Source organism: Equus quagga, chromosome 10, assembly GCF_021613505.1.
Source record: "Equus quagga isolate Etosha38 chromosome 10, UCLA_HA_Equagga_1.0, whole genome shotgun sequence".
Lineage (NCBI taxonomy): Eukaryota > Metazoa > Chordata > Mammalia > Perissodactyla > Equidae > Equus > Equus quagga.
In genome coordinates this window covers 100,978,829-101,050,917 of record NC_060276.1, presented here as the reverse complement: position 1 = coordinate 101,050,917, position 72,089 = coordinate 100,978,829, and the positions used below count along the sequence as shown (strand labels likewise).

General features: G+C 37.3%; 2 protein-coding genes across 2 annotated transcripts; both read left to right on the top strand.

Moving 5' to 3' along the window:
* Positions 1 to 43,774: 43,774 nt before the first annotated feature.
* Positions 43,775 to 44,821, top strand: LOC124245296 (melanoma-associated antigen B10-like). The gene has a single exon (XM_046672556.1). The coding sequence runs from the start codon at positions 43,775 to 43,777 to the stop codon at positions 44,819 to 44,821; it is 1,047 nt and encodes a 348-aa protein (XP_046528512.1).
* An 8,579-nt stretch (positions 44,822 to 53,400) lies between these two features.
* On the top strand, positions 53,401 to 54,462 carry LOC124245517 (melanoma-associated antigen B10-like). The gene has a single exon (XM_046672894.1). It carries the CDS (start codon positions 53,401 to 53,403, stop codon positions 54,460 to 54,462), a length of 1,062 nt encoding a protein of 353 aa, XP_046528850.1.
* The last annotated feature ends 17,627 nt before the right edge of the window (positions 54,463 to 72,089 follow it).

Sequence of the window (72,089 nt, the reverse complement as noted above, 5' to 3'; positions counted from 1 at the left end):
TTTTGAATGGCTTATTTTCTACCTCATTCATTTCTGCATTTATATTTATATTGCTTTATTTCAATTTATTCAGGTTTTATTTATTTTTCTTTTTTATTCTTAAAGAGAAAACTTTGTTCCTTATATTTAATGTTTATTTTTCAAATCAAATCCATTTAACTCTACAAAATTTCTTCTGAGTGTGATTTAGGCCACAGCCATAGGTTTGAATATATAGCCTTCTCACTCTTTTCCAAATAGTATGTAACATTAGTTACCATTTTCTCATTAAAACAAAAGTTACTTTAATTAGTTATTTTATTGTGATGATTAAAAAGCACTCCATTTTCATGGTAAAATATCCAAACAGCAGAGAACAGTATAAAGTGTAAATTAAAATTAATTCCCCACTTCTTCATACTTTGTTGTTGGAGGTGAGTAATGTTAACAACTTCTTGAACCTTTTTGAAAAACATACTTTATGCATATAAGGGCACATGGCTCTTTTTTTCTTTTTCATAAAAGGGATCTGAATTAGTTAGCCATAGCTGTGAAACACATGAGCCCAAAATTTGTCGGTTTAAAACAGCAAACTTTTTTAAAATTTTACATTTTATGTGGGTTAGGAATCTGCATGTGACTGAAGTGTGCCCTCTAACTCAGAGTCTCTCAGGAGGCTTCAATGAAGGTGTCAGCCAGGGCTGCAGTCATCTCAAGGCTCAAGTGGGGAAGAAGTTGCTTCTGAAGTCACTCACGTGGCTGTTGGCAGGCCCCCAGTCCTTGCTAGCTATTGGTCAGAGACAACAGTTCCTTGTCAAGTGGGCCTCTCCACAGGGCAGCTCACAACATGGTAGCTGACTTCCCTCAGAGCAAACAGGTGAGTGGAAGAGAGTGCAAAATAGATGCCACAGTCTTTTTTATAACCTAATCTCTGAAGCAACATCTCATCACTTCTGTCACGTTCTATTCACTAAAGTGAATCACTGAACCCAGCCCACTTTCAAAGGAGGACTACAAAGAGGAAGGGATCATTGAGGGCTGTCTTAGAGGCTGCTTACCACAGAATTATATTATGCCTTTATCCCCTCAAACATATCTTTTACATCCTTACATATTGTTCTCTATCTAATGATTTTCAATCACCTCTGGTGTGATGGTAAAAAAAAACAGTAAACAAACAAGCAGGCAAATAAATATGTAAATAAAAAATAAATAAGTGAGTGAGAACTCCGTTTAGTAAATATCTTTTGGTATGATTATTTAGCATATGTGAAAAGTATATGGTTATTGACACCTCCCTCAACGTCCCAACACTCATTTCAGATTTAGCAAGTAGTATAATGAACCAGAAAGATCTTCCTGAGGATGGGACAAAGGGTCACAGAGAAAAATAGACAAGAAGAGGGAAGAAGAGTCCAAATGGATATTTAGTGGTTAGAAGTGTAGAAGAGACTTAGAAGTAAGGTATGGTGAGAAGTACAGAATAGAATAGTATAGAGGAACTGCCAGTTTTTCACCCAAAATAAATTTCCTCTTCTGTCTGGGCACAGAGCTAAACTTTATTTGTGAGACTTCCTTTCAGGTATATGTGACCATGTGATGGCGGGGATGTAAGAGGAAGCAATGTATTCCATTTCCAGACCTGGCCCATAAGAACTACCCTGGTGTGCTTTTCCATCTTCTTTTCCAGTTCTCGTTGACTAGGATGGAGATGAACAGGGCTCATATATAGGATAGGCCCTTTCCAACTAAAGACTCATGACTTTCTTTGTTTCAGTCAGATTTTATTGTTACTGTCTTATTCCCTTTCTGATATTGGATAGATCCTTGGAGCATCTGGCTGTATCTTCCACCCTTTCTTAGTTTTCTACTATCTTTTCCAGCACTTTATTAAGATACTTGGTTATCATGGCCTGCTTCTACAACAGTGATAGGGTATGAACAGGGTGGAGTGTGAAGGTCAATAGTTTTATGGAAAAGGCATTGGTCTTTCTTTTTAAACAAAATATCTGAAATCAAAATGGAGCAAATTCTCTTGTTCCCTAATTCCCTAGCTCAAATAGGGGGATGAGGACTTAGACAAGGGGGAATATTAACTCAACAGACAGCCTCTACTGCAGTTTCTCAAATAATCACCTTACTGGTTTTTCCAGGGCTTTTTCCTGTTCCTCATGAAGCCTTTTCAGTCATGGAACACTGTTGGATTAGTTTCCATACTTTGTAGAATTCTTCCTTATACATATAATCTAGTTTACCTTCTGTCTTTCAGTATTCTTTTACTGACTCTGTCCCACCATGGGCACTTCATATATTTTCCAGTGGAATTTTTTTTTGGTAATTTTTGTACATTGTTTTCATATACATAGCATTTTATTAGTAACCTCTAGACCCATATTATAACAGCTCTCTAGTTGGCTATACCATCATTACAAATCCTTTCCTCTATTAAATAGAATAATCAGCATGAGAGCCTGAAGACTTCTTATCTTTCATGGAATAACCATTCACATTTTTATCTCCTTTTGAGATTTTTAGACATTTCATGATTAGCAATACTATCACTTTAAATAGTGAAATTCTACATACTTCTTGCCACTGCTGTTGTCCAAGTGTTCATTAAGATACTTTGAAATCCCCACATCCTTTCATCAAAATAGCCTGAGATATACAAATGATTCACTTGATTTATATATATTTTTTATTTTATGAAAAACATATTCATAACTTTTTCCTGTCATGATATTTTTAATGAAGAAAATATTTACAAACCTAAAGTATGTGGTGGTCATGACCCCAAGAAGATAGACATAACCCTTGCCTACTATTGTTAAATGGGGAGCTGCAGTGGGAGCTGGGAAGAGAAAATAGGTTACCATTTGCTCTCTACAAATCATTTGGCTTGAGTGCGCCCAAGAACAAATTAGATTTAGTGCCTGTGAGACACCTAAGTGAGGACCTTCATTTGCTGGTGTTTGCTCAGTTTGGAGTCTTCTTTTACACAATTGACTACAGCATCATGGTCAAAAGATCAGGGTTAAAAATACTTTTTAAAAGATAACTATATAAAGATATGAAATCTGAAAAAGATAAAGTGTAAAATTACCTTTTAAGCATAAAATTAGAGAAGTAAAGCAAGTAGAAGCAGGACAAAAAAAATGAGCTGCATCTCTGTTTTATCAGTGCAAACAAGAAAAATGTCAGAAAGAGTGATGAATTTGTTTGGGGCTGTTATAAGCGACCTGAAGCGGCTGAGGCTGGGCATCCCATGTTTAGAAAGTTCTAGGGGATTTTCATCTGCTAGATTAGATAGCCACAGTGAAAGAGTCAGGTGCTGAGCTTGGGGCAATTCACCCTGAGGCACTGTCTTTATTAGACCTCAAGACGATGTTTGAAAAGGGAGAGGCTAAAGCAGAAGAATTGAAATTCTCAGAGTCACACTGTTCAGATGTTAGGAAAGCTGCTGAGTCTTATAGCCTTGGGCAAGGCTGCATCCTCTGTTTCTGAGGCTGATAGGACCTCCCTGAAGAACTTCAGAAGATCCTGTGGAAGAAGTTTGGTTGGTGTCAATAAAAAATGGTCTTTTGGAATAAATGTTCATGTATACTTTCATTACACAGGACAAAAAGGAAACCTCAGGTCATGCTGCAATCCAAAATTTTCTTACTTGGTTTATTGGCAAAATATTGAAGATAACAAATGTAATCACTTTCAGAGGTATCACTCACAAAACATGATTATCCAAAACATATATGCAAAAATGTTTATAAGATTTATAAAAACTTATTTAAAGGAAATTTTGCACCACTCCATATAATCACTATTTCTTTGAGTGGCTTTATGATAAATAAAAAATCAAAATTTCCATTCAAATACTTCCTCTGGCCTAATTATGGGTAGTTGCTATCCTCATATAATTAATAAGAATGAGATTTCAGATTTATTGGATTTGGGGTTTAAAAAATTTTCCTAGGAAAATTAGTATGCCAAGCCATTCTAATAATGACTGCACCGCATATAGGAAGAAATTTGCCCTGTCCTTAATTATCAAACTAGGTCATAAACAAACCAATTTGTGGTAAATACAGAGAAAAATACAGGATGCAGCTAAGGGTTTAGCCTTTATAAAAACTTTTAATTGTGGAAACAACAAGGTGTCTGTTAAGTCTTATGGAAAGGGAGTGCCATAAACATCCTCCCACCTTGATTCATTGCCTGGCTGGTGCACAAGAATGATAGCTAAGCAAGATCTTAACTTTAATACAAGGTTCCACTCCAAATAGGCTTCAGCAAAATTTTTATTCTAGGACAAATTTACAGAAATAGCAGCACTGGGCAAAATGATATGTAAAGGATAAGACTTTGTGATCCCTGCTTAGGTTGCCCTCCAGGCCTTTGTTTCAGTTTTGACTCCCATCAACAATTTTAGACAGCTCTCATTTCCTCACACTATAAACATGAAAATCAGATTCTGAAACTTTACTTACAATATTTAGTTGCTCTCTTTATTCTTTTGTTTCTGCCTGATATTTTTATAATAGCCAAAATGTATTGTTTTATCGGACTTATTATAATGAAAATAATCTATATTGTGAAGTGAGAAAAATGAAGATTGTCCCTCTCTTTCAGTCATCTCCTACATGCTCTTTTGGGATTATTAACAATTCCCAGAAAAAGAGAGAGACAGAAAGAAAAAGGGGGGAAAGGGAAGAAAAGAAGGGAGAGAGGGAGGGAGGGAGCAAGAGAGACAGAAAGGAAGTAAGGAAGAAAGAAAGGAAAGTGGGAAGGAAGGAAAGAAAGAAAGAAAAGGAGTGAGTAGGCATAGTTCTACAAAGAATTTCATCCTGGAATACTTGGATAGGCAAAGGATATATTTCCCCCAGGACCATAACCCTAATGTGCAAATGGTATCTTTGATTTTCTAAACAAATTTGCTTACAAATGTAGCACACCAGTCTGTCCTTATGTAAGGAACTGTGGTCCATAAAAATCCCTGCTCTACCATATATTTAAGTACTAGACTGAGACAACCAACCAACAAACCTGCCTTCTCTGAGACAGGAGATGTCCTATTAAAGTGTATTCTCAGAGATGAATTTATCAGATAATGAAACTGGCAAACAGCCATTGATGATTAAATATCTAGGTACTAAAGTTCTTTCCTTTTTGCAATTACTGATTACAGATAGCTTTTAGCTGTTTAACCCACCCATTAACTGTGCTGCTTAGGCAATATGCTATCTGACTCCCACTAGGCTCCTATAGATAACATCTCCCTGGAGCATGGGTCACCATGGTAAGGGGTGTGTGAGCTGTTTTTCAGGAATTAGAATTCCTTGTCCACTTCAGGTCGGTTGAGACCATCAACTCATCAACTGGGCCTGTGCAGATGTCCTATAGGCGACCTTTTGACACCAAGAGGATAAAAACTCCACCCTCAAATCATGCTAATGCCGCCATTTTGTGAAATGGGTCCTATGAAGAGGCATGAAGTCTGACTACGCTTGTTCAGATCATCAATTACCTCACCTCTCCTCACGTCCAATCACCTGTCTCCACATTTCAGACTACCTTGGCCCCTGCCCCATAAATATCCCTGAGTCCTTATTTTCAGGCAAGCGAATTTGAGGCTCATGCTCTGGCTTCCTCACGTGGCTGCCTTGTGAGTAAACTCTCTGCTGCAATCTTGTCATCTCGGTGTTTGGTTTTCTGGGCGGTGGGCAAAAACGAACCTGGTTCAGTAACAATAACATTCGTAGTCTTTCTCTACAAAGACATTTCCAGGTGGCACCAATATCCATAGCCTCAAAATAAGAAAAGTCATCTAAGCTATTTTAGTTAGTGATTGCAATCAGATGTTGGTAAGAGAAACCAAAATATCAGGGGCTTAAACATGATGCAAGTTTGTTTCCTCTCACTTAAACAAGTCCAAAGATAGGCAGTTCATTGCTGTTATAAAGGCTACATGATGCCCTCTATATCCCAAGCAACTCCTACCTTTATGCCTTGCCATTCTTATCTGATGGGGAGACGATCTATGAAACTTCAATAAGTTATTGTGGTCTAGGCAGGAAGGACAAAGTGGGGGACGCAAGAAGAGGGGACATCTATATCAGGAATCAAAATGTTTCCCCGAAGTGCCTAGCTATTTCTTAAATCCTATCACTTCCCCAAATGCAAGTGGCCTTGATAATTTGCATATTTTAGCTGATCACATGGTCACATGTAACCTATAGAGTTCCTCTTAGTGAGGAGAAAGGAAAGGGAAGAATAGATACTGGGTAGACTCACTGCCACCAAAGCCAAGAGTGTTTCATAAAGCAAGGAGTTCCCAACGGTGCCAAGGATAGCTGAAAGAGCAAGCAAAAGAAAAGTGGAGAAACATCCATTAATTGCAACAAGAAAAATGCTTTTAGTGACCATGGCAAGGAAAGGTTCAACGAGTGATACGGCAGAAGTCCAAAGGAGTGAGGTAAGGATGGTACTAAGAGGTGAACAAGTGAAGACAATGGTTCTTAAATAAAAACCTCACTTAAGAAGTAATAATTTTATAGACTGTGCACATGCTCAAAGGAATTTTGGGGGGTGATGGGAATATTTCTGGATTGCGGTGCTGATTGCCACTAAATTCACTAAAAAAAATCATTGAAGTGGCACAATGTGTGAATTATATGATATGTAAATTATGCCTCAATAAAACCTAAAAATAAAAATAATGATAATAACCTTTATAGAAATTTGGCTGTGAAGGAAACAAGAATGATATGGCAATTTTTTCTTCACTGCCAAATCCAAACACTTGGTTTCATTTTTTATTTTGTTTTATTTTGGCAGTTTTTATTGGAAGCTAAATTATTTTGAATAAATAAGAATCTCATTTCTCTTTGTCAGGGAATTAAGAAAATAAATATATTATTGTATCTATATGAGAAGGTGGATGTTAGCTGAACCTACTGTGATAATCATTTCACAATATATGTAAATCAAACCATCATGTTGTATGCCATAAACTTATACAGTGATGTATGCCAGTTATTTCTCAATAAAACTGGAAAAAAAGAAATATAAAATATGATGCAGTAAGAAATTATGAAGGTATATGAGGTAAGATTTGGAAAACTTTTCCCTACTTGGTCTGCCATAACTACTTTCCAAAGATCAATGCATGTATCAGACTGGTGTGTCATTCTAAAGTATATGGGTATACAAACATATACAAGGGTGGGCCCAGATTAGGTGGAAGCTAAAGTTTATACAATATCATGGCATTATTAAGAAAAATAATACAAAATTATGTATTTATTACTAGGTTCAAAAGTGTATATATATACATTTTTTGGTTGTTTTGTTTTGTTTTTTAGGAAGATTAGCCCTGAGCTAACATCCACGCCCATATTCCTCTACTTTATATGTGGGATGCCTGCCACAGCATGGCTTGATAAGCGGTGCACAAGTCCGCACCTGGGATCTGAACCGGTGAACCCCGGGCCCCTGAATGGAAGCATGCAAACTTAATCACTACACCACTGGGCTTGCCCCAGAAAAGTATGTATATTTTTAATGAAAAGAGAAATCACCAGGAATTGCTGGAGCCCTAACAGTTCAGGTTCATTTCTTTTGAAGCCTCTTTAGACAATTTTCTAGACTTGCCTATAGAGAAATACTTTCTGTGCAAACTGGTTCCCAGAACATACTATAACTCCAAGCATGCCTAGAAATCCAGGGACAAGAGAGAAACCCTGAAGCTTAAGCTTCATTACTCTCATAGAACTCTGCCACTGGGTATATATAGTGTGGGCAGCCAGTGTACAGAGCTTAGTTGTGCAAAAAATACAATTCTTTTAATTTTTTGCTCTTACTCAATTTTTGTTTAAGATTCCCATTCTACTGGAGTAGTAGAAACTTGTTCTCGGTCAGTTGAGTGTTCATCCATTTTCTTAGAGATTTGGTCAAGGTTCCAGGGGACTTAAAGTTGCTAAGGAATTAGAACAGGTAACTCTTGGCAAGGCTATTGAAGACTCAGGGTGTCTAGGCCCATTGTGTAGTCAGTCATTCTTCTCCTTGGTTCTTTCTTTCTCAGGGCTTGGCTCCTCTCTCTGGGACACTCCAATACTTAGATTCTTATCTAGCAGGTTGCCTCCAAAATAGCTCATACAGGTTGTTTACAACGAACATATGTGCCCAAAAGGTCGACAGCAGACCAACAGTACTGGTTAGTCTATATTTTGGATATCACTCTATTGTCTTCTCCCCACCCCCAAACTTGGAAGACATTTTGTGTAGAGAAAATCAAGAAAATGAAGAAATGTTACTCATTCTTATGATTTTTTCCCCATTTTCATGAATGCTCAACATGTTTTCTATCTAAGGACTTTAAATTTTAGGTGTCCATATCCAGAAGAAACTTGAACTTTCTTTTCTGCTTTCTCATTGCCCCCCTGAAGCAACGAACTTAGGCATTTGAATGGGGTGGGTAAGGGGAGATCATGGAATGGGAAGTAGTGGATAATGATTAGGGAAATAATTAGTTAAAATTTAATAAATAACCTAACCATATGTTTTACAAAGGATGTCATCAATTATAATAAGATGTTATTAGATTATTAGATTATGGAATACTACTCAGCCATAAAAAAGACAAAATTGTGCCATTTGCAACAACATGGATGGACCTTGAGGGTATTCTGTTAAGTGAAACAAGCCAGACAGAGAAAGACAAACACCATATGATTTCACTCATATGTGGAAGATAAACAAACACATGGATAAGGAGAACAGATCAGTGGTTACCAGAGGGGAAGGTGGGGGGGGGGGGGGGGAAAGGGGTAAAGGGGTGCATATATATGGTGATGGATAAAATCTAGACTATTGGGGGGGAGCACAATGCAGGCTATACAGAAACTGATATATAATAATGTACATCTGAAATTACACGATGTAATAAACCAATGTGATCTCAATAAACTAACTAAATTAAATAAATATATGAAATTAACTTTTGAATTTTTTATCACTTGATTACATACATTAATCTATGCAATACCTTACTGATTTTTGTTCCATATCACAATCCAAGTTTAAGTATTAGCTGACTTTACATGGGGAATAAAAAGATTCTACTGCATCACTTTTGGCCCCCAGGAGTGAACACATTGTATTACTCCTTTGATATATATTGAGAATCTATTATGTGACAGACAATAACACTTCAAGTGATGGAGTGCAGTGGTTCACACAAAAACATCTCTGTCCTAATGAAACTTAGATTTCATTGGAAAGGAGAGTAATAAAGAAGCATATACGTTTTATAATGTCAGGTACAGATAAATGCTATGGAAAAAATAACAAGGCAGGTGAAGGCTTAGAGAATAAAGGGAGTAGTCAGGGAAGGTCTTTTTCAGGAGCCCTGAAAAAATTAAGAGACTGAGCCATGTGACCATCTGGAGGAAGTTCCCTGATGGAGAGAAGAAGTGATAGAGGGACTTTGAAAAAGACAGAGTTACTGTGAAGAGGGAGCACAGACAAGAGTGAGAGGAGATGGACTTGGAGAGGGGTCCAGGAGCCAGACCATGTGGCAGGTACAGCTCTACAGTCTACAGCTTTGGATTTTATTCTTAATAAGTGTTATGAGTCTTTGAGAGCTTTTCTTTTTGTTCTTTGCTTAGCTTTGTTTCTTTTAACCAGAGTGTCATTTTTTCATAAACAGTGCCCAGTGTCACTACTTTTAGGACTGACAGCTTAATTTCAAGGCATACATACAAAAGTATAACCAGGTCTCATTTGCATTCTAAATTTAATACAAATAGGATAAAATATAAATAAAGTGTATAATCCTATTCTTAAGACTAGCAGTTTATAGCACATGAATTTGGCCACAAACATGTTTTTAGCTTAGAATATGCTGTGTTCTATATCAAGCAAGTAGGCAATTTCTCCTGCGTTTAATCACATTGCCTGACAGGTGACAGACCTGTTCTATAAAAAATGTAATAAAAACGCTTTAAAAAACATATTTTTTAAAAAAAGAACTTTTCGAGTCAGCGTAGTCAGTGCCGGTGTCATAGAAAAATGTTTGTGAAGATCTTTCAAATGGAAATTGCAAATTCAACCATGTAGGAGTTTTCAAGTTAAATGACTCAACTGAAGAGACAATCAGAACACCAGATAAAGTTTTGTCATATGATTAAGCTGTGTTGTTCAAAGAATGATAACTATGTCACAACTTAATCCTCTAACCCACCACTGGAAATTACTTTTACACCATCTATATTAAGTATCCCAGAAAATCTCTTGGACTGTATCCTAAGGAAGTAATCAGAGACACAGTGAAAGACTTAGGTTCAAAGATATTTATCCTAGTATAATAAAAGAAAATTTGACAAAATCTAAATACCCAATAATAAGTATATTGTGCTATTTTGTATCGTGAAGTAGCATCATGATAGTGACAAATAAAAATGGCAAGCAATAGCATATATTGGAGTATATGAGGAAGCCATTTGGTATAAACCTAATTCGGCCTGACCTTGTCTTTCCAAAAGGGCCTGACTGTGGCTGTTGAGCATGCATTGTGTATCTGCTTTAGATATTCCCTATGGCAAGAACAAAGGCCCTTGAGATAAAGGTGCAACTTCCCTCTTCTCCCAACGTTGGCATTCCCTTAAGGATTAAGCATCTTTCCTTAGGCTAGGAACTGATTGCTGTGCTCACCTGTGACCACCCAGCTCGAGACAATAGGCTTGCCTCCTGCTATGCCCTCTGAGATAGCAGACCCACTACCTGCTGTGTCCATCAAGCGCTGTGCCAACAGGGCAATGTTGTGACTACTGTGGGAGGGACATTTCAATCATATGTGAAACATCCTGTTTGGGGGTATATAACCACTCTGTATACCTCACTTCTTTGGTGCCCTTTCTTCCTTCGGGAAGAAAGGCCCCGGGCCATGGTCCTCAGATTTCAGCTCAGAATAAACTCACCCAAATTTTCATTTATAGATTGGTTATGGATTATTTTCGCCAACAATAGTGAATGTTTTAATAATATGCAGTACTCTAAATACATAAGGCAAGAATGAAACCTTCTCTAACCGTGGATTTGTTTTCCTATTCTGGTATACCAAACTGTCAAGTTTGACTCTTCAAGAAGTTCATCTTCTAATTTGACAAGTCCAACATTTGCCTTTTCCAATGTTATCATTATTAATCTTCATTTCAGGAATACAAACACTATTCATTGATTTACTTTACTTGGGGGCTTTTGGGATACTTCCTGGGTTATTTTTATCCACATGTATGTCATTTTACTTTAAGACTTAGAAAGCTGAGTAAGCAATCACAAGGACTTCCTGTCCCCGTTAAAGCAGAATGTACTATTAGTCCCGTCTTTCCTCTACATTTATATATGTATAGAATATACATACATATTCAAAAAGCATGTCAAGGCCACATATTTCTGAGTCTACTCCCTTCTTACTAAACAACAGAATTTTCTTTCAATAGCTCATTTTTAAAGGGAGGAGATCTCGCTTATCATCAGTTTTATTTGATCTTACCTAATTTTCCCCTTTTTGCAGTTGTCCAGCCTGATTATATTGAAGATGTGAGTGCGATTCCAGTCTCTGGAAGTATTGTTTTACTTCTATTACTTCATTTCAATCTTATTTTATCTTCGTGTCTGTATTTAAATTAAAAGAAATTAGCAAACATTAGTTTATGAAATGATCATTACACTTAACCATTGATGTTTATATTTAATGATAATTTATAATTATAAACATAATTTTATTTAGTGCATAAGAGAAAATTACATACTTTCTTAGTTTGCATGTTATTGGTAGTAAAATATACGACTTTAGGAAAAACAAATGATAAATTATGTTTTTTCTCTGAAATGAATAGTAAATTGAAAATTCAAAATCTGTGTAAAATGTAAATATGTAATTGCTAAATGTCATATGTCCTGGCATGAAATCCCAGAATGCTGAAATCAAAAGACTAAAAGGTTATAATATTTAGTAGCATTACCTATGAGAAATGTACTAAGAAATAAAACAGAGCAATGAGGCAAATCACCATAATTACTTCTTTTTCATGGTTTGGGTAGTACTTCATAGAAAGAAGGACCATAAAGCAGGTGTAAGAGCTCAGTTCCTTAGATATCTGGACCATAAATAGTCTGCTATAATTACGCATCTGCACCAGAGCGAAGTAGAAGAGATTCTTCATGACAGAATATTTTCTATGTAATGTATAATTTCTATTTTCCAGCAACTGCCTACATGACAATGAAAGTTAGTATATATTGTAATAGTTAATAAAAAAGCCTTTGGATCCAGCCTTCTTTAGTTCAAATCCTGGATCTGCCACTCCCTAGCTGTTTGTCCTTTCTGCCTCAGTTTCTCATCTTTAAAAATGGGAATTACAGTAATAATATTCACGTCATACAGTTTTCTCAGTGTTAAGTGAGTTACTAGTGGGTGTGAGGCGCTGAGAGCTATAGCTGACAATTACAGTGTTCTTTAAATATTTGCTGTTATTATTATGATCCCTCATTTTGTTATCCATTCATTTTTCTCATGCTTCAGAAGCATCACCTAGGGCTTATGGTGTGCTGGTGAAAATTTCAGAAAACAAATCAAACAAATAGAAAGGAAAACATAACAAAATAAACATCTGTACCTAGCCTTTAGATGATTTTACTGACATTTGAAAATTATACTCACCATCTAATTCCAAAAGCATCTAAGCAAAAGGCTAGCTTTTGTTTTGTTTAGTTTTAAAAGCTTATTTTTATATAAATCTGATTAGAATAAAGATGGAAGTATATAGATTTGGTTAAACTATAAAAACACTAAAATGTTTTGTCTCCTTTTCTGATCATCATTTAAAAGTAAATTATGTCACAATATTTGTTTATTCAATACCCTTGAATTTTCTACAGTCCTTTTACATAATCTAAATTCAAAGTGCCAGAGATTATTTTAATAAAGGCATAAACTGACAAATGATCTTATTTTGTATTTTTAAAGGTTCTTGGGATCATAAATGTGAAACAATTTCTTATTTTATCTATTAATATGGCAAAGTAACATGGTTGATTTGTTTAGTGAGCTTTACACAAAAAAGCACTTCCTGAAAAAGGCATAATGTTATTTTCACCTGACACAACGGCAAGGGAACATCTGTCATATCAGCTGGTTCTTTAAATTCTATATTTTATGCATCCCCATGAAGTCCTTATTCTGGTGTCTGAAGTTTCCTGAAATTTAATATGTATTTTGAAGGAAAATTTAGTAAAATCAGATCCCATTGTAACAACTTTAGTTGTATTTTATTATATATACTATTAATTCACTCTAATTATAAAACTAATACAAGTCATGGTAGAAGTTTTTAACATTGCAGGCACTATTTGGAAAAAATAACCCTAGACTAAAAATCATCTTACACAGAAAGCAATATATTAGTAGTAAATTTATTTCTAAATTATCCATCTGTCAATTAGTCTATCTCTCTCTATATTCATACATTTATCTTGTGATCTCGGATTCCTAAGATATATACAGCCATTTTTTTCTGCTTTTCTAAAATTTAACATAAATCCAAGAACATTTCTGTGCCATTCTTTATTTTTATAAAACTTGATTATAAGGGTTCCATGATAATTATTCATCTAAATTTTATTAGAACTCCAACCTTTTATGCCTTTTCATATTTTCTTGATCATCTTCTTTCAATTTCTTAGCTGGTGGCCAAGCCATTCCAGGTCATGCCTCCCCTTTTTGAACTTGGATGACACAGCACATTGTGAACAGCAGAATCCAGCTTCCAGAGTGGTCATCAAATTGGCAGGGGATTAGCTACCCTAGGTCGACTTTAGCCAATAAGAAACAGAAGAGAGCAGGGCAGATATGTATCTTTCCTTTCTTTCTTCTGTGGACTACTCTCAGGACTGGCTCCTTTTCCAGAGAGATCTCAAATGCTAAGTGAACATACTCTCAGAGTGATTTGTTCAGTCTCTTTGTGGCTTATTTGAAGCAGTAGCAAATGTAGCAATGCATTGTTTGACATTGCTTTGGATCTTAACTCATTTCCTTTTTTTCCTCACCCCCACTGCACTGGGCTGACATCTCCCGAGTGAAATTTAAACAACTTAATCCTTGCTACAGGTTCCATTTTCTTAAGAAAATAGATTTTTCTTAATTTATTTAAACATTTTCATTTCTGGAAAAAGCTATTTCCATTGTTTTGTTATTATAATAGAATAATAATATAATGGCCATTTTGTGCATGTCTTTGACTGCATTTCTTTGTATTTCACAGACCTGATGAGAAATGCCCTTGTTAAGGCTCTTAAATATTCATTGCAAATGGATTTTCAGAAAGGTTATGCTTATAAATATCCCTACAAAAAAGTGAAAAGAGTGCTTATTGCCAAAAATGTGTTTATAACTTTAAAATTTGCCAATCCGATGATCCCAAATGGCATTTAAAAAAATATGTGGGCATTACTGAGATTGAATATTTTTTCATGTGTTTACTAGTCATCCATATTCTTTTATAAATTGCCAGTTCATGTTTCAATGATTTATATGAAAGTTTCTGTTGCTTTGTAAGTATTCTTTAATAATGACAGCATCCTTTACTCATTTTGATAAAAATATGTTCTATACATTTATATTTGCTCTCTATTTTTGTTTATGGGTTTTTTAAAAAAATTACATTTGACAATATTTACCATTCTGTCACCTGCCATTGTGTTCATGCATAGAAAATCTTTCCTCGCATAAAACTATAAATATTCACATATGTTTCATGAGAAATAGGTCTATATTTATTACTTTTCTAAGAATCCTAACAATTTTTACTTAATGATACTTCCTTTCCCTACATTTCTCCTAGACTGTATGTCAGGAACTTCTCTTTTCTTCTCATAGTCTATCTGTTCACCATCGAACTGGTATCATATGCCTTTAATTAAGATAGTTTTTGATGTATTATTAATAAGTTTAAATCTTATTAAATTATGATTTATTACAAAGAAAATACATGCACATATTAAAGAAAATAAAATATTACAGAAGAGACCAAAATAAAAAATAAAAGTCTTCTTTTTACCACAACACACACACACAAATTTAGAATCATCCACAGTTAATGGTTTTTGAGTTTAGTTCATATGCTAATTACCTTTATGATTTCACACAGTTTTATTTACCAAATATAAAATGTATACAGTTTCTATTTTCTCTTCTCTAGGAAAGTAGAGGATGTGTTGCATTTACATTATCTCCCACCTGTCTTTATAGTTTTCTTTTTAGTTCTTCTGGTGTTTTTTTTTAAATTTAAACAATGTACTCGAATTTGCATTTCTTAATATCTCACCTCTAGAAAATAAATCCCTGTTGTTAAAAGAGCAAATTAGAATTAACATGTTTCCTTCTTTGCACCTCTCTTTTCTATACTTCCCAATTTTTGTTCATCATATGTTTGATGTGACATTTACAACATTTACACTCATTTCTCTCTCTATAATTCTTAAAGATTTTCTTTATGTGTTGATATTAAGCAGGAAAAGCAATGAACAGCACTTTCCATTAAACTATACAGGTATTTATCGGAGAATTAAGTAGTACACCTGACTAGTCCTTGAATCATTATTTTCCACTGAAAGGAAAACAATACCATAAACATATAATGAATTTTCTTAATTTATTTGGAATTTTCTTTAGTTTTCTAGCTGATACTCTGATGTCAGTGTTCTTATGTGTTGCCACCTTTCTTGGATACCTTTCTTGCTTTGTTGAAACATCTGCAACTTTTTCATTGGTATTAGATTTCTTTGTTCTTAAGTGTCTGACAATATATTTAATTGACATTCATGACTGATTAATGATATGACTGGGTACAGAATTCTAGTTTCAAAATATTTATTTTTCATAGAAATTTAAAGATATTGCTTCATATTTTGTGAACAGCTTACACAATTGTCCTGTCTTCGTTAGTAAAATTTCTTTTCCTGTAGGGAATCTGTACGATTTTTATTTTTAATGTTGATGATGAAATTTTCTAAGTGTAGTCTTATTTCATTCCTCCTGCTGGGCAGTGAGTGGATCCTTTAAATCTGAAAATTTATGTCTTCCATAGTTCAGGAACTTTTTTTCAGTTGCTTAGTTCCTCCTTTTTCTGGGGTTATGTGAATCTGTACACCATATCTCATACTTTTCCTTGGCTTTGTCTCAATTGTTCTGAGAGAATTTCTAGATCTGTAATTTAAACATAAGTTACGCACATTTGTAAGTCAGTCAGTCCACTGAATTCTAAATTTCCAAGAATGTAGTCTACATCTCAGATCTTTTCTGTTGGCATGGCCAATTATTCTTGTTTCATGGAAGCAAAATTCATCTCAGTTGTCTTTCAGGATAAAAATTAGGTTTAATTGATTTTCTCTTCTTAGAATTATTTTGCCTCTGAATTTTTTTGGTCTGTTAATTCTTTTATTCTGTTTGTTCTTCTTTGTCCATCTCCTTCACACTTTGTGTTTTCCTCAAATGTAATGTCATATGTTGATCTACTAATATTTATAAATAAAGTACAGCACTAATTGGCAGTGGTACATAGCATGCTGGATTCCCCAATGGTGGTGGTTGTGTTTCTCCAATAGGACTTTCCCATAATTAAGGCTGACCACTGATTTTGTGTAAGTAAACAAGTTATACTCTGTGGCAGTTATTGACCTTTGTAAGTCAAACAGGCATGCCCAAAGTCTTCATAATTGCTAAAACAAAGAGTTTTACTCTAGGAGTGAAAATCTCAAATATACTTCTCTCCTTTTCATCCAACATTTTCTTTTTCATAATCTCTTGAGGACTATCTCAACTTGAGTTTAGCTTCTTTCTCAAGCCACAATACACTTACTAGTAACCTTGCCCCAGAACAGACTACTTTATCGAGAAAACTTTCTTGGACTTCATTCTGAGGATGAAATTCACTGCAGCCAGCTGTTCTGTTTATGAGCTGTAGACAGAGGAGCACAAACATCCCCAGTGTTCTCAATAAAGTCCCTTAAAATAATTGTCTTGAAAATTAACCCAGAGCTCAGTCTGGCTTTGATATTTGTTGACTCTCAGCTGAGTCTTCCCAAGGCTTCCTTGAGAAGATCTACTACTTCTGGTTTAGCTTCACTTTTGGCACTTCTGAATTTGCTATTAATCTGACCCTATCAGCTTTCTGTCTAGCAACAGCTTTCTTATCTAAAAATAGGAAATTTTCTTAATTGACAATTTTATTACGGTTTATATATAATACATACATTTAAAATTATATACAAATTTATAAACAATATACAACATATAGATAAATAATTGTGTGTGTGTATATATATGTATAGAGAGAGAGAGACAGAGACAGAGACAGAGAGAGAATTTATTATGAGGAATTGGTTCATGTGATTATGGAGGTTGAGACTACCATGATCTGCCATCTGCAAGCTGGAGACACAGGGGAACTGGTGGTGTAATTCAGTCTGAGTCTTGAGGCCTGAGAACCAGGGAAACAGATGGTATAAATTCGAGTCCAAGAGCCAGAGAAGATGAGATGAGATGTACCAGCTCAAGCAGTGAGGCAAAGTGGGGAGTGGGGTGGGTATAAACGCCAAATCCCTCCTTCCTTTGCCTTTTGGTCTACTCAGGCCTTCAAAGGATTGGATGATGCACACCCACATTGGACAGGGCAACTACTTTACTGAGCCCACTGATTCAAATTCGAATCTCTTCTGGAAACACTCTCACAGACATACCCAGAAACTATATTTAATCTGGCCCTGTGGCAAGTCAAATTGACACTTAAAAATAACCATCACAAACCTGATACGAGTCTCTATTTATTCAAGTCTTTAGATCTCAGCATAAAATTTTATAGAATTTTTTATGAAGTTCACATTCATGTTTTACATTTATACCAAAGTATTGTCAATTTTTTTGTTATTGTTATGGATGGAGTATTTTTTCATTATATTTCTATGCTACTTTTGATAACAGAGTTTTTCATAATATTTGCTTTTTTTACTCTCAAATAATAAAATGCATTTTAAGTTGTGATGATTTTTTCAGATAATTTTCTGAGTTCTTATGTAGAAAATATTACCTTTTGCAAATAACGGTAATTTTCTTTACTACTTTCCAGTAGCTATATCTCATTTTGTTTTCCCACATCTTTCCACAGGTCAGGACAAGCAAAGCAATACCAAGAAACACGGTGGGAACATCACCTTTGTCTAATTCCAGAATTAGATGCAAATTCAGTGTTTTGTAATACAGATAATACAAAGGTAATTGTTGTTGTGTTAAGTGAGGATACTTATATTTTCAATTCATTCTTTTTTCTTTTTTTTTTTTTTTTGGTGAGGAAGATTTGCTCTGAGCTACCATCTGTGCCAATCTTCCTCTACTTTGTATGTGGGTTGCCACCACAGCAGGGCTTGATGAGTGGTGTAGGTCTACACCTGGGATCGGAACCCTGGAACCTAGGCTGCTGAAGAGGAGTGCACCAGACCCAACCTTTACACCACAGGGCCAGCCCCCATTCATTCATTTTTAAATAGAGTTAATATTTCCTTCTGTTAAATGCCTTTTTGGTACATCGTTTTTTATATTTTTAAGGCTTTCCCCACTACCTCAAATCCCTATAAGTACTGAAATTTGGCATCTGTAGTCTGATTATTTTCCAACCTTCTACAAATTTGAGAATGCGATGTTATGCTAGGGAAGGATAACTTTAGATCTACTATTTAGAATATATGTATCTGTTTATTGGCCAATATGTCGTAAGGGTCATTTCCTACCTTTCTCTTGCTGTACTCTGTGTCTCAGGGGACTGAGCCTCACAACTACATAGCCCATGCTCCCTTACCAGTTAGTGTCTGACTGAGTTCTGTCAATGGGAGCCACTAGCAGGCTATTTGAAGGAGAGTGGAGAGTGGAGACCAGATTCTAGGGTATTTCTCCCACTTCTCTGTATCACATTGCCTTCTTGGTGTGGTTGATCTCTTTGTTGTTGTAACTTCCTGCAGCGTTCCTCCTTCTTAAGTCTCAGTTCCTATCAGAAGGCCCTTACTCCTGTTCCTTTTTTACCACTGCACCCTATCCTTGTGCCTCTACCACTAGGTTTAGCAGTGATTTCTTCCTGTGCTAAAAGCCAGATCGCCTCATCATCCCCTGTTCACCCTTTCAGTTCTTCTACTCTTTTTGGAATATCACGTTCCCAATATTAAATTCCCTCTACGGAACGCCATAGCTTAATTTTTTCCTTTCTGCCTGGTCCCTGACTGATATATATTTTTCAACTAAAATTGTTATTTAATAATCATATGCACAGGTGATGGGGCAGAAATCATCTGAAAGTCATAATTATAAGAAAAAATTAAAATGTAAGTGGAAAATAAAGACATTAACATTTTCTTGTGCTCCTCTTTATATCTAATTATTCCATCATCCAACTAAAAAAGCACTTTAATATCTGGTAAATGAAATAACATTATAAAAATGGAGATTCACTAGTTCATATATATTGATTTGTGTACCTTAATTCTCAGCCTAGAAGTAGAAAGTGGATTGCTTCATATGTACCAGAAAAATCATTGAACTTAATTCTATATATACTTGGTAAATAATATATAATCAGTGGTAGCAGAAAAACATTTTATGAGGCCATGAGTATTAGAAAAGTTTTTCTACTTTAAAAGTATATTTTTATCAAAAGTCCTAAGGATATATAAATAAACACAGACGTATCATATGATGAAAAAGAAGTAACTATCAACCATATTGTTTTTGTACTATTTAATATATGAACTTATATTTTTAATGCATTTGCATTAGATCAGTCATGGTAATTTTTCAGAAAAACCCATTTTCATTTTCTATTGGGAAGGCAGGCTGAAATTAACAAATGCAAGTATATTTTAAGATGAGATTCATTTGCTAATACTTTTAGAAGAATGGAAAGAAATTAATATGTAAGAATACACAGCTAGCTGAAGTATCAGCATTAATCTAAGTGAATTCATTTTATTACTTTGTTTTTCTGTTTCATTGCAGGATTACAAATAATTTGGTTTCATATGTCTATTTATTAAAGTAGATTTGTTTTGAATCTGTACTTTCCATGTTGGCCTTTTATATTTATTTAAATAATCAAAGCCTTTTCCTAATATATCCAATTGTCTAGGACTAAATCTCACTTAAATTAATTAAAATTATTCTAACAACATACTTTATAAACCTTTGAGTTGAAGTAATGCCATGAGTTATTCTATTTCAGAAAACTCATTTTTACTTGAAGGTTCAATTTTGAGAGAATTTGAATTCATGAGTATGAATTTGAGTTGTCAGAGAATTTTAATTGTCAGTAAATTTTTAAATGGGATCATCATGTAAGCTTTCATAATACAAAAAAGGAAATAAACTGAAATATTTCGGAAGTATACTGAAAGTTACTTTGAAGATTGCAAGATTGTCACAGAAAAGAAACAACTGATGCATCTCCTTAATGCATTATTCTTTCTTTGATTATTTTTCAAAAAAAGATATATTTGATTACTTTCACTCTTTCACCTCTTTTTTCCACATTTGTACATGTCATTTTTGCCCATGACTTTTATTTGAATCATTTAGGGGCTCTATTCAAGCATGATGAATGCAGTAGTGTAGAAAACCTAGGAATGATGTCATTCTCCCTTGGGAAAGAGAAGGGAGGGAAAAAGAGGAATTGGATATAGAATTGGCTTTTAGGCAAATCTTTAGCTGGGGTGAGGAGAAAGACACAACAATTTCTCAAAGCTGTGCTGTTGTCAGTTAATCTTTCTATCCTTAGGACTCTGAGAACTTAATGTCATTGTCTCTACCATAACTCCCCACACTATTGTACAAGTATCTCTTTATCAGACGATCATTACCATGGGACTTTGGTGTTTCTGAGAATAGGGACAGCATGTTCTACATCCTCAGTACATAGAATAGTGCCTGCCACATGATAGATACTTAATAAAAGTTGTTACATAAAGTGATTAAATGCTCAGCTAACACAGTGCAGCATGGTGCAGGATTTCCAATATATCAGTATTTTTTTTCTGAGTTGCTTCTAGAGTAGTTTCTAGTATGGTTTTCTAGAGCCAGACATGGATAACCACACAACTCGCCAGCAGCCAAGTGTGTTTAAGCTTTTTGCTTAGCCTTTTTATTATGTTATATATTTCAATATTTACATTTAAAAGGATTAATCTGGCAATAACAAATCGTCTCACAAACCAACAAGAAAGAAAACAGAATTTAATGGCTATCAGAAACTTACAAAGAGCTTTGTTACGTATTATTGAATATATAATCCTTGCTAAACTTGCACCAATTTCTGCATTTTCTAGATAAAGTTTAATATATAGTTTTTGCCCTAGAAAGTTTGCATGCAGAGGAAGCCTAACTAGAGATGGAACATACATTCTTTGTCAAAACTCATGTGTCAGTATTATAAGATGATGACCAAGAAAGCCCCATAAAGCTTACTGAAATGGTAGATTGCATAATCCAGAACCTGCACTCCAATAAACATAACTAAAAAATCTGGACAAGAAAAAAACCCCACATAATCAGAAAGCTAGTTGGGGCCAGCCCTGTGGCCTAGTGGTTAAGTTCACATGCTCTGCTTTGGCAGCCCAGAGTTTGCTGGTTCAGTTCCTGGACACAGACCTACACACCGCACATCAAGCCATGGCAGCATCCCACAAAGAGGAACTAGAATTATCCACAACTAGGATATACAACTATGTACTGGGGCTTTGGGGAGAGAAAAAAATAGGAAGATTGGCAACAGATGTTAGCTCAGGGCCAATCTTCCCCACCAAAAAAAAAAAAAAGAAAGAAAAGAAAGCTAACAAGATGATGAGGAAATAGAGAGCCAATATCCTGGAGAAGAGAGAAATCCAAAGAGGTGAAAGCAGTACTTGCAATACTGTATGTTACTCTTTGCAGGTGGCTGAGAGGCCAACTATGCCTGTGATAAGCTCAAAGGTTAAGTGATCAAAAAATGAATTCCAGATCCTGCCAAGATGGAGAACAGTTTTGTAATCTACCCCTCATTTATGCTAATTCCTAGGAATCTGTAAACGAGGAGTAAGTATAAACCAAAATGAAACAAGCCCTTGCCTGGGCTGAAGCCATTTCAGGTCACCTAGGCCTTAGAAGGGCTCAAACTCTCAAACTGGATTATGGTGATCTTAGTTTGCTAGTCCTGCAAACACTTGGCAGTGGGGGAAAAAATAACCTCCCTGTAAGCTGTTAGCACAAATACATAAAATCATCAAATTCGTGTCCAGACTACAATAAAATGTCTAAACAAGTATGCAAACAAATAAGTACACAATAAAAAATAACCCAGCACATGAGGAGACAAGACAATTGATGGTCCCACATTAGTACAGATATTATAATTGACACACAGACACTATAAATCAGCTGTGTCAACTATGATCACAGAGGTAAGTGCTGAACTCAAAATATTCAGCAAGAAACAGAAAGTGTAAAAAATAACAGTACAATTTCAAAAAGGACCAATCAAATTCTAGAAATGAAAGATACAATGATCAAAATTAATAATTTAAAGGGTGAATTTTACAGCTTATTTAGTAGCGCTGAAAAAAATATTGTAATTTGTATGATGGGTCAGAAGAAATTACCCAGAATGAATGATGAAGAGAAAAAAGTAAAGGAAAAACAGAAGGAAGGCTAAGAGACAGAGAATATAATGGAAAGTTCTAAAATATATTTAATTGGAATTCCAAAGAGAAAGAGAAACTGGAACAAAAAAGGGCTATAAAATTTCCAAAATTAATACAATACATCAATCCACATATTCAAAATATCCTAATAAATCCCATGAAAGATATGAAAGATAAACAAAAGATTCAGACGTATGCACAATATATCTGTGGAAAACCAAAGCAAAAAATAAAGAACATCTCATAAAAAACAAAAAAAACTAATGGGAAGGTCACATTTAAAGGAGCAACAGGTAAAAGCACAGCAGTCTTCATAACATCAACAATGAAAGCCAGAAGCCAAAGGAATTATAGTTTTAAAGTGTTAAAATAAAATGACCGCCAACATACAATTACATATTCTACAAAAACATCTCTCAACAATGGGCAGAAAATAAAGACATAGACTGACAAACAAAAATTGTGATAACCCATCACCAACCATGTCACACTAAAGAAAATACTAGAAAGTGTTTCTATGGTAAAAAAATAAAAAAAGAATCATAAACTGGAAGTCTGAGATGCAGGAAGGAAGCAAAACTGTAAATACGGTTAAATCCAAATAAACAGAGAGTGTATGAAATAAAAATAATAGTTACCAGAGTTTATAATATGAAGAACTAAAACTCACAAAAATAATATTATATACATAATCCCAAAGTTGAGGTAATTGTAGTTAAAGTAGATTACATTTCCCACATTTTCTGAAGGGAGTGTAAAAAACAACAAATATTAGACTTTGGTAATTCAATGGTGTATGTTGTAATTTCTGGAGAAAAATTAATTGAAAAAATAAAAAATATTAAACCAAAAATATCATAGAAAGGGAAAATGGAATAATAAAATGCTGGATTCAAAAGCTTGTGGGACTAGCCCTGGTGGCCTAGTGGTTAAGTTCAGCATGCTCTGCTTTGGCAGCCTGGGTTCAGTTCCTGGGTACAGACCTATACCACTCGTCTTTCGGTGGCCATGTGGTGGTGGTGGTGGCTCATGTACAAAAAAATAGAGGAAGATTGACAACAGATGTTATCTCAGGGCAAATCTTCATCAGCAAAAAAAAAAAATTTGTAAGGAAGGAGAGAAAGAAATTCATAAAACAAGTGGGAGAATAGGAATGCAAACAAAAAGTTAGTATTCATAAACCTGAATATATTAGTTTATTAAAGATATGTAGTGAAGGCATCAATTGAAAGAAAATAGATTCAGACTTGATTTAAAAAATCAGCTATGTGCTATTCACAAGAGAGTTCTCTGAAATAAAAAGATACAGTAATGTTAAAAAACTATGGAAAAATTTATACCATGTAAATACTAATCAAAATACATCAAGTATAGTTATATTGATATTAGATAAAATATATTTTAAAACAAAAAAGCAATATTAGATATAAAGATTACTTCTGAATGATCAAAAGATTAATTCGCTGGGAAGATGAAAGTATTCTAAATCATTATACCTCTAATAATGTGAACTCTACACACATAGGCAAAAATCTACAAAAATAGTGAGAGATTTTAGTATATCTCTCTGAACTGATATATCAGGCAGGTAAAACATTTGTAAAATACAGGACATTTTAACAGTTTCAAACTTAATGTATAGGATATATAGAGAACATTTTATCCAATAAATTCATCACACACATTTTTCAGGCACACACGGAACACTTAAAATCATTAACCATATACCAGGCCACAAAATAAGGAAATTTCAAAGAATTGAAATAACATAAATTATAGTCACTAATCACAATGTAATTAAATGAAAATATCAATAAAAAATAAATAAAAATCTCCCCTAACTTTGGAAATTGATAAATACATTTTAAATAAACCACAGTAAAAAGGAAAAAGCAAAACAGAAATTAGAATGTATTTTGAAGTGAATGAAAATAAAAATACAGCATAACATTTAGAGAATACTGCTCAACATATACTTAGAGGGAAGGTTACAGTTTAAAAGCCACATATTAGAGAAGAGGAGAAGGTAAAAATTGATGAGCTAACGAAAAAATAGCATCCATCTCGAGAAAATAGCAAAAGAAAAGCAAAGTGAATGCAAAGAATATGAAACAAAACGTGATAAAAGCAAAAATCAATGAAATAGAGTTAAAATCCACAAGACTATCAAAAAACTATAAGGTAGTTTTCTAGAAAGATTAATTAAATGGATAAACGCTTGGCAAGACTGATCAAGAAAAATAAAGTGAAAGCATAAGAAAGCCACTGTCAGAATGAAAAAGGGGTATCACTACAGATCCAACACACATCAAAAATACTGTATTACAGAAACCTTGAAAAATTAAACAGATGAATTCCTAGAAAAGTGCATCTTACTAAAACTGACACAGAAAGAAATAGAAAATCTGAATAGTAATGAAGTGAAACAGAATCCGTAATTTAATTTCTCTCACAGCAAATTCCAGAACTGAACAGCTTCATTAAGGAAGAAGCAAAACCAATATTACATAAAAATATTTCCAAAGAGTAGAAAAAGAAAGAACACAGCTCAATACATTTCTATAACACCAAAATTTGACAAGAACATTATGAAAAATAATATTACAGCTAATTTCTTTCATAAGCACAGATGCAACAATCTTAAAATATGAGCAAAGTAAATCCAGTGATAAATTAAATAATAAATTATAAATAAATCTAGTTAAAAGGATAATACATCATGACCAGGTGAGGTTTATTCCAGGAATGCAAGATCTTTAACATTAAATATATTTAATATTTTGGGGGCTGACCCCGTGGCTGAGTGGTTAAGTTCACGCACTCCGCTTCGGCGACCCAGGGTTTTGCCGGTTTGGATCCTGGGCGCGGACATGGCACCGCTCCTCAGGCCATGCTGAGGCGGCGTCCCACATAGCACAACCAGAGGTACTCACAGCTAGAATATACAACTATGTACTGGGGAGCTTTGGGGAAAAGAAGGAGAAGAAGAAGAAGAAAAAGAAAGTCATAGGTTTAAAAATATATATATATTTAACATTTTAATTAACAAAATGAACAAGACCAAAAGGAGAAAAATCAATGAAGAAAATGTATTTGACAAAAGTTAACAGTCATTATTGATAAAAACTACCAATCTAGAAAAGGAAGAAATTTCCTGAATCAAATAAAGAGGATCCAAATTCCTAGAGCAAACTATCTAGTTAGTAGTGAAATACTGAAGCTTTTCCCCTTGAGATCAGAAACAAGACAAATATGCCTATTAATAACACTGTCATCACTTCTAATTAACATTTTAAAGGCCATCTCAGGTAAGAATACATACATATATACATACATTAAGACATAAGGATTTAAAAGAAAGAATTAAATGGTTATTAATTGCCATTAATAACCATATAAAGTTTTATATACAATTTTAAAAGAATCTACAGACAAAATATTTAGAATTAATAAGTAAAATTATCAACATTGTGGGATACGAGCGGAATATAGACAAATTAGTTGTATCAACATATTATCATTTAAGTAAATAAAAATGAGATTAATAAAAGCATTTACAAAGTCATCTAATACACATAAAATACCCAGAAATAAATTTGAGAAATATGTACAAGATGTCCTTACAAAATACAGCTGAGAGAAATTAAAGAACTAAATAATCACTAACTGATTGGAGAACGGAATATTTTAAAGATGTCAAGTCTCCTCCAACTGGATATGAGATTCACTTCACTCTCAATCAATATTTCTGCAGTTTTTTAAAATGGAAATTGACAAGCTGATTCTAAATATGTATAGAAACACGAAGGGCCAAGTATAGCCAAGGCAGTCTTGAAGAACAGCAAAACTTGGTCACTTACACTACCAGATATCAAAAATGGTTACAAAACTACAGTAATTAAGACAACACGGTATTTGCAAAAGAATAGTAAAACAGGTTAACAGAAAAGAACAGACTTCTGAAATAGACCCACATATATACAGTCACTTGATTTATGACAACTGAATGCAGTAGGGAAAGAAGTGTCTATTTGTAAAAGGCCCTAAATCAAATTGATATTTATGAGGGAAAAAAATAAAACACAATTTCTAACTCACATAATAAAAAAACCAGTTTTAGATGAATTGCATATCTGTGTAGTTAAAACAATATAGTGTCTAGAAGAAAATGGGGTAGAATATCTTCATAACCATGAAAAGGCAACAATTTCTTAAACAGGACATAAAAAACAATAATCAAAAATGAGAAAAACTGATAAAAGAGAGTACATTAAGATTGATACGCTTTTGGTATCAATACAAACTATTAAGAGAATGAAAAAGCAAGCCACGAAGTGGGAAAAGACAAGCTCAGCACAAACTTCCAACAAAGTTCTTATGTCCAAAATATGTAGAGAACTTATATGAAATGAGAAAAAGGGAGACAATCCAATAGAAAAATAGACAAAAAACTTGAATAAGCACTTTACAAAAGACGATATCCAAATGGTCAATAATCATATGAAAAGCAGTCATTTTCATTGCATCAATTTATATAAAGTTTAAAAACTAGCAAATTTAGCTCTCAGAATTTTTAAAAGTTAGGATAATAGCTACTTTGGAAGGCGTTGTAACTGAAACGAGGTATGTTGGGGGCTTCTGAGTTTGAGAAACAGACGGCATGTCTGCACCATTTTTTTTCACAGCACTGTCTCTGCTGTGGTTCTTTTTCTTGATCTGGATGACAGTTACATGGATTTGTTCAGTTTGCGAAAACACACTGAGCTGTATCTATGATTAGTTCACTTTTTTGTTTTTATGTACGTTATACTTCAATAATAAGCTTATAAACACACACACACTAACAAACTAAAGCAACAATGAGAAACACTTCACCGTGTGAATAAGAAAATAATTCCAGGCAAAATTCAAACTATAGACCAGCTGTTTATGATTTTGCTTGGTTAATTTTACCATAAATTTAAGGGTTAAAAAAATTGGAAGAATATTAAACATCAAAGAACAATCTATATACTATGACTCCAAATTCAGAAATCATACATAAATGACAAATATGATAGACTTAACTACAAAAAATTAAAATTCCGTATGTAAAATAAAAAGAAAGTAAAAATATTGATGAGGAAAGTGGCTGCAATAAATATTATAAAAAATTTTAAATACTGCAAATAAACTTTAAAAAACACATCTACATAGGCTATCTCTTGATAGGAAATTGTGGGTGAATTTTATTTCTTCCTTAGATAATCCCTTACTGTAAAAAATAAGCATGCTCAGTTTTAACATCTAAATAACATATAATGAATATTTTAAAAGTATATAGATCCATAAATCAAGAAATCTCAGCTCCCCCTCAAATGTATTCTTATTTCCTAATGCCAGTTGATTTTTATTTCACAAATTAGCATTTTAGTTCATCAATTATCATCACCCATTACTGTACGTTACCCAGACTCATTCTGGGTGAGCATCTCTCTCAATATTCATACTGTTGCTTTCTCAAATACTGTGCGTACCCTTAAAATCTTAAACACATATGCATCTAACATTTTACTAAAAATACTACTTCTCATAGTCAACAAATGAGCAGTAGACTTTCTTGCTGTAAAAAGCATGTTTTACTTTATTTTTTTAAAGATTGGCACCTGAGCTAACATCCGTTGCCAATCCTTTTTTTCCCGTCTTTTCCTTAAAGCCCCCCAGTGCATAGCTGTATATTCTAGTTGTAGGTCTTTCCGGCGTTGCTATGTGGGATGCTAGGTCTGAGCCGAGGATCTGAACCAGGGAAAACCTGGGCCGCGGAAGCGGAGCACACGAACTTAACCACTCGGCCACAGGGCTGGTTCCAAAAAACATATTTTAAAGTGATAAAAATCAGTTACTTTAATCACATGCCATAGTAAACAATAAAAAAGGTGTGCACCTCTGGAAAATTGTCTTTTTTGATTGATTTTATGAAATATGTGAAACAAACTAAAAAACGTTTAATCTTTCTTAAACATTAATATCACAGAGGGATAATAATGTTATATCTTAGAGTCTCTTCCAATCTTGTGAGCTTTGCTCCACTGTAACTGTCATTGACTGAAGTATTGACACTTCTGATTCCAGTATTTAATTGTCCCATCATTCAAATACTAAGCCATGAGCTCTCACTATCTGTGTCTATATCAACTTAAAGATTTTGTTTCCTCGAATATCGTTCAAGTTACTTTCATAATATACCTTTATTGACTATGATTGTTATATTCCATGAACCAATACCAGCTATGTATTCATACCAGAGTTTGTAGGCTTCTTTCAATGTCTCTTGAGACATAATCACCTACACACCAATTGTGTTTACCATTTTTAAATAAGGAAATCATTACCAATCTGAAATTCTTTAATGTGGAGCTCTAAGTCTCTGAAATAAAAAATTAACATCTTTGTCTTGGAATTGATATGGAGGGGAACCAGATAGATCACCAGTTTAAACTAGGCATTCATATATCAAATGAACCATGAAAAGCACGGAGGATAAGCATTTTAGAAATAGATGGTATGTCTGCAACATTTTTCTTACGGAACTGTATCTGCTGTAGTTTCTTTCTCAGTTATTAATGTCACCATGACACTCAGTTGACATTTTAAAGTTATTAATGACAGAGCCACATGTCAATGAACATCTTTCTGTCAGGGTATCAACCAAAACATACAAATGTGAATGACTGGATTCAAACCTGGCTTTTTTCGTCTCCATTTTGGTTTCCACCTTTTCCAGGATCTTAAAATTAAGTACTCTGATTTGCTGAATGAGAGCTAGGCCATTCAGTTTTGTCTTTCAGTTGACTCTAGTCCCCAATATACAAACAACTCAAAAAGGAAAATTAACATGATAGTAAAATATTGGAATTTCATAAGCTAATAAACATCATTCAAGTATGCAGTCTACGTAATGGATGAGGATTATTCCCCAATGTATTCCAGAAGTTTGAAATAAAGACTCAAGGGTCTGCCAGAGGCATTTATAATTCACTTTTTTCTAAGAGTGTTCTATTCAGAAAATATTTACTACATGCTTACTATGTGCAAGACACAGAATTAGATATTGCAAAGAATATAAAGGTGAGTCAAGTACAATTCTTACACTCTAAGAATGCAAGTGTGCATATTGATTTGATTCTTACATGAAGTATCTCTTCTAATTATTTTCTTCTTCTAAATTAATGGTGAAGTGCCTTCAACGTATTCATATTTTTGGAACCTCTAGTTGAAATGAGAACCAGCTCCCTTATCACATTCCTATCATCCAATTAATGTATTATTTAAACAATATCTTTAATTAACGAATGAATATTGTGTATGTCCACATTACATCAAATATTTTGTCATTTCCAAAATTTTAATTCTTAATCAGTGAGTTGTTAACTTGTTTCCAAACTACAAGCTGTTAAGAAATGTAAGTACTTAGAGGATAAAAGGACAGATTATTAATGTAATGTGCCTGCAATAGTTGACACCCTACTTAGCATGACCATTATGTACTACAGCCTACAAAATTATTCTTCATGCTCCCACAGCAGAGCTAGAGTGCCATATGGCCATGCTTGTTTTTCGTCAAATAATTTTTACATAAACAGCTGGTGAACTGTTTTTATTGTAACAGTGCACACATTTTTTGAGATAGTTGGGAAGGATTGATGCAACTCTAGTCACTGCCTGTTTTTATGTCAGTGTTAAAAAGAAATTCAAATCCATATTTTTAAAATGTGGACTTTTGTATTCTCGTCACCATGGTCAGTTTAGAGGAAAGATTTTTTTAATGTAGTGCAGGAATTACTGGCATGTTTATAAACTTGCAGCAAGAAATAGAAATTAATCATAAGGAATCTTCAACTTAACATGGCATATTCAGTGTTTTTATTTTTACACTCTCATGAAATTTTAGAGGCAGAGCTGACATGTTTTGGACTATTTTATAGGCAGTTTTAATATGACTATATTTGGTTTTGAAACATAGCTTCAACACATTCTGATAAGTGATATAATAACCAGAAGATTTTTAGCAGTTTTGCGTGTATCTGTGACTTGAGTTGATTTAAAGACTATTTGATCCAAGAGCACCCCCTCATCCTCCTTGACAAGAAATTTCATCTGTTAAAACACCACTAGTTTTAAAAGTGCCAGTAGAGACATTTTCTTTTGGATTCTAAGGTAATGATGACCACTCTTGAGGTTTTTGTAAGTAGATTATCACCACTGCTTAGAATGTTAAATGTTAAATCTTTAAATCTAATTTGATATTTCATACTTTAAAAATCTCCCTGTAACCAGCAGCTACTCCCATTAGAACACTGGTGAGGATTCATGTATTATTATATCCTTATTCACAGGATATTAGAGACTATAAAATATGTTTCATTAGAGAAGGGAAGGGCTGCTTATTATTGTGTCATTGAAAAGCTTATGACCTTGGGGTCAGATCAAGAACATCTACCTGTCTCATAGTAATGGTAAGTGTGTGTGAAATGTAAGAGGAAGATTTTTCCCAATCCTACAGCTTTTGTCATATTCACCTATCTGTACTTTATATCTTCAATTAATCCCATTTAAGGGCACAGAGACATAGTCACAGAATATTTTATTTTGATATACAAAATGGAAAAACAAAAGATCTTTTTTCACTTTGCTTAAGCTTTAATTTCCTATTGAAGAAACTCATCTGGAATAAGCTTTACAATAGTGAGTAAATTGCCACTTAAACATATAATATCTGAAACCAATTTGATTATGTAGATTTTAATTTATGTCCTACTATTTATTTTCTCCCAATAAAATATACATCAGATGGATGTTAAGAAAATGGATTGAGTGAGACAACATATTTCTGTCAAGGTGTTTTTTTCCCCAAGAAAATCCATTCATATTACTTCACCAAAGTTTAGGGCTAAGAAGGAGAATATCAACTATACAAATGATTTGAACTATTAAATAGAATATGTAACGGTTAAGGGACAATTCTCCATGGGTCTCTTGCATTTCTGTATATCTGTGAGGCACTGGTTGCCCTTTGCTCCAAACGATCTTTTCAAGAAAGTCTGTGCAGCAAACAGCCTTGCAAGATACATATAACGTCTCCAGAGCAGGGGGAAGGCATGTCTACCGCCCATTATACAAGGTTCGAGTTTCCTAAGCACAGGGTTCCTCTCCTGCAATGCAACTCACTGCATGTTCAGGTGTCACCTGGCCCTCTTCATGTCACTCTGTGGTTACTGGGGTTTCCATAACCAGTGTAAGAAAATGCAAATATTCTGGCTACTACCATTGCTATGAGTAGTAAAGTTCTTTGTCTCTTACCCAAGAGCCTCGTGTCTTCAGTCAGCATCCATGAAAGTGTGACAGTCTAACTTGTTAGCTTGCAAGAAGGATAAAAATCTTAGCCTTTTCACAGTTCTTGACAGCAACCACCATTTTTCCTATTTGCAAACAAAAAGCAAACAAAATTAGCCTTTAAAAGGTATAAAAGTGGAGAGCATTTAAATTTTTCATTTTGTTATTTTGTTTTATAATAAATTTCAATATGTATCACCAGTTTGAACTTCTTCAAATTATTTAACTAGCTTCAGATATATTATTAAAACGTGAGAGATGTAATATGGTAAGGAGTGCAAGTATATCAAGGAATATACTTTTGATGTTAGTTATTTATCAAAGTGACTCTACAACCATTTTAACTTTACTTGTAGCACTGCATTCATTTTTTAACAGAACATCAAACTCACTGAGGTTGTGTAATAATGATAAAAGTAAACTCTATGTTGTTATATTTACATTATTTTTACTTGTTTAGGTTCATAGTTTTCACTTTAACTGTTGTCAGAACTGTAAGAATAACATATGTGTATATATTTTTATATAATTTATATATAAATATAAATTTGCATAAGTTTCAATATTATTTATGTTATATACAAATTTATATATATTTTATTCACATATATTTGAGGAATACATGTGAATATTTAAGCCACATAAATATAAGTTCCTTTGCTAATTACTTATCCGAATTTCTTCTGTGTTTAAGCAGTATGAACAACTTAAAAATATAGGAAATAAACTCATTATATTCATAATTTGCATTGATTATCTTATATAATTATCTACAATAGTTGCACACAATGTTTTTATGGGATTTTGTGTGAGAATATAGGAGGAAACAAAGGTATTTAACTACTGAAAATTTTCATGAGTTTCTGCCATGGGCTCTTGTTCTATCCCCACCCTGATGTCTTTTTTTCTTTTTAATTTTAGGTACTACACAATTTAAAACATGTACTCCTATGGAGGAGGGGCATGCAGTTTTACACCCAGTTGTCATGCTGAAATTGTCACTGAGTTCTGCATACACGTGGGCAGCAGTATTACTAATTTCACATCATAGTTATCTATAGTACTACAGTGTTGCTAGAGGAGGGAATATCTTCTTCCTGGATTTTCTCAGCATCAGGATTAATTTGCTGGCCCCAGTGTTGACCAAAATACTGGTGCTGGTGGGGTTAGAGCTCTGGACAACATTACGAAGTTATTTTTATCACCAAAGAACAAGGACTAGCCTGAAGAATAGGCAGAGTTTCAGTCAATCATTTCTTTGCAGTTGCACTTGATGTCATTACGGGAAACTCAGAAGCTAGAACTGGAGTCCATTTTTGATCCTTGAAGAAACTTTAAATGTCCTTTAGATATAATATCTGCATGACTCCATGCTTAGGATTGGGCCCTAAAAACCAAGATATAAGTAGACATAACATAGAGATTTTGGACATTCACCACGGTACTATTATTAGTTTGAGGATGTCTGAAGTCTGTGCTTCCTCTTCTATTATTCCTGTTTTTGGATCTAGAAACTGGAAAAAGGCAAAGCTAATTGCCCCTAATTGCTACACAGTATGCTAAAAAATAGAGAAAAGTAAAAGAATTAAAGTAAAAATGTTTGCTATATTTAAGTTATATGATGATAAAGTATTTACTCGTTCCTTAAAACTAATCCTATATTGCCAAAAATCTCAACTCATCCTTGAGCCTAATCGCTGGAGACAGATACGGAAACAGAGTCAGTAATTGGTTAAGGCTTAAAGAATGGGGTGAAGATTAAGGAAGTGGTGAATATTAGTGCATGAGATATTGTCAGTGAAGTAGTAACCATAAGGCATTGGGTTGTGGCTGATGAGTGGAGGATCACTGATTCAATATGGAGTTTAGGGATGACAGAGGTAGTAGAGATGGAGCAAGGATGCCTGTTGCATGAATTACTTGCTGAAATAATAAGTTAGATCTTAACAGTTGGTTTTTGGTTAAAAAAAACAATGTGAATATCAAAAAATGATCTGCATGAGAATGACCATATCAAATGCATAGGTAAAGCACAGAGACCAACATGGTGACCAATCTCAAAGAGGAGTAGCCTATTTTGAGCAAAGTACCATCTACCTGCGAGATGAAAAGTCAAAAAGCTTATCCTTTGAAACAGGGTCTAGGCAATATACAAATTTCTCACACACTAGATCTTATGCTCTTCTTTGGGGCTTTTGCTTTTGGGTCACACAAATAGATGGTAAGCTAGTTTATTATTCCCTTTTGTTTAAAATAACTTATTGCAGGGCCAGCCCAGTGGCATGGTGGTTAGGTTCACGTGCTCTGCTTTGGCAGCCCGGGATTTGTGGGTTTGGATCCCGGGCCTGGACCTACATACCACCTATCAAGCCATGCTGTGGCAGCATCCTGCATACAAAAAATAGAGGAAGATGGGCACAGATGTTAGCTCAGGGTCAATCTTCCTCACAAAAAAAATAAATAAAAAAAAATAAAATAACACTGAATATTTCCTGTATTTTATGGTAATGATACTGTAATGTGCTTCCATTATGGTAATAATGAATGTTTATTAGCAACACTGTACATGTTTAAACTACCTACATGTTTTTTTGTCAATAGTTCTGGCTTCGAAAATTACTCATCTAGAACTTATTTATCCTTAATTACAAAGTACTCTTACCTTGTTCTTTTTGTTATTATGATATTTGGGATTGAGTTAATTATGACCAACAAATATTAGGAATTGATTCTAGATAAAGGAGTAAGATGAGCCCTAAAATGTCAAACACACAGAAAGAACAGTTGAAGAATATATATACAATGCCATAACAGCCATGTGAAAAGTGAAAATACATGTAAAATTACTCAAATATTTGCTGCAAATGAAACTAAGAAGGATTAAGTAATATTTGACTTATGTTTTATCAATGGATTAAATAAAGTGGATAATTTAGCACTATAAATAAAAATTGGGTGTTCATGTTTCCTTAAAGCTCATTTTGTTCTATTCTGAATCATATTTGTATTCTTCTTCTATAATATTCATAGAGCATATTTAAAAACCTAAGTGTATGAATGCATACACATGTGTAACCCATCCCTTATCAAGATACAGTATTATTCCACCACCTCACAAAGATCAGTCGTGCCTTTCCCAGCCAATTCCAATAGACCACCTCCACATCACTCCTCTTCCACAGTCCTGATTTTAACCATAGATTAGATTCGCTTCTAGAATTTTTAACAGCTTTATTAAGGTGTACCTGACATAGAATAAACTGCATTTATATATACTTTTTTTGAGGGGGGGAAGATTAGCCCTGAGCTAACATCTGCCGCCAATCCTCCTCTTTTTGCTGAGGAAGACTGGCCCTGAGCTAACATCCGTGCCCATCTTCCTCTACTTTATATGTGGGACGCCTGCCACAGCATGGCTTGTCAAGCGGTGCCATGTCCACAGCCGGGATCCGAACTGGCAGACCCTGGGCCACTGAAGTGGCACGTGCACATTTAACCGATACGCCACCAGGCTGGCCCCTGCATATATTTAAAGCTCACAATTTGATAAGTTTTGGCATATGTATACATTCACGTAACCACCATGACAATCATCATTATGAATATATCTATCACCTCTAAAAGGTTCCTCAGGCTCCTTTGTAACTTCTTTCACATCCTTCCCACAGGCAACCAGTGAATGATATCCTTTATGTCACTATGCATTAGTTTTCATTTCCTGGAATTTTATATAAGTGGAGTCATACAGTGTGTGTTATTTTGTCTGGCTGCTTTCATGCAAAATAATTATTTAGAGATTCATGCATGTTACAGCATGTATCAATAGTTCAGTCTTTTTACTGCTGAATAATAGTCCATTGCATGTATATACCACAGTTTATTCACGTGTTGGCAGACATTTGAGTTATTTCCAGTTTTTCACTACTACAAATAAAGATGCTATGAACCTTCATCTATACATCTTTGCAAGAGTATAAGCTTTCATTTCTCTCAGGTAAATATCTGGTAGTATAATAGCTAGGCCATATTGCAGATGTATAGTTAACTTTTTAAGAAACTGCCAAACTGTTTTCTAAAGTGGATGTACCAGTTTACATCCCCACCAGCAATGCATGAAAGTTCCTTCACACTCTTGGCAATACTTGGTATGACCAGTCTTTTGAGGAACAGGTATTTTTAATTTTAGTGAAATCCAACTTATCAATTTATTCTTTTATGAATTGTCCTTTTGGAGTTGTAGCTAAGAAATCTTTGCCTAGCCCAAGAACCCAAATTTTTCTCCTATGTTTCCTTCTAGCAGTTTTATAGTTTTGGATTTTACAATTACATCTGTGAGCCATTTTATGTTAATTTTCTATACATTGAAAGGAATGGATCAAAGTGTGTGTGTGTGTGTGTGCGTATGTACGTGTATTTCCCAATTGTTCCAGTATTATTTTTTGAAAAGACTATCTTTTCTTCACTGAACTACCTTTGCACCACTGTTGACAATCAGTTGCCCATACATATTCGGGTCTATTGCTGGTCTTTCTATTCTGTTCCATTGATCTATTTGTCCATCTTAACAAAAATAGCACACTGTCTTCATTATTGTAGTTTGTAATAAGTCTTGAAATCAGGTAGTGTTAGTCCTCCAAATTCCCTTTTTCTTTTTCAAAGTTATTTTGACTTCTCTTGGTCCCTTGTATTGCCATATAAATTTTACAGTGTATCAGTTTATTTTTTAAAAGGGCTGCTAAGATTTTCAAGAAGATTTTGTTGAACTTAGATATCATTTTATGGAGAATTGACAACTAAAGCATCTTATTTTCCAATCCCTAACTCTTTTATTTCATTTGTTTCCTTTTACTGTGCTGGCAGGTACCTTTATTACAATGTGGAATAAAAATAGTGGTAGTAGCTGGTCTTATCTAGCTCCCAATTTCCAATGTTTTCCCACTAAGTATGATGTTTTCTATAGGTTTTTTTTTCAGATACCTATTATGTGGCTTGATAACATCTCTTTTTATCATGAGTTAATATTGATTTTTTATAAAACACTTTTATTTATCAACTTAGATATTTTTCTCATTTAATCTGTCAATGTAGTATGCCAGTTCAATACTTATTTGCCCTCAGATCCATTCCTTACTTTCCTTGCTCTGCTTGCTAGTGTTCAGGAGATTACTCCTGCAGTCTGCATTTCCTAGGTTCTACAACATATGGCTGCTATCATGGTTCAGGAAGCAAGAACACCAGCAGATTATAGCCCAGGAGGACAGAAACAGCCAGAAATTTTCTCCTTCTCTATCTCTCCATCAGGTGGCTGCTCTTTCAGTGGCTAAATCTTCTCCAAGGCTTTAGCCTCCGACATATTGGTTAACCATGGTTTTAGATCTTTTGACCCCCAACTCGCAGTCTCCAGTAATATTACCTCTTCTCTTTGTCCCTCTACCCTAGAGATGGGAGTGATTTCCTTAAGTTGCTAAGTATTCGTTTGCCTGACTCTACCCTGTTTGGCTTCTCCATCACTTGGGTAACTAATTTCTTGCATTAAATTCTGAGTTATACATTTACAGTAATTTCTATTTTCCTGAATAATCTGTGACAGTTGCATTTAGCTAATTATATTATTTGATTTTCTAATGTGAAACCCTCTTTTAATTCCTAGGAAAAACTCAACTCAGTCACAAGCAGTTAAATGTGGTCAAGTCTCTTATATCAAATATAACCCAAACAAAACAAAGCAAAACACCCCTGGTACCCTAAAACCTCCTGTAAATAATTCTCTCCTTTTCACATCCTCCCACAAATAATTTTCTGCACTCACTAGTTTTTGTGTATGTGTGTATATATGTGTGTGTGTGTGTGTATTCAAAACATTCTAAGAGCATAAGGAATACATAAACATATTCAGCTTGTAAAAAACTCCAGCACTGCACATAAAGCTCTACAGTGTTACTTGTGGGAAATAGCCCAAGTGGTACTCAGAGGGATATTTATAGCCTTAAATAGATTTATTTAAAAACTAGTGCAACCATTATGAAAAGCAGTATAGGGTTCCTCAAAAAATTAAAAATAGAACTACCATTGGATGCAGCAATTCCACTTCTGGGTAGCTGGAAGAAAATTAAAACACTAACTTGAAAAGATATATGCACCATCCTGTTCACTGCAGCATTATTTACAATAGCCAAGATATGTAAACAACCTAAGTGTCCTTTGATGGGTGAATGGATAAAGAAAATGTGGTGTGTATATTTACAATATTATTCAGCTGTAAAAAAGAATGAAATCTTGCCATTTTCGACAACATGGATGGGCCTTGAGGACATTATGCTAAGTGAAATAAGTCAGACAGAGACAGACAATACTGTATGATCTCACTTATATGTGGAATCTAAAAAAAGAACTCATAGATATAGAAAACTGATTGGTGGTTGCCAGAAGCAGGTGGTGGATGGTGGGTGAAGTTTGTCAAAAGGTATACAAAATTCCAGTTATAAAATAAATAAGTCCTGGGGATATAATATACAGCATGGTGACTATAGTTAAAAGTACTATTTTGTAAATTTGAAAGTTGCTAAGAGGATAGATCTTAAAAGTTCTCATCACAAGAAAAAAAATTGTAACTATATGTGGTGATAGATGTTAACTAGATTTATCATGGTGATCATTTCACAACATATACATATATCAGATCATTATGTTGTACATCTGAAACTAACATGTTACATGTCAATTACACCTCAATAAAAAAAATCTATTAAAGAGAAAAGAAAGCATAGAGATGAGAAGAATGAGAAATTGGGAAAAAGAACAGGCTAATTTGAAAAAGAATTGAAACAATATCTAGAAATAAAAATATAGTTATTGAAATTAAAATCCCAATGGACAAAAAAATAGAAATATTTAAAGTATGGAAACATTTCAAGAAACTAGAGAAAGAATACCATATTAAACCCAAGGAAATAGAACATAGGAAATAATGAAGAAAGATGCAGAAATGATGAATTAGAAAGTAATGGAGCCAACTAACAAAAGGCTGTTCTTCGAAAAGATTGATTTAACTGACAGTTTTATAGGTATCATCAATTACCAAAAAAAACAGAAGTAAGTGATATTAGTTAATATTGTACAAAATATAGATTCAGAAGAAATTTAAATATTATGAGAGAATACTATAAATATCATTAGCAAATGGTGGACAAGGATAGGTTTCTACATAAAGATATATTTCATCTAATAAACTCAGAGGGAATGATAGAAATAGAAAATTAACATTGTGTAACCCTTAATTAATTAATGGATAAATATGCTAATCTTCAAAGACTGCAAATATCAACATGAAGGGAGACAGACATTAGGTTCCTCATAATGAAAGTTCACAGGATCACCTATGGAGTGGTCTTTTCAAACAAAAAATGAGACAGAAAAAGTTAAATCTTAATCTGATCAAACTTCTACTGATTAAAGAAATATAGGGGGAGAAGGACACCAGCATTGCAATCAGCAAAATCCTGGCCATATGAAACTGGACAGAACATAAGATGTGCCTTTTTTCCAACAAAAAAATGACAGAGAAAAAGAGGTAACGTGTGGTGGTGGGGGGAGGAGGATAGATAATGAAAATAAAAAGCAATGACAATGAATAGATTTTATTTGATCCTAATTCAAGGAAAAAACATTAAAAAATATGTCAGTCAGGTAAATGTGAAAAATAATTGGACATTAATGATATTAAGAAGTAATTTTTTAAGATAGGATATGCGTAATTGGTTTATGCTTCATAAAGGATACCTATCTTTTAGAAACAGATACTGAAATATTTAAAGAGGAGATGGTATGATATCTAAAATTTGTTTCTCATTATTTCTGTGGCAGAGATGGGTGTAGGTATGGGTATAAATGGAACCGGATTAGCCATGTATTGACGATTGTTGCTTCTGGTGTCAGGTATATTGGTTTTATAATACTATTGTCTCTACTGTTGTTTATGCTTGAGAATTGCTACAATAAATAGAATATAGAAGTAGCCATTCAGTTTGAAACCCCAACTGAACTAGACTGTTACTTAGAAAAATCTTAGTTGTTACTCAACTGGTCCAAACAGAAATAGAAAACTGTAACTGAGAAATACAAACTGAAACAGTCCTTGAAGCTCTAGCGACCTTCAAATGTTCCAGGACAAGGCAGCTTGAGGCCAGCTCTACCAAATAATAAGCAAAAAATTAACCACAGTCTTGTCTAAACGCATCCAAAGCATACAAAAAGATGGGAAATTTTTCAACTCATTTTCCCAGGCTAGCTCTCCTTGATAAGAAAACCAGCTGAGGACACTCTGAAGCGAGAACACCTGAGCCAAGGTCACCCACATACAGGCAAAGATCATAAATAAATTCTTGGAAGGTTCAATATAGCATTGAATTAAATAGGAAAAAAGAGGCTGAATCCAAGAAATGTAAAGATGATATAACATTAGAAAGAAAACTGCCTAAAATATTACCACATTAACAGACAAGATTAAAATAGGCATTTGATCAGCTTTTGAAAAAAAATTCAAGACCAATACATAATAGCATTTAGCAAACAAACATTAGAAGAATTCCATTTCCTAAAATCTATAGCAAACAAACTTAAATGTAAAATGTGAAATGTTAATAGCATTCCCATTAATGTAAGGAACAAGACATAGCAGTAGGTTATCATCTCTGTTGTTCAAAAGTGGACCAGAATGCATAGCCAGAGGATAAGAATACAAAAACAAATAAAGGTTAGGAATATTAAAAAGAAATAGAAATTATTTGTTGTAAATGTGATCATCATTTTAGAAAATTCAAAGGAAAAGGCCATGGATTATCCAAATAACTAAGTGACTTCATAAAGCTGGTGTATAGAGAACTATAGTACAATCAAGAGCTTTGCTATCCAAAGCAGTAATTATTAGAACATGTATATAATATATTTGTTGTAAATGAGAGTCAAAATTAAAAAGAATTTCACTACACTGTGCAGTATTAGATAAGATCAAAAGACCTGGGTCTCACAAAATTATGCAGATCTGCCTCTTCCTTGTAGAAAGTAGATCTTCTCAAACAGAAAGTTCCCCAAAGTTGAAGTTTGACTAGTGGAGAGATCCCATCATCACCATGCATTTTCTCTGACAGCTCAGAACCTGTCCTGGCCCCGATACCTTGTGCTGCAGCTTCTGGATCTCACATCACGCCCGGGATGCGGATCCATTGTTCGCCAGAGTTTAAGCTGAGAAACCACCCGGAAGTTACAGGGAGGTGACAGTCCTCAAAGAGCCTTTAATCAATGAACCAGGAGCCAAAATGAGGACCCACCTCCAAGGACAGGACTTTAAATACCACTCACACTGCGACAGAGTCACGACCTTTGTCGTCCCACCCCTGCTGTCAGCCCTGGGAGGCCCCAGGCGGAGGTAGCCGGATGTGTCGCACACTGACTTCCGTCTTTGGAGTCTGTAGGAGATGCGACTGTTGTGAGAGGGTCGGCATTCGGCGAGCAGAGGGAGGAATCCAGGCTCTGCCAGAGGTGAGGTAAGGATATTGAGTAAGGTTAGGATATTGAGTAAGGTTTGAGAGAATCCCCTATCCCAAAAGACAGAAGGCCTCACAGTCCTGCCCCTGCCGTTAGCCATAGAAGGTTCTAGGCAGGTGTCGCAGAATGTATTGTCCTCCGAATTCTCCTTCTGGGAACTCAGAGAAGTAATAGCCTTAGACCAGGGTATTGGCATAAAGCCAGCAGAGGGAGGAATCCAGGCCCTGTCAGGAGTAAATGAAGGATCCTATGTGAGTTCGGTGGAACACCCCCTCCCCCATAACAGAGGAGTCACAGAGTCCGGCCCCTGCTATCAGCCCAGGGAGACCCCAAGCAGGGGTGGCTGGAAGTGGCTTACCTGACTTCCGTGTCTGGCCGCTCCAGGAGGTGAGGATATTTGACCAGGGTGTCTGCCTCAGGCCAGCAGAGGAAGGAGTCCCAGGGTCTGCGGGGAGTTAATGGATGCCCCTATTTGCATTCTGGGGGAAATTGCCTCCCCCGAACATTGGAGGCCTACAGAGCCCCGCCCCTGGCATGGCCATAAGGCCCAGGTGCCCCCTCACTTTACCTTATGGTGGTCGTGGGGGGAGGGGTGCATAAGAGCCTTTGTCTAAGACTAGGCGATTCAAATTAGCAGAAGGAAGAGTCCTAGGGCTGGCTTGGAGTTAGGTTCAGAACCTTGAGCAAAAAACCAAGGGGAATTCCTCAGGACAAGAGGGGCCCACAGAGCACTACCCATACTATAAGCCCTCAGCCGGGCTGTCGGGCTAAGAGTTCCCTCACTTTATCCTCAGTGGTCAGAGGGAAATGTGGGCCCTATTAGAAGGAGGTGACTCAGGCCCTTCTAGAAGTCAAAGGAGGACGGAGGGGGATACACAGAATCAGGTTCTTCCTCTCTGGTCAGCCTTGGGCAGCCCTGGGGAGATCTGTCATTATGAGTGTCCCCCAAATCTCCCTGCATATTCCAGGATAGCAGGTGGAGGAGAGCCTTGGTCTCATTGTTGTAGGCCTCAACTCTGCAGAAGGGAGGATACCAGGCAAAGGGAGGAGCCATGATAAGGAACCTAAGGATTGAGGGGACCCTCATCACAGAACAGAGGGTGTTTCTTTTTTTTTTTTTTTTTGAGGAAGATTAGCCCTGAGCTAACTGCTGCCAATCCTCCTCTTTTTGCTGAGGAAGACTGGCCCTGAGCTAACATCCGTGCCCATCTTCCTCTATTTTATATGTGGGACGCCTACCACAGCATGGCTTTTGCCAAGCAGTGCCATGTCCACACCCGGGATTCGAAACGGTGAACCCTGGGCAGCCGAGAAGCAGAACGTGTAAACTTAACTGCTGTGCCACCAGCTGGACCCCAGAGGGTGTTTCACAGAGCCCTACATGTGATGTCATCCCTGGCAGGGGTCCCCGGAAAAGATGTTAGACTGAGACCTCCCTAAACTCCTCCTCAGGACTTTCAGGGATGTGAGGGCCCCGCTTCAAGGCGATACGTCTAAGCTCAGCTGAGGGAGGAGTCCCAGGCCCTGCAAGAAGCCAAGGTGAAGACTCTGAGTGAGGAGTGAGAACCCTAATTATCCCAGGATGGAGAGGGTCCCACATAGCTCTGCCATTGTTGTCATCCCAGGGTGTCCCTGCGCAGGCATGTTCAGATGAGATTCCTCTTCAGTTCCTCCTCCAGTATGTCAGAGAGGTGGGGGCTTTGGAATGAGAGGTCGGCATCAGAGCACCTGAGCAGAGGACCTCAGGTCCTGCCAGAAGTCAAGGTAATGGTCCTGAATGTGAACTCAAAGACCTGCTATTCCAGAACTGGGGAGGCTCCACAGGGCCTGGACTTGCCAGACCTGTACCAGTTCCAGTAAGACCCAGGTAGGGTTGAAGAGCTGTAGCCTAAGGCAAACTCTAGTTACTTCCACAAAGTCCTCAGGGGACAGGCTGATCAGAGAAGAGAAGCCGTGTGGGTTCCTAGAGCAGTGCCCTCAAGGAAACCTGCAGAGATGGCTGTCGATAAAGCCCAAGGTGGTATCTCCCTGCTAAAGGGTATCACACCATTTCATCCTCTTTCCTACAGGTCACCAAATCCCACACCCCTGCCTGCTGTCCCTGACCACAGTCATCATGCCTCGGGGCCAGAAGAGTAAGCTTCGTGCCCGTGAGAAACGCCGCCAGGCTCGAGAAGAGCTCAAGGAGCTGGCAGGTGCTCAGGCCACTGCACCAGAAGAAGAAGAGTCCCCTTCTTCGCCATCTCCTAGTTTCAAAGATGTTCCCCAGAGCTCATCTGCCACTGAAACACCCAGCAATCCTCAAGTGCCTGAGAGAGTCCACTCCACCACTACTACTGCTGCAGCTGTTTCAAACACAAGATTTGATGAAGGTGCCAACAATCAAGTGGAGGAAAGGCCAAATGCATCACAGGCCCAGGATACCCCTAAGCACTGGCACAAAAGCCATATAGAAGAGAAAGTTACTATGTTGGTGCATTACCTTCTGCACAAGTATCAAATGAAAGAGCCCATTACAAAGGCAGACATGCTGAAAAATGTAATCCAAGTATATAAGAATCACTTCCATGAGATCCTCAAGAAAGCCTCCGATCACATAGAGCTGGTCTTTGGCCTTGATGTGAAGGAAGTGGATCCCAACAGGAACATCTACATTCTTGTCAACAAACTGGAGCTAGATTACGATTCAAGAGTGAATGATAACAGAGGCATGCCCAAGACTGGCCTGCTGATGACTGTCCTGGGTGTGATCTTCACGAAGGGCAACCGTGCCGCTGAAGAGGAAGTTTGGAAAGTGCTGAATATGATGGGGATATATGCTGGGGAGAACAACTTCATCTACGGGGAGCCCAGGAAGCTCATCACCCAAGATTTGGTGAAAGAAAATTACCTGGAGTACCGGCAGGTGCCCAATAGTGATCCTCCACGATATGAATTCCTGTGGGGTCCAAGAGCCCATGCTGAAACCAGCAAGATGAAAGTCCTAGAGTTTGTGGCCAAGATCCATGATACCGTCCCCAGTGCCTTCCCAACCTGGTATGAAGAGGCTTTGCGAGATGAGGAAGAGAGGGCCCGAGCCCGAGCTGCAGCCAGGGCTGCCACTACTGCCAAGGCCAGTGTGCAATCCAGGGCCATGGCCAGTAGCTCTTCCCGCCCCAAGTGAAGGCTGAGGAAGATTATTTCCTATGTGTTTGAAGAGAACAGCTAATGTTCTCATCAGTGGAAGATAAGGGTGGGGCTGAAGAAAACGTAGTATAGAACATGTTTGTGTTGCTGTTCTACGTAGTAACTTGGATATTTGTTTAAATGTTGCTCCTTTTAATAGAAGGTTTAACTAGCTTCAGAATATGAGTTTATGAATGATATAAGTCACACATTTATCTATGTTTATGAGATTTAAGAGTAAGAGTTCTACTATTTTATAGAAGAAATTGAGAAATGTCCCATCTTATTTTGTTATTTGGAACAAGATAGCATAGTAGTGGATTAGGCATTTCCTTGAAAATGTGAAAGAACTCAGCAGTAAAATAGTTAGGGTCAAGAAATAGAGACATAACGTAAAAGATGATAAATTTTTGCATTTCCTTTTCACATTTAGTCTGTTCTGTAAAATTAAGATATATATATACTTGAATGTGCTTAGTTTATTCAAGAATGTAGAATTAACTACATCATAATAAATTAGACATCTTGCACATTGTCTCATTTATTTCTCAAACATTATTTGAGCATCTGCTCTTTGGGAGGCTCCGTGCTAGCACTGGGAATGTCAGGATAAAGACCCACCATGCTGGTAGAATTTTAGAGTCTAGGAGCAGCTGTCAAGTAAAGAAGATGGTGAGATACACCCTAAGACCTAAGGACAAGTCAAAAGAAGGAGAGAATATGGGAGGATCCAGATGTGAGCAGTCAGGTGTAAATGCCCTGAGGAAGTGGGTTTGGGGCCTTGGGAAACTGCATGTTCTTCAGTGTAAGTCAATTTTATGTTAAGCTGGGTGGTGGTTCAGATGAGGCTGTGGGAATGGTGGGCAGGGGCCAGACCCTTGGAAGGTGCCTCCAGAGTTGAGAGATTGAAGCCTGGAATGAAAAACTACTGCTACCAGTTACTTTTGAGTCATGGATAAACCAGAGAGAATTCTCCACCTGGGACAAGAATGGAAGGTGTCCTGTATCCTTTCCCAGTGTCCTTTTCCCACTGCAGCTGAGCATAGCACAAGAACTATGTGTTTTATGTATATTATCCCCAGGGAGTTTCTGAGAAATAGGGGTGATACTCACATGATGGATATGCCAGGAAGCCACTGTCTTAGCAACCTTTGCTCTGGCCTAGGAAAGACAGAGCCTACTACATTAAAAGTTCATTTTATTAGGTTGTCTTATATGTAATTTGGCAAAGTCCAAGTGAGGGCTATATTGGTAATGCGACTGAAATAAATGAAAATAGAGGTAGTTTGGATGGAAGGAGTTGGTTCTTGACACAAATTCTAGGATCCTTAAGTTTCATCCAACTGGAGAAGACTCCTCCACACCTACAATAAATAACATCCTCAAATACTGATATGGTAAGTAATTTAGTTTTACTTGCTAATTACCATGTTAGCTGATTTGTTGTGCTGTATCATAGAGTGCTATATATTCTCTGCTGTCTCTTGGATTAAAAAAAATCACAGAGCAGATTTTGGTAGGGTCTGGGGTCAAAATAATGATAGTAATAACTGCAAACTTTTAAAGACTCAACACAGGCCAGACACTGTGCCAGGTGCTTTCATACATTACACCCGTCCCAAGAGTCCTTCACAGCTGGGCTTATCAGGCTCACTTCACAGAAAAGCCTCATAGAGCTATGCAAGTTTCCTGGCTTCACATGGCTCATAAGTGTCAGAACTGGGGCTAAACCTCTGGTTTCAGTTCGTTTAGGCCCCTCACTAATCCACTCCTTCTGGAATAAAGCAGATGTTCTGTCTCTTAATTCATTTCTACTCTCACTGCTTCACAATATCCCTCAGGCAATACAATGAAGGACCTTGTTGCCGATGTACTAACCCCAGGTGTAATAAATAAAGATAAAAATGAGAATTAAAAACAACCTCAGGATAGTCTGTGGGTTTCAGTTACCTACAATCCTCCTGCCTTTAGCCCCAGAGTTCCTTGAGAGCTGACTCTGCCCTGGTCCCAGCACTTGGGACTAGTTCCAGCACTTTCCAAATTACATCCCTCTTGCCCTGAGTCTTCCTCCTTGTGCCCTCCTGTCCAAATCAGGATCCTGACCTGCCTTCCAGCTCCCCCCTGCTTTCTTTCATAAGGCTGCACTTTGCTCCCAGTGGAGCAGAAAGTTCAGAATCACCTGTCCTTCCCCTGGGCAGAGTCTGATTTGGCACGGGATCTACTGGTTCTTGAAAGATAACCCTGAAGTTAGGGAAGTGGTTTTAGAAAGCAGATGAGATTAGTAAGAAAGGAGATAAGTGAGCTTAAATTAAGTGGCGAAGAACCAAAGACTCCCTCCTAAGTGGTAGATGAGGAAGGACTGAGGAAACCACTGTGTAGCAACCATCTGCAGAGGCTGGATTCCTAAAAGCTTGGGTGTCATTCCAGGCAGATGTAGTATTTGTCTATTGCTGACAAACAAATTGCCATAAATTAAGAGACTTAACACCTCACATGTATTATCTCACATTTCTGTAGATGAGAAATATGGGTTGGCTGTGCTTTTTTCTTTGTTCAGAGTTACACAAGGCCCAAATCAAGCTGTTCAGAGTCTGGGTTCTTATTGGGAGGTGCTGAGAAGAATCACGTTCCATACTTTTTTAGGTTGCTCTCAGAATTCAGTTCTATGAGGAATTCAGTTATTTGTGGTTAAAACACCGACTGTCAACTGAAGCTGACATAGTTCCTCAAGATCTCTCTCCAGTTCTTGCATGATGTAGGCCCCTACTTCAGAAAGAGCACATTGAACCTGTCTCATGTGGAAACTCTCCTACTTTCTCCTCTGTTGCATCTCTCTTCTGCCTCCAGCCAGAGAAAGTTCTCTGCTTGTTAGGGCTCATGTCATTAGATTGCACCCACCCAGATACTCCAGTATAATCTCCGTATTTTAAGGTCCTTTCCATAATTTTAATTACATATGCAAAGTGCCTTTGGCTAGGTAATATAACATATTCACAAGTTTCAGGGATAAGAGTATGGGCATTTTTGCGGAACAATTATTCAGTCTACCATTGAAGTAGAAAATATCTCCCTGACAGACATGCCAGCTTTGATAAGAAAAGAAAAAATAATTCACCATTATTCTCCTGACTCTTGTCTGTATCTGCCCCAGGGGAAAATCCTGGTTTTTCAGTGTGCCTAAAGACACCAGCACAAGTGTTCAGGCGTGTTCTTCAGGCGGTAGGTAGCAGAGACTCACAAGTTATGGTTTTTCCATGCAGCAACGGAAGAAGAAAATTCTCAGCATACTGAGATTATAGAGGTTATTGAAAAAGTGCAGAAAGGTGCTATAGTGTGAAGAAGAGTGGACCCTCCCTGCTGAGATTTACATGATCGTTTTGAAAGTTGGTATGATCCTCTATTTGAAAACACCAGTCACGTATAGGCACTAGAAAAAAGTTCTTGAATTGCAAGGAAATTGACCTCAAAACAATCCTCCAGGAAGGAAGAGGGCTGACGTTGTAACAAATTATAATAGTTGCTCCTTTTTCAACATCTACTATGTAACAGTTAATGGGAAAATCTGTAAGTGTTCATCCACTTTACATATTGCTCTCCTTGCTTGGTTCGTATGGAGACTACTTGCCAGTCCACTTGTAGTTAGGAAGGGTCGTGTGACTATCCTTGACACTGAATTATGAGCAGAAGCATGCTTGTGCCTCCAGACCAAGGTACTTGAGAACCAGCGTGCCACCTCCATGCTTTTTGTTTCATTTGGCAGCAAACATGGAGAGCCTGTGTTGAGATGTGAATGTTCAGGATGGAAGCAGCTGGACCACCAAGTCACCTGACTATGGAGACCCCTTGCATAAGAAATAAAACTTTGTTATGTTAAGCCATCAGAAATCAGACCTTTCTCATTACATCTCATAATACTTTATCTGAATAACACACAGCTACTTTTCTGTCCTTAGTCTTATTTAAATATTTTAATTACAAAGGAAATAGGGCACATATTCTTGCTGCCAAAAATTCTAACAATAGGGATAAATTACGATTATGTTTTTCTTACTACGTTCCTCCAGAATTCATCCCTCCCCCGAGATAATTGCGTTAAAAATCTCGTGTGTAGTATTTTAAAATCTATCTCATGCCTATTCTTGCATACATGTGCTAGAAAAATACACTGTGAGTTTTTAAAAAACATATATAACAATGTATATATTGTTCTGCCTCTTGCCCTTCTCATTAAACAAAGTAAATGCCAGATCTTTCTGTGAGAGAAGGTATAGATCCATCTCACTTTTTAAACTACTCCCTAGAATTCTAAAGTGTGTGTGTGCCATAATTTAACCATTCTCCTCCTGATGGACACACAAGTTGTTTCCCATTTGTTGCTATGATTAATAGAACTGATATCAACATCACTGAACATCAATTCTCAGGCAAATGTGCTTGTTTTATTATAGGAGAGATGTAGAAAAGTGCAATTAGATTAAAGTGGAAAGAGAATGATGAAAGTAAATTTTTACGAATATTGCTGATATTCTGTTCCAATAATGCTATGCCAAATTATCTTCTCACATATTTATGCATGTGAATAAATTAAGCTCTCATTGGCATTTTATTTTATCAATCTTTTAAATTTTGGCCAAACTTTTGATTGAAAATATATTGTCTCACTCTTATTTTAATTTGTGTTTCCCTATCTTCCAAATAGATTGAGCAGAAGATTAATTTAATCCTTCACCTATGTAAAGCGAGATTTCTGCAGTGATATCTTAAGTATCAGGATTCCTCTGGTTGCATACTTTAGAATAACAAGGTGCCAGGAAATGGGCCTGGACAGGAAAACATCAATAAGTGAGGAATATCAGGAGGACCTGGGTGGTGGGGGGAGGAGTAGAGCAATTTCCAGAATCCATGAAAGAGATCACATATTAAAACAAGTCCAGAGGAGCCAGCCCAGTGGCATAGCGGTTAAGTTGGTTGCATTCCACTTCAGCAGCCCAGGGTTTGCCAGTTCGGATCCTGGGTGTGGACCAACGCACTGCTTACCAAGCCATGTTGTGTCCCACATATAGCGTCCCACATATAAAATAGAGGGAGATGGACACAGATGTTAGCTCAGGGCCAACTTTCCTCAGGAAAAAGAGGATTGGCAGCAGATGTTAGCTCAGGGTTAACTTTCCTGGAAAAAGAAAAAGAAGTCCAGAAAGACCAGGGCACCTGAAGTCAGGGGCCTGCGTGCAGACATTGGCAAAAGGTAAAATAGGTACCAGAAGGAGAGAAGGTGGAGAATCTGGTGGAGGGTATTAGAAAACTTATATAAATAGGGCTAGAGAATCTCTGAATCATCATTACCAGCCTGAAGTTGTACAGTGATCTGAGTGGGCAGATCTATTGGATGAAAGGACCAGAGGCATGCCTGATAACCCACCCTCCCTTAGAATACCCGCTGCCCACTGTCATGCAGAGTATAGCTGGCTCCCCTCTGTTACCCACCAAGTGATTTTATTGATTGAATCTGAGAGAGCTACATCTCTTTACTACTCTGGTGGTTCCTTGCATCCTTGCCAGTGTACCAGAGCTGTGAGCTGTCAGGATGCCTGATGGAGAAGGCTATTTCTTCCTGTGTGTATGAGGCTCTCCTCCTGCTAAGGTTGAGGCTGTACAAGTGGATGGGCTTGGTTGGTGATTCAGGACAGTTAAAAGAGGGAAAGTATTACCAATAAATAGTGGAAGGGGGTGTGTTGCTGCAAGGAGGGGGAAATTGGAGGGGGAATTCACTGAGGCTAATTATCTCAGTGATTCTGGGAATTAAGGGCTGAGTGTGGACATTGTCCTGAAAAACAACCCAGATGTTTTTCCCTAGCTTAGATTGCCTGCCATGGTTCCCGATTTCTTTGCACACCAGAGGGTTGGTTTTCTATGCCTGTGTCTGGTGGCCTTTGTTATCACCAGATACTGTAGTAGGGAGTCAGCGTAGGATGAAAACATTTATAGGATGGATGGATAACTACCGGGGATGGTGCACTTCCTTGTTAAATTGGGAATTACGGGTATACGTGGAGTCCAAAACTCTATTATGACTCTAACCCTGACTTGATTAAATTGAAATTAAACAAAAAAAGATTCTGTACTAGACATTCCCAAAGTTATTACATGATCTATATTAAATTTTTTATCACCGTTCTCAGGCCAGCAGAGGAAGGGGTCTCAAACCCTAAAATGTAAAAGTAAGGACCCTGAGGAAGGGCTGAGGGAACCACTCCACCCATAACAGAGTGGACCCGCAGACTCATCCCTGCTATCACCACCTCTAAGTCCATGCCTGGATGCTAGGTCCTAGTACTCCTTCACTTCACCCTCTGGGACTGGGGATGGGAGACTGGAGCGGGGTATGCTTGAGAGCAAAGTCCTTCACTTAAGGCTGGCTGACTCAGATCAAGAGACGGATGAGTCCCAGGCCTCCCAGGAGTCAATGAAAGACTCATATGTGAGTTCTACCACAGTCCTCCACCCCCACAAAAGAGTTCATTCCTCATCTCCAAGAACCACGCCCCTCTCTCCTCGCCGTGTGGGAGTGGCCGGAAGTGGCTTATCTAACTTCCGTCTCTGACTTCTCGGAGAAGGGAAGGCATTGGTCGACTGGTTACGTGAGGTAAACGGAGAAAAGAATTCTCTGGGAGAGTTCCGGGTCCTGTTAGGAATTAAGGTCAAGATCCTGAGAGAAACTTGAGAGCAAGCCCCACACACACCACAAGAGGTGGGGGGCGGTAGAATCCTGCCGCTTATGTAAGCTCTGGGAGGCACTGGACAGGGATCACCCGATGCAGTGCCCTTTGAATTCCCCGTCTATGGACTCAGGCAGGTTACTGTATTGGACCAGGGTTTGGCATCTAGCCTTCCAGCGGGGAAGTTGAGGCCCCTGAATAAGGTCTGAGGGAACCAACTGGGACAGACAAGAAAGGCCCCTCAGAACCCGGGCCCCTGCCGTCAGGCCTGTGAGGCCCCTGAAGGAAGTGGTGGTATATAACATACTCTGAGTTCCGCCTCTGGCGTCTCAGGGAAGTGAAAGAATTGGTGCGAAGGGGTCGGTGTAAAGTTAGCAGAGGGAGGAGGGCTATGCCTGGCCAGGAAGTAAAGTAAGAACCCTTTGTGAGGTATGACTGTACCCACTATCCAGTGAGAGGGAGCCCCACAGAGTCCAACCCTGCAATCAGCAATAGCAGGCCTTAGGCAAGGAACATCTGATATAGCACTCCCTAAATTCTTTGGAGATTCAAGGAGGGGATGGCATTGGACCAGGGTTTATGGCCTCAGGCCAGCAGGTGGTAGAGTCCGAGGTCCTAAAAGAAGTAAAAGTGAGGACCGGGAGTGAGATCTGAGGGACCTCCCGCCCCAAAAGAGAGGGGTTCGGACAGAATGCTGACGCTGCTGTCAGCCAAGGGAGGGCCGAGGTGAGAGTGGCTGAATGCAAAACATCCTGAATTCCAAATCTGGCTTTTTAAAAAAAATGAAAGGCTTCCTGTGAGAGGGTATGCTTTAGGTAATCAGAGGAATTACTTCCAGGTCCTGCCAGGAGGTAACGTAAGGGCCGTGAGTGAAGTTTGAGGGGGCCCCCTACCCCAAAAGACAGAGGGTCCCACAGATTCCTGGCAGGCTCTGGGCAAGAATTATCTGATGAAGCATCCACTGAATTCTCCTTGTGAGAACTCAGGTGAAGGCACTGGACCAGAGTGTCAGCCTCAGGACATCAGAAAGAGGAGTCCCAGGTTCTAACAAAAGTAATGAGAAGGACCTTGACTAAGTTGTGATGGAACCATTGACTCCATATCAAAGAGGGCCTGCACAGAGTCCCAACCATGGTGTAAGCCCTGCAGGGTCGTTGGGCAGATATGTTAGGCTAAGGGCTCCCTAACTTCCTCCTCAGGGATCTCAGAGATATAAGGGCCTTTTCTGAGGGGATAGGACTCAAGTCAGCAGAGGGAGAAGTTCCAGGCCCTACCAGAAGCCAAAGTGAGGACCCTGAGTAAGGAATGAGGACCCTGATTCCCCCAGGATGGAGAGGGTCCTTCTGATCTCTTCCATTACTGTCATCCTGACTGTCCCTGGTAAAATATGGTCAGATGGGTGTCTCAGTTTCTCCTCTGGAATCGAAGGGAGATGAGGTCACTGAAATGAGGAGTCAGCATGAAAGCAGTAGAGTAGAGGGATCCCAGAAGCTGCCAGAGGTCAAGATGATGGCCCTGAAAGTGAATTGAGAGAAACACTTCTACTCCAAACACAGGGACTTTCACAGATGCTGAAACTTCCAGGCCTTGCTGTCACCCCAGTAAGCCCCAGGAAGATCTGGCAGGTAGCAGCCTAAGGTGAACTCTAGTTACTTTCACAGGGTTCTCAGGAAACAGGCTGATAAGAAAACAAGAGCCTTGTGGGTTCTTTGACCAGTGCACACAAGAAAACCTCCAGAGATGGCCATCACTAAAGCCAAGGTGGCATCTCTTTGGTGAAGGGGTACACACCATCCATCCTCCTTCCTCCAGGTCACTGATTCACCTGCCCACTTCTCTGCTGCATCTGAACATAGTCATCATGCCTCGTGGTCAGAAGAGTAAGCTCCGTGCCCGGGAAAAACGCCGCCAGGCCCTAGAAGAGTCCCAGGATCTGGTACGTGCTCAGGCCACTGAGGGAGTGGGAGAAGAGTTCTGCTCCTCTTCCTTTCCTTGTTGCAAGGTTATTTCCCAGAGCTTACAAGCTCCTGTGTCATGTTGCAATTCACAGGGTCTTCAGAGAACCACATCCACCACCACTAATGCTGCAACCGTTTCATACACAAGATCAAATGATGGTGCCAGTAATGAAGAAGGTCCAAGATCTTCACAGGACCCAACAGCCACTGAGCCCCTCCATAGAAGCCCTCTAGATGAGAAGGTGTTTATACTGGTGTATTATCTGCTGTACAAGTATCAAATGAAAGAGCCAATTACCAAGGCAGATATGCTGAGAAATGTAATCCAGAACTATAGGAATCACTTCCATGAGATCCTCAAGAGGGCTTCTGACCATCTGGAGCTGATCTTTGGCCTTGACACAAGGGAATTGGATCCCTACAAGCACATCTATGTCCTCATCAACAAACTGGAACCAAACTGTGATGGGAGGGTGAGCGATGGTAGTAGTCTGCCCAAAAGTGGTTTGCTGATGCTTGTTCTAGGTGTGATCTTCATGAAGGACAATTGTGCCACTGAGGAGCAAATGTGGGAAGTTCTGAATATGATGGGGATATTTGCTGGGAGGAGGCACTACATCTATGGGGAGCCTAGAAAGCTCCTCACCCAAGATTTGGTGAAAGAAAATTACCTAGAGTACCGGCAGGTGCCCAATAGCAATCCTCCACGCTATGAGTTCTTATGGGGTCCAAGAGCCCATGCCGAAACCAGCAAGATGAGAGTCCTGGAGTTTGTGGCCAAGGTCCATAATACGGTCCCCAGTGCTTTTCCAACCTGGTATGAAGAAGCTTTACAAGATGAAGAAGAAAGAGCCCGAGCCAGAGCTGCAGCCAGGGCTCGTACTGCTGCCATGGCCAGTGCACGTTCCAGAGCCATGGCTGGTGTGCGCTCCAGGGCCACGGCCAGCAGCTCCTCTCACCCCTAGTAAAGTCTGAGGCAGATTCTTCACTTTGTTGTTTAAAAAAGTCTATGTTCTCATTAGTGGAAGGTCAGGGTGCGGCTGGAGATGACAGAATGTATAACATGTTTGTGTTCCTATTCTGTGTGTTAACCTAGATAATTTTTAAATAGTTTTTCCTTTTGATAGAGGTTTATTAGCTTCAAAATCCAAGTTTGTGAATGATATTGCTCAAATTTGTGCCATGTATGAGATTTAAGAGTAATAGATTATTTAGTTTTTATTTACTTTTATTTTTAAGATTGGCACCTGGGCTAACAACTGTTGCCAATCTTTTTTTTTTCTGCTTTATCTCCCCCAACCCCCCCGTACATAGTTGTATATCTTAGTTGCAGGTCCTTGTAGTTGTGGATATTTTTTAAATGAAATGGGGAAACTCTCCATCTTACTTGGTGATTTGTAACACGACAACATGTCAGTGGATTAGGCATTTCCCTGGAAATGTAAAAGAATTCAGCAGTAAAATACTTGAGGTTAAGAAATAGAGAAAAAAAGTTGGCCAAATATTGCATTCTCTGTTCACTTTTAGTCTGTTGTTTAAAATTAAGTGATATATGCTTGGATATATGTATATTATTCAAAAATGTAGAATCAATTATATCACAATAAGTTAGACCTCTTGCACACTGTCTCATTTATTTCTCAAACATTCTATGAGCATCTGTTCTTTGTGAGGCTCCGTGCTAGTACTGGGAATGTCAGAATAAGCAAGACCCACCATGCCGGTAGAATTTTAGAGTCTAGGAGCAGCCGTCAAGTAAGGAAGATGGTGAGATACACCCTAAGACTTAAGGACAAGTCAAAAGATGGAGGATCCAGATGTGAGCAGCCAACTGTAAATGCCATGAGGCAAGTGGGTTTGGGGCCTTGGGAAACTGCAGGTCCTTCAGTGTGAGTCAGTTTTATGTTAACCTGGGTGGTGGTTCAGAAGAGGCTGTGGGAGTGGTGGGCAGGGGCCAGACCCTCAGAAAGTGCATCCAGAGTTGAGAGATTGAAGCCTGGAATGGAAAACTACTGCTACCAGTTACTTTAACATCATGAATTAACCAGAAAGAAATCTCCACCCGAGGCAGAGATGGAAGATGTTCTGTGCTCTTGTCCCAGTGCAGGTGAACACAGTCCACAAACTAGGTATTTTATATACATTGTCTCCAGGGAATCTCTGAGAAATAAGGGTGATACTGGCTTAACCTGTGATGCCCAGAAGCTATCACGCTGGCAGTCTTGGCCTTGGGCTGGCAAAGACAGAGCTCGCTCTGTTAATAGTTAATAAATTCAGTTATCTTGATTGTAATTTGGCAAACTCAAAGCAGGGGATAGATGTTTTGAGGGGAGGGAACCAGGCAGTCCTTGACACATTTTCTAGGAGCCTTATACACATCCAGCTGGGGAAGATTTTGCCAACTCACAATAAGATCCCTCAAAACGTTCCTTAGCAGGTAACTTACTTTTACTTAGTAAGAAAGATATTAGCTGATTTGGTGTGCTGTGTCCTAGAAGACTGGATATTCTCTGACATCTCCAGGATTAAAATACATTTAAAAATTCAAAGGTGGAAGGTTGGTAGTGTTTGAAGTCAAAATTATAATAGTAACAACTGCTAATTATCAAAGATCCAATATATGCCAGGTACTGTACCAGGTGCCTTACATAAATTAACTTATATTCCAACAGTCCGACTTCACAAGGTATACATGAACTTTGAAGCAAGGATAACCTTGAAGCAAGGGAGCAAGATAACAACATCAAGCTCACTTCACAGATGAAGAACCCGAGGCACACACAGCTTTGCAATTTTCACGACTTCACATGGCTCATAAGAGACAGGCCTGAGAATAAAGGCCTGGTCTGAATTCCTCTAGAGCCCACACTGTTCCACTCCTCCCAGCCAGAGGCTGACCTTGTGTCTATTAATTCATTTCCCTTCTCACTATTCCACGATGCTCTCAGGCGGTAAGAAGGACCCTGTGGCCAGAGTACAAAAAGCAGGCCTAAAGAAGGAAGGTGAAAAGGAGAATAAAATACAATTTGGGGAGTGTCTGTGGGTTTGATTTACCTAGGATCCTCCTGCCCCTCGCCCCAGGGTTCCTTGAGAGCTGACTCTGGCCTGGTCCCAGCCCATGTGTCCAGTCCCAGCACTTTCCTGCGTTACAGCTCCTCTCCTTGGTCTTCCCCAGTGTGCCCTCATGTCCAAACTGGAACCTGACCTGCTGGCCAGCTCCTCTCTGCATCCTCCTCTGGAGGCTGCACTCTGCCCCCGGTGGAACAGTGAGCCCATCTCCCCTGCCCTCCCCTGACTTAGAGTATTGCAACTCCCTGCAGGTCCCATCCCTCACTGTGGACCCCTCTGATAGCAACAGCCCCTTCCGCGTAATTGTTCGCTTCCAGCAGTGAAATTTAGATAGCTCTTCACCCCCAGTGAATGCTTCTAATACATCCTGAAAGTTTTTTACCAAGTCTGCTGGTATGTAGACTCTGATCTGACACATAATCTACTGGCTGTAATATACTGAAGCAGAGATATACTCGTGAAATTAGAGAGGAGGCTTTAGGAAGCAGATGAAGTTATAAAGAAAGGTGAATTTAATCTGATGAATTATTTGAGACTGTCCACTGAATCCATACACTGATGAGCGAGCTTAACCAAGTGGTCAAGACCAAAACTTCCCTCCTAGGTGGAAGATAAGGAATGACTGAGGAAATCACTGTGTAGCAACCATCTGCAGAGGCTGGATCCTAACAGACACTGTCGTCTTTCCAGGAGGTTACAGTAGTTTTCTACGGCTGCTGTAACAAATTCAGTGGTTTACAACAGCAAATGTTTATTATCTCTGTAGGTATTATTATCTACATTTCCGTAGGTGTGATGGCCAGGATGGCTCTGCTAGATTCTGTGCTTGGATATTCACAGGTTCAAGTTAAGCTTTGACCCGGCAGGCCTCTCCTCCTGAGCTCTGGGAAGAACATCCTTCCAACATCATTCAGGTTGTTGGCAGAATCCAGTTCTTTGTGGTAATAAGACTGGGGCCCTCTTTCCTTGCTGTCTGTCAGCTGGAGCTCACATAGTTTCTCCAGGCCTCTCTCCAGTCTTCGCATGTGGGCCCATATATTTTGAGTCAGCAATTAAACACTGAATCCTTCTCGTGCTTTGTCTCTCTCTAACATCCTCCTCTGCTGCACCTCTCTTCTGCATCCAGCCAGAGAAAGTTCTCAGCTTGTAAGGGCTCACGTTGTTAGGTTGGGCCCACTCTGATAATCCATTATAATACCTTTATTTTAAAGTTGGTTTCATAACCTTACTACATCTGCAAAGTACCTTTGGCCATATAACATAACATATTCCTAGGTTTCAGGAATAGGGTATGGGTATCTTCGTGGAGCAATTAATTACTCAATTATTCAGTCTTCCGCCAATGTAGAAAATGTCTCCCTGGCAGACATGCCAGCTTTGGTAAGAAAAAAAAATAAGCCACCATCATTCTCCTGATTCTTGTCTCTCTCTGCCCCAGGGGAAAATCCTGTTTTTTCAGCATGTCTATAGACACCTGCACAAGTGTTCAGGCATGCTCTTCAGGTGGTGGGTAGCAGAGACTCACAAGTTGTGATTTTGACCATGCAGCAAAAGAAGAAGAAAATTCTCAGTGTATTAAGACTATTGTACAGGTAAGTGCAGAAAGGTACTATTCAGTGACAAAGGTGACCCCTCCCTGCTGAGATCTAGTGTCCTTCAGAAAACTGGTGTGACCTTTATTTGAAAAGACCTATCACATAGTAGGCACTAGAAAAATTTGGAGTGTTGCAAAGCAAGTTTGGCCTTCTCAGAGAATGAGGAGGGCTTTTGTATACAAATTGTAAGTGTTTACACTTTGCTGATTACCTACTCTGTAACTGTTGTGGAGACACTGCAAGTGTTCATCCACATGGTGTCTTGCTCTCATTCCTGGGCACATGGGCAGATTCTATTGTGCAGTCCCCTTGTATTAGGAAGGGTCATGTGACAAACCTTGCCACTGAAATATGAACAAAAACAATATCTGTCATTTCCAGACTAAGGCATTTGTGAGTCAGTATGCTGTCTCCTATCTTTCTGTTAAATTCAGCAACAAAAATGCAGAGCCTGTGTTGAGATGTGTTGAGCAGCCTGGATCCCTAGGCCACTTGACAGCAGAGATGCCATCTACCTGTGTCAGATTTTATGTGCATGAGAAAGAATCTTTTGTAGTGGTAAGTCATTCAGATTTCAGCCTTCTTCCATTACATCCATTAGAAGTTACTCTATCTGAATAATACATAGCTACTATTTCTGATGTTAGCCTTATTTAAATATACTAATTACAAAAGAAATAGTGTATATATTCTTTTTAATTTTCAACACCATCATTTATTTATTCATTGAATCATTCATTGATTCCCTTATTCACTCAGCAATATTTGAATTTTCTACCCTAAGTGAAACAGTATTCTTTGGATGATCATAACAGAATATTAGCTCAACAAAAAGTTCCCCACAGAAGATAACACAGATGTTTTTTAACAAAATTGTCTGCCTACCCACCATGTCCCAGAAGTGACCAAAGGTGTGTAAATTCATGACCCATCTTCACTAAATACAGAATTAAACCTCACCCAGTGTTTTTACCTCTTTACTTCTATTACTCTGTAACATGGAGTATCTTTTACACTGAAAAACAAGAGGATAAATTACAGAAGCACCTAGAAATGCTTTGAGTCTAACTCTGGAGTTTGTCCAGTGTGGTTTCGATCCCACAGGGTGTAAGATATTCCCAAAATACGATACCTTTAATACCTTCTGATTCTTTTTTTTTAATTGATGTCACATTTTGGTTTATAACAGTATATAAATTTCATGGGTACATCATTATATTTCGACTTCTGTATAGACTATATTGTGTTCACCACCAAAAGGCTAGTTTCCATCCATCACCATACAAATGTCCCCCTTCACCTCTTTTGCCCTCTCCCCACCCTCCTTCCCTTCTGGTAACTACCAGTCTTTTCTCTGTATCTGTTTGTTATTTTTTTATCTTCCACACATGAGTAAAATCATATAGTATTTGTCTTTCTCCATCTGACTTATTTTGCTTAGCATAATACCCTCCATGTCCATCTATGTTATTGCAAATGGCAAGATTTCATCTTTTTATTTAATGGCTGAGTAGTATTCCATTGTATATGTATTCCACATCTTCTCTGTCCATTCATCTGTTGATGGGCGCTTAGGTTGTTTCCAAATCTTTACTATTGTGAATAATGCGGCAATGAGCATAGGAGTGCATGTATCTTTTCGAATTAGTATTTTTGTGTTCTTTGGATAAACACTCAGAATTAGAATAGCTGGATCATAGGGTAGTTCTACTTTCAATTTTTTCAGAAATCTCCAGACTGTTTTCCACAGTGGCTGCACCAATTTACATTACCATTAGTAGTGTATGAGAGTTCCCTTTTTCCCACATCCTCTCCAACATTTATTTCTTCTCTTTTTAATAAGAGTCATGCTGATGGGCATGGTTTTAATTTGCATTTCCCTGATAATTAGCGATGTTGAACATCTTCTCATATTCCTGTAGGCCATCTGTATATCTTCTTTGGAAAAGTCTCTGTTCGGATCATCTGCCCATTTTTTGATTGGGTTGTTTGATTTTTTTTGTTGAGTTGTATGAGTTCTTTATATATTTTGGATATTAACCCATTATCAGATATATGGTTTGCAAATATCTTCTCCCAATTGTTAGGTTGTCTTTGTGTTTTGTTTATGGTTTCCTTTGCCATGCAGAAGCTTTTTTGTTTGATGTAGTCCCACTTGTTTGTTTTTTCATTTCCCTTGCCTGAGGAGACACATCCAAAAAAAAATTGCTAAAACTGATGTGAAAGAACGTGCTTCCCTATGTTTTCTTCTAGGAGTTGTACAGTTTCAGGTCTTACATTCTAGTCTTTAATCCCTTTTGAGTTAATTTTTGTGCATGATGTAAGATAGTGGTTTAGTTTCATTTTGCATGTGGCTGTCCAGTTTTCCCAGCACCATTTATTGAAGAAACTTTCCTTTCTCCACTGTATGTTCTTGGCTCCTTTGTTGAAAATCAGCTGTCCATAGATGTGTGGGTTTATGTCTGGGCTCTCAATTCTGTTTCATTGATCTGTGTGTCTGTTATTTTGACAGTACCATGCTGTTTTGATTACCATAGCTTTGTCGTATCCTTTGAAATTAGGAAGTGTGATACCCCTAGCTTTGTCCTTTTTTTTCAGGATTCCTTTGGCTATTGGGGGTCTTGTGTTGTTTCATAAAAATTTTAGGATTCTTTGTCATATTTCCATGAAAAATTTCATTGGGATTTTGATAGGGAACGCATTGAATCTGTAGATTGCTTTAGGTAATATGTACATTTTAAGCATGTTAATTCTTCCAATCCATGACCATGGAATAACTTTACATTTCTTTGTGTCTTCTTCAATTTCTTTCAACAATGTCTTACAGTTTTCAGTATACAGGTCTCTCACCTCCTTGGTTTAATTTATTCCCAGGTATTTTATTCTTTTTGTTGCAATTGTAAATGGGATTGTATTCTTGATTTTTCTTTCTGCTAGTTCATTGTTAGTGTATAGAAATGCAAATGATTTTTGTATGTTGATTTTGTATCCCGCAACTTTACTGTATTCATTTATTGTTTCTAATAGGTGTTGGTGGATTCTTTAGGGTTTTCTATGTATAAAATCATGTCATCCACAAATAGTGACAGTTTTACTTCTGCCTTTTCTATTTGGATCCCTTTTATTTCTTTTTCTTGCCTAATTGCTCTGGCTAGGACATCCAATACTATGTTGAATAACAGTGACAAGAATGGGCATCCTTGTTTTGTTCCTGTTCTTAGGGGGATAGCTTTCAGTTTTTCACCACTGAGTATAACGTTAGCTGTGGGATTGTCATATATGGCCTTTAATAAGCAGAGGAATTTTCTTTCTATATCAATTTTATTGAGAGTTTTTTTTTATCATAAATGGATGCTGAGTCTTTTCAAATGCTTTCTCTGCATCTATTGAGATGATCATGTGATTTTTATTCTTCATTTTGTTAATGTGGTGTATCGCACTGATTGACTGGCTGATGTTGAACCATCCTTGCATCCCTGGAATAAATCCCGCTTGATCATGGGGTATGATCCTTTTAATGTATTGTTGTATTTGATTTGCTAATATTTTGTTGAGGAGTTTTGCATCTATGTTCAACAGCAGTATTGGCTTATAATTTTCTTTTTTTGTCTTGTCCTTGTCTGGTTTTGGTATCAGGGTAATGCTGCCCTCATAAAATGAGTTAGGAAGCATCTCAGCCTCTTCAATTTTTTGGAAGAGTTTGAGAAGGATAGGTATTAAACTTTATGTGAATGTTCGGTAGAATTCACCAGAGAAGTCAACTGGTCCTGGACTTCTGTTTTCTGGGAGGTTTTTGATTACTATTTCAATATCCTTACTCCTGATCTGTCTATTCAGATTCTCTATTTTTTCTTGATTCAGTTTTGGAGGGTTATATGATTCTAAGAATTTATCCATTTCTTCTAGGTTATTCAATTTGTTGGCATATAGCTTTTCATAGTATTCTCTTATAGTCTTTTGTGTTTTTATCATGTGTTGTAATTTCTCCTCTTTCATGTCTGATTTTATTTGAGCCTTCTCTCTTTTTTCTTAGTGAGTCTAGCTAAAGGTTTGTCAATTTTGTTTATCTGTTCAAAGAGCAGTTCTTAGTTTCATTGATCTTTTCTATGTCTTTTTAGTCTCTATTTCATTTATTTCTGCTCTGCTTTTTATTATTTCCTTCCTTGTTGACTTTAAATAATGCATATATTCTTGATGCAAAAAAATTCTAAAAATACAGATAAATCACAAATCCCATTCCTTACCTTATCCTTCAAAATTCAGCCCTCCTCAGAAGTAATCACAACTTTAAAATGTTGTATATATTATATTAAAATATATTCTGGGCTTTTTCTTACATAGATGTAATAGAAAAAAACAATGTGAGCTTTTTTCACATATATGGATAATGATGTACATATATTTTTTTGCCTCTTGCTCTTATACCTTAATGAAATGAATGCAGAATCTTTTTGTGACAGCACATAAAGATCCGTCTCACTCTTTTAACTACTCCCAAGAATTCTAAAGTGTGTATGTGCCAAAATTAATTTAACTCTTCTCCTGATGGACATATAAGTTGTTTTATATTTGTTTCTATAACTGATAGAACTGATATCAACATCATTAAATATAAATTATTGGGCTAATGTGGGTGTTTTCTTATAGGAAAGAGAAAGAAGTGAACATTGGGTTAAAGTGGAAATAGTGTGATGACTGTAAATTTTTATGAATATTGCTAGTATTCTGTTACAATAATGCTGTACTAATTTATATTCTCACATATTAATGTATGTGAATATCTTAAACTCTCCCAGGCATTTAATTTGATCAATTTTAAATGTTGATCAATCTTTCATGTGAAAACATATTCTATTTTTTTTGTTTTTCCATGTGTTATAATTATGTTATTAAAAAATTAATTCCTCATCCATATAAAGTAGGAGTTTTGCAGGATGTCTTGAGTAATGGGATATCTCTGGGTATGTGTTTTAAAATTCTATGTCAATGCTATATTTTCCATTTACTTTAAGAAGCAAGGATTTGGTCAGAATGATTAGGTCTCAGGGAATAGTCTAGATAGGATACCCTCAGCAAGTGAGGAGCATCATGAAGCCTGGTGGGGGGGGCGGGGGGGGGGTAAAGAAATTTCCAGAATCCATGAGAGAGACTGCATACTAAACCAAGTCCTGATAGTCCAGGGTAGGCTGGCAGTTATGGTCCTGAATCCAGAGCACAGCGTATAGTGGAAAAGGGACCAGAGGGCGAGAACATATGGAATCTTGGAGGGTCTTGGACAACTTCCATGAAAAGGCTTGGAGAATCTATGAATTTTATGTTTACCAGCCTGAAGTTTCAGAGCAATCTGAGTGGGCAAATCTATTGGATGAAAGGACAAGAGGCATGCCTGATACCCCCCCACACACCTTAGAATCCACCCTGCCCACTGTCAGGCAGAGTATAGTTAGCTCCTCTGCATCACCCAGTGATAATGTTAATGAATTCTGGGAAACCTACATCTCTTCATTACTCTGATGATTCTGTGCATCCTTGCCAGTGTGCCAAGGCTGAGAGTTGTCTTGATGCCTGATGGAAAAGGCTATTCCTTTTCCTGTATACAGTGCCCTTCCAGCACTGAAGTTGGGGCTAGATCATTAAAAAAATGTTCTAGATGCTATTCCCACCTTAGACTGCCTCTCTTGGTTCCTCAGTTCTTTGCAGCCATAGGACAGATGTCCTGTCGCTCTGTTTGGTCGTCTATGTTGTCAGACACTGTCTGGAGTAGAGGGCTGGTCCCAGGTGTGTAAACGTTTTACAGAATGGGTGGAGAGAATCATTGCAGATGGTGCAGTTCTTTGTTAAGTTGACTAGAGTTGATGGTGATGTGTGGTGTCCAAAGATCTTTATTATTGTAATAATTCCAGCTTGATAGAACTACAAAAAAAATTAAATTCAGTATCAGCTATTCTCAACATTTTCATATCATCTGTAGTAAATTTTACTACTCTGCAATAAAAGATGATGCCATTGGACCAGAGTGTCAATCCCAGGTAGGAGAGGGAAGGATCCCAAGCCCTAACAGAAGTAAAGGTGAGGAGCAGGAGGAAAGTCTGGGAGAAATTGGGAGAAATCCCCACTCCAGAACAGATTGCCATGCACAGAGCCCTGCTCCTGGTATCAGCCTTGGGAGAGCTGTGCATGGTTGTTAAGCACAGGCACGCCTTCACTCCACCCTTTTGAGACTGGGGTGGGAGGTGGCAATACGGGTGGTAGGAAGGTAGACTTGCTCTAAGGCTGGCCGGCTCAGTTCATCAGAGGGAGGAGTCCCAGGACCGTCTATGAGTCAAGTTTAGAAACTTGAGTGAGGACTGAGGATATTTCCTCCTCTAAAACAGAGGGGCCAGGTCAGAGTTCTGCCCCTGCTGTCAGCCCTGGGGTGCCCCAGGCAGGGGTGGCTGAATGGGAGAATTGGAGATTGGTGAACACTAGTTAGGTGTACCACAAGGTCCAGTATTTACATTTACTTAAAATCCTTTATTTTAAAATAAAACTTATAAATTTATTTTACAAGTTTATTTGACATAAACTTATAATTTTATATTTACAGAAAAGTTGCAAAGATACTACAGAGGGTTCCCTTATACCCAACACTCATTCTGCCCTATTGTTGATATTTTCCATTAATATGATACATTTGTCACAACTAATGAACCAATATCGATACATTACTATTAACTAAAGTCCATACTTCAATCAGATTTCCCTCATTTTTTTCCTAATGTCCTTTTTCTGGTCCAGAATCCCATCCTTGATACCACATTGCATTTAGTTATCATTTCTCCTAGGCTCCTCTAGACTGTGACAGCTTCTGAGACCTTCCTTATATTTGATGACCCTGACAGTTTGAGGGAGTATTGGTTAGGTATTTTGTAGAATGTACCTCAACTGGGATGTGTGTGATGTTTTTCTCATGATTAGACTGGCACTTTGGGTTCTCGGGATGAAGACCTCAGGAGTAAAGTGCCATTTTCATCACATTATATCAATGGCATATTCTATCAACATGGCATCAAGTGATGATATCGCCTACCTAAGGTAGTGTTTGTCAAGTTTCTCCACTTCAAAGTTACTCTGTCCTCCTCCTTTCCATACAGTACTCTGTAAAGAAGTGACTATGCTCAGCCCACATTTAAAGGGTGAGGAGTTATACTTAGACCCCCTTGAGGATGGAGTAGATACATAAATTATTTGGAATTGTCTGTACATAAGATTTATCTATTCTCCCTCATTTATTTATTCATTTAGTCATTTATTTATAGCAGTATGGACTCATGGATATTTATTTTTTACCTTGGGTAATAATCGAATATTAGGTTATTTATTTTCCTGCCCAAATTGTCCCATTGCTACTAGAGTCTTGTTGCTTCTAAGCCCTCTCAGAAGATAGAGCTTGGAAAATATCTGTATACTAGCCCATGCATGTACATATACCTATAATTATTTCTTTATTTGTCCATCTCTACCTATATTAAGCTAAACATGAGTCATACTGGTGTCTCCAACTCTAATCTAGTATCTCATGATTCATTCTAGCCTTCCCTCTTTGCTTACGTCTGTGAGAAAATTGGCTCAAACTATCCACCATCCATATACTTATTTATTCAATACCAGTATGTATGTATATTGAGTTCAGATGATTAGCCCATACCCTTCTGAGAAGCAACTTTACCAACTAGGATATAGTATCTGTATACAGCTCCTTTTTTCTTTAGTCTTAGAGTATCCACTCACTTCCGTAGTTACTTAGGTCAGCACCATTTTTTCCCCATCTTCTTCAGTGATGTTATTTCACACATTTATAAGACAGCTAGATTTTTTGGTCACAGTCTGCACTCCATCCTGGGATACCTAGATTTCTAATTGAGATTTTTTTTTAAGAAGATTGGCCCTGAGCTACCATGTGTTGCCAGTCTTCCTTTATTTTTTCTCCCCAAAGCCCCAGCACGTAGTTGTGTATCCGAGCTGTAAGTCATTCTAGTTCTTCTACGTGGGATGATACCATAGCATGGCTTGATGAGCAGTGTGTAGGTCCATTGCGAGGATCCAAACCAGCTCCGCCAAAGCAGAACACACACCAACTTAACCACTCGGCCATGGGGTCAGCCCCTGAATTGATTTTTTATTTGTATACATTAAGGTTCTCTCTTTGTGTTCTCATGTTCTATGGGATTTGAAAAATGCATAGTGTCTCACATCCACCATTATAGTATCATACAGGATAGTTTCACCATCCTAAGAAATCCCCTGTGCTTCATTTTTTCAACCACTCCTCCTCCAAAAACAAACAAAAACACAAAACTCCTAGAAACTACTGATCTTTTTTTGCGTGTGAGGAATATTGGCCCTGAACTAACATCTGTTGCCAATCTTCCTCTTTTTGCTTGAGGAAGATTATCACTGAGCTAACATCTGTGCCAATCTTCCTCTATTTTATGTGGGATCCCAACACAGCATGGCTTGATGAGTGGTGCTAGGTCTGCACTTGGGATCTGAACCCACGAATCCTGGGCCGTGGAAGCAAAGTGTGCAAACTTAACCTTTACACCATGTTACATCAGTATGGCTGGCCCCATACTGATCTGTTTTTTGTCTCTGTAGTTGTATCTTTTCCAGAATGTCATATAAATGGAACCATACAGTATGTAGCATTTTCAGTCTGGCTTCTTTTGCTTAGTAACATGTATTAAGATTCATCTATGTTTCTCATAAGTTCATAGTTTATTACTTTTTATTGCTTAATAGCATTCTATTGTATATATGTATCACAGATGATTTATTCACTCACCTATCAAAGACATCTTGGTTTCTGGTGATTATGAATAATGCTGCTATAAGCATTTATGTGTAGTCATTTGTGTTGACATAAGTTTTCAAATCAGTTGGATAAATATCTAGGAGGACAACTTCTGGATTGTATGATAAGACTGTGTTTAGCTTCTAAGAAACTGCCAAACTGTTTCCAAAATGACTGCAACATTTTGCATTTTCAACATCAATGCTTGAGAGATCCAGTTGCATCCTCCCTAGCAACTGGTATTTTAGCCTTTCTAATAGGTATCTAGTGGTAACTAATTGTTGTTTTAACTTGCATTTTCTTAATGCAAAATTATGTTGTGCATCCTTTCATATGCCTATTTGCCATCTGTATATCTTCTTTTGTGAGATATTTGTTCCGATCTTTTGCTCATTTTAAAAATAGGGTTTCATATTATTTTCCCAGGGTACCTGTAATAAACACAAACTGGGTGACTTACAACAAAAGAAATTTATTCTCTCACAGCTATAGAGGCCAGAAGTCCGAAATCAAGCTGTCAGAAGTGTTGGTTCCTTCTGGAGGCTCTGAGGAAGAATCCATTCCATGCCTTTCTCCTACCTTCTGGTAGCTACCCAGCAATTGTTTGTGTCCCTTGGCTTGTAAATGCATCGCTCCAATCTCTGCCTCCACCTCCATCTTCACGTGGCCTTCTTCTCTGTATGTCTGTGTCTCACTTCTCCTTTTGTCATTCATTCTCTTATGAGACCTGTCTTTGGATAGAGGCTCACCCAGAATCCAGGATGATCACATCTTAAGATCCTTAACTTAATTACATCTGCAAAGACTTTTTCCAAATCGGGTCACATTCACAAGTTCCAGGGGTTAGGAAATGGACATATCTTTTTAGATACATCATTCAAACCACTACTGGTTGCCTGTTTTATTATTGTTGTGTTTTCAGAGTTCTTTGTACTTTCAGATACAAGTCATTTGTCAGATATGTGATTTACAAATATTTTCTCTTAAGTTATAGCCTGTTTTTTCATTCTCTTAACTGTCTTTCATAGAGCAAACCTTTTTAATTTTAATAAAGGCCAACTTATCAGTTTTTTCTTTTATAGATTGTGCTTTCGGTATTGTATCTAAAACTCATCACCACACCCAAAGTCACAGATTTTCTCCTCATTTTCTTCTAGAAATTATATAGTTTTGCATTTTACATTTAGATCTATAATCTATTTTGAGTTAATTTTTATGTAAGGTATGAGGTTTTTGTCTAAGTTCATTTTTTTTCATATGGACGTCCAAATGTTCTAGCACAATTTGGTGAAAAAAAATTAGTCCTTTTTATTTATTTGCATTTGCACCTTTGTCAAAAGTTAGTTGACTATATTTGTGTGAGTCTACTCCTGTGCTCTTGATTCTCTGTTCCAATGATCTGTTTGTCTGTTCTGTCACCAACGCTATGCTGTCTTGATTACTATAGCTTTATATTAAGCCTTGAGATAAGGTAATCTGTTCCTCTTTTTCGGTATTGTGTTGACTATTCTATGATGTTTGCCACTCCATATAGATGTTAGAATCACTTTGTTGATATCTACAAAAAACTTGTTGGGATTTTGATTGGGATTATATTAAATCTGCAGGTCAATTTAGAAATAATTGACATCTTAATACTAGTGAATCTACCAATTCATGAACAGGGAATATTTCTCCATTTATTTAGATCCTCCTCGATAAGTGTTTTGTAGATTTCCACAAATAGATCTGGTATATATTTTGTTAGATTTATATCTAAGTGTTTCATTTTTGTGTGTGATTGTAAATGTTTTTGCTTTTCTAACTTTCTAATTCCAATTGTTTATTGCTGGCATATAGTAGAGCAATTATATTTGGTTATTAGTTCCAGGGGCTTTTCTTTGTAGATTCTTTGAAGTTTTCTACAGAGACAATAATTTCCTCTGCAAAAAATACAATTTTTATTTATCCCTTTCCTATCTGCATACCTTTTATTTGTTTGTTATTGCTCGTCTTGCACTAGATAGAACTTCCATTATGATATTGAATAAGAGTAATGACCCAGGGTTCGCTGGTTCAGATCCCGGGTGAGGATATGGCACTGCTTGGCAAAAGCCATGCTGCGGTAGGCGTCCCACATATAGAGTAGGGGAAGATGGACATGGATGTTAGCTCAGGGCCAGTCTTCCTCAGCAAAAAAAAAAAAAAAAAAAAAGAGGAAGATCGGCAGTAGTTAGCTCAGGTCTGATCTTCCTCAAAAGAAAAAAAGAGTAATGAGAGGACATCCTTGTTTCATTTCCAATCTGGGGGGATTGGAAGCATTCACTGTCTCATCATTAACTATATTGTTAGCTACAGACTTTCTTATCTACCCTTTATCAGGTTAAGGAAATTCCCTTCTAATCCTAATTTTTATCATAAATGGATATTAAAATTCTCAAATTATTTTTCTACATCTATTCATACAATCACATTTATTTTCTTATTCAACCTGTTATATGATGAAAAACACTAATTGGTTTACAAATGTTGAATTAGGCTTGAATTCTGGAAATGAGCTGCACTTGGTAATGATATATTATTCTTTTTACATATTGCTGGATTCTACTTACTATTATTTTGTTAAGGACTTTTTAAAATCTATGTTCATGAGACATATTTGTCTGTAGTTTTCTTTTCTGGTAATGTATTTATCTGGCTTTGGGCTTAGGGTGCTGCTGGCTTTGTAAAAAGAATTGGGAATGCTTTTGTCTTATTTTCTGAAAAACACTGCAGATTATTTGTTTTACTTTATGCTTAAATGTTTGATGGAATTCACTAATGAAACTGGGCCTAGTGATTCTTTTAGAAGGTTTTAAACTATTAATTAAATGTCTTTAATAGATACAAGGCTATTTAGATTAACAATTTCAACTTGAATGAGTTTAGGTAGTTTGTACCTTTCAAAGAATGGATCCATTTTATCTGTTGTTCAAATTTGTAGACACAGAGTTGTTCATAGTATTCCATTTTTATCCTTCAAATGTCTCTAGAATCTGTAGTGGTGATCCCTCTTTCCTTCCCGATACTGGTAGTGTATATCGTCTCCCTTTCTCTCTTGGTTATCCTGGGTAGAGACATCAATTTTATTGATGTCATTAAGGATTTATCGATTTTTGTCTATTGTTTTTCGTTTTAAATTTCATTTATTTATGCTTGATTTGTTATTATTTTCTTTCTGCTGCTCATTGTAGGTTTAATTTGCTCTTCTTCCTCTAGTTTCCTAAGGTGGAAACTTAAGTTATTTACTTCAGATCTTTCTTTTTTTCTAATATATGCATTTAATCCTCTAAATTTCTCTCTAAGCAGCACTAGTTTAGTAGCAACCCACAAATTTTGGTAATTTCTATTTTCATTTACTTAAAATATTTTTAAATTTATCTTGAGATTTCTGCTTTGGCTTATGAGTTACTTAGAAGTGTGTTATATAATTTGCAAATATTTGGGAAGTTTCCATGTCTTTATGTTATCGGTTTCTAATGTAATTCTGTTGTAATATAAGAACATACTTTGTATGATTTGCATTCTTTTAAATTTGTTCATGTGTGTTTAATGGTGTTTTACGGATGAAGTTGTGGATGAAAATGTGGTCTGTCTTGGTGAATGTCATATGTGAGCTTGAGAAGAATGTGTATTCTGCTGTTATTGGATGGAGTACTTTATAATGTCAATTAGGTCAAGATGATTGTTAGTATTGTTCATGTCTTTTCGTATCTTTACTGATTTTCTGACTGCTTCATGTACCAAATACTGACAGAGGAATGTTGATGTCTGCGACTATGACTGTATGTTTCTCCTTTCAGTTCAATCAGTTTTTGCCTCATGTACTGTGATGCTCTGTTGTTAGGTGCATACATGTGTAGGATCCTAATACCTTCTTGGATAATTGATGCTTTTATCATTACATAATGTCTCTCCTCATCCCTGATACTATTCCTTGTTATGAAATCTGCTTTGGCTGAAATTTATATAGCTACTTTAGCTTTTTTTGACTAGTGTTATCATGGTATGTCTGTTTCCATCTCTTAACCTTTTTTTTTTTAACTGATCTATTCTGAAGTGTACTTCATTGAATTCAAAGATGACATTCTGTATGAGATATAAGAAACTAAAATAAAGTTATACAAGCATGGATTATGAGACAAACCAGTGATGAGGTCTGCTCAGGCAAAATCAGAGCAGATGCTAGTTCATACCATAGCCCCATGAATGTATTTCTATTTAGTAGAACCATACATTAACAGCAGCAACACAATGGCCACAGAATGAGACTATAAATGCACTTGAACTTCTAGTGAGTTCTGGCTAGACTCTGACAAGTCCACCATTCTTTTCTTACCAGTCAAGTAAATAACAGAATTTATTGGTTAATGCCAGAAACTTTCAAGTTCCTTATTCAGCTTGAAATGACTACAATTGAGCATACATTTTCCAGCTCCCTGCTTCCTCAATTCAGATTCACCTAACAGGTTAATTTCAACATAACAGAAGGTGTCATCTGGCTGGCTGCACCATGCACTGGTGAAAGGGACAAGTTTAATGTGTTTTGTGCTCAGGTTGCTAGGATTCCTGGCTGGTCCTGTCCTTCCCTCCCCCTTGGTCCTGAGCATTCTGAGATTCAGCTAAGGATAAAAGAAATCTACCAGACAGTTGAGATGTGTGTCGTTAACAAGGTGAGCCATTGCATCACCTAAGACTCCTTCATTTTCTGCAGCTGACCCTTGCTCAAAGTGAGGAGGCCATCAGATACTTCCCTAAAGGAGACAGAATTGTGGAATACTACTAGATATCCCCCACCATTACCCCCAGTGATTGGCCTGATCTTGGATGTTTCAAGGCAACCCTTGGATGGTGAAAAGGAAGGTGTGGCAGATGGTCTGGAGCTGCTGAGTTGGGTTGTGGCCAACAGCCAGAATATGGGAATCAATGTGCTAAAAATAAGACAAGTTAAACAATTAGCAGCAGATCCGACAGTGCTTTAGTTCAATTACAATACAGATTTAATTCAATTACAGTACGCTGGCTATGTGTCCACCATATATGTGGACTTTCTTTGCTTTTTTAAAAAATTAACAGA

Coding starts and splice junctions, on each gene's coding strand:
- LOC124245517 (XM_046672894.1), top strand. CDS start 53,401: ATGCCTCGTGGTCAGAAGAGTAAGCTCCGTGCCCGGGAAAAACGCCGC.
- LOC124245296 (XM_046672556.1), top strand. CDS start 43,775: ATGCCTCGGGGCCAGAAGAGTAAGCTTCGTGCCCGTGAGAAACGCCGC.